The sequence below is a fragment of the Antechinus flavipes genome, chromosome 4 (assembly GCF_016432865.1).
Source record: "Antechinus flavipes isolate AdamAnt ecotype Samford, QLD, Australia chromosome 4, AdamAnt_v2, whole genome shotgun sequence".
NCBI lineage: Eukaryota > Metazoa > Chordata > Mammalia > Dasyuromorphia > Dasyuridae > Antechinus > Antechinus flavipes.
Genome location: NC_067401.1, coordinates 429,806,339 through 429,878,427, shown reverse-complemented (window position 1 = coordinate 429,878,427; position 72,089 = coordinate 429,806,339). Strand labels below are relative to the sequence as shown.

The 72,089-nt window shown below is 36.8% G+C and overlaps 2 protein-coding genes across 5 annotated transcripts; one reads left to right on the top strand and one right to left on the bottom strand.

Moving 5' to 3' along the window:
• The first annotated feature begins 26,013 nt into the window (after positions 1 to 26,013).
• POGK (pogo transposable element derived with KRAB domain) lies at positions 26,014 to 51,366 on the top strand. 3 transcript variants are annotated; one of them, XM_051999093.1, is made up of 6 exons: positions 26,541 to 26,820; positions 28,328 to 28,461; positions 42,085 to 42,211; positions 43,692 to 43,805; positions 45,759 to 47,240; positions 49,274 to 51,366. In XM_051999093.1, exons 1-5 carry the CDS (start codon positions 26,721 to 26,723, stop codon positions 47,225 to 47,227), a joined length of 1,944 nt encoding a protein of 647 aa, XP_051855053.1. In that variant the 5' UTR covers positions 26,541 to 26,720; the 3' UTR covers positions 47,228 to 47,240; positions 49,274 to 51,366. The 3 variants fall into 3 exon arrangements, with proteins under 3 accessions (XP_051855054.1, XP_051855053.1, XP_051855052.1); XM_051999094.1 differs by lacking the exon at positions 26,541 to 26,820 and adding an exon at positions 26,014 to 26,334 and having other exon boundaries at positions 45,759 to 51,366; XM_051999092.1 differs by having other exon boundaries at positions 45,759 to 51,366.
• An 834-nt stretch (positions 51,367 to 52,200) lies between these two features.
• Positions 52,201 to 70,490, bottom strand: TADA1 (transcriptional adaptor 1). Of its 2 annotated transcripts, XM_051999097.1 has the most exons (8): positions 69,997 to 70,490; positions 62,678 to 62,769; positions 62,312 to 62,377; positions 60,393 to 60,490; positions 58,353 to 58,562; positions 56,650 to 56,801; positions 53,696 to 53,858; positions 52,201 to 53,324 (listed from the first exon to the last, which is right to left on the bottom strand). In XM_051999097.1, the coding sequence occupies exons 1-8, from the start codon at positions 70,068 to 70,070 to the stop codon at positions 53,172 to 53,174; spliced, it is 1,008 nt and encodes a 335-aa protein (XP_051855057.1). In that variant the 5' UTR covers positions 70,071 to 70,490; the 3' UTR covers positions 52,201 to 53,171. The 2 variants fall into 2 exon arrangements, with proteins under 2 accessions (XP_051855057.1, XP_051855055.1); XM_051999095.1 differs by lacking the exon at positions 69,997 to 70,490 and having other exon boundaries at positions 62,678 to 63,625.
• Positions 70,491 to 72,089: the final 1,599 nt, after the last annotated feature.

Genomic DNA, 72,089 nt, shown 5'->3' with positions numbered 1-72,089 from the left:
AGTTTAAAAGTTCTTTGCAAGATCAATTCATAGCATAACCAAAGCTTGCCCAATCCACCAAATCAGTAAAGAGCCTGCAAATAAGAGACTCTGAGCAGCCCCTACAGCATACTTTTATCCTACAAATAACCTTAGTGATAAAAGCACCCTCATTATCCTATATTAGTATATCCCTCTTCCTGTATTCCTATCATGCCATATAGACATAATAAGCAGGTGAGTGAGTTCCTTTGTTAGCTCTCTCTTCTGAACTTTTTGCTTCTACTTTCTGTTTCTATCAAAAATCTCACTCGCTTTGACTTACAGTTAGAAAATGCTTGTTGCTTCCTATCAGTAGATAGGAATTGCTGGAGTATATCCAGCCAATAGTAGTTTTGGTAGTTTTACAACAGGAGCTTTTTCTTTTTCTTTCTTTTTCTTTTTCTTTCTTTTTTTGGTATGGAACCATCCAGTTTTTCAATCTAAAAATGATTTTGTATTTCTATACAAAATAAATAGAAGCAAAAGCACAAAAAAAAATATTGAGCACAGGGAGGCAAGGAATTTTCTTTCTCTTTGTTCAGCTGTCAGCTTGCCATTATTCTGTATCCATGGTTAGAAAAAAAATGTCTAGATTCTTGAACAGAAATTAAATGATTTAATTAAATGATTAGGCATGGCCAAAAGGGTGAGCACTTTAAAGGAAAAAGATAAAATTGGTGAGGAAAAATAATAAAAATCCAGGAGATATTGATATAATATACACCTACTTATTAAGAATCTATTTTATGCAAGCATTCTTCTAGGCACTGGGAAAAAATACAAAGTTTGAAAAGTTCAAGAAGCTTATAGTCTATTAACCCTAGTTGATGTAATATATAATATCATATCACTTTCTCCTTTTGGATAATCTCTGTAGATTTTCTTTACATTGTTTTCTCTGTCCTACATCTTTCTGGCTGACTACTTTTCAATCTTTTTTGCTTGATCATTAGTCATATCTCACCTACTAAATGAGGCTCCTCTAATTATAAGCACATAAAGAGCTATAAAACCAAGTGCTATATAAAGTCAGAAGAGGAAGGTCATTACCAAAGAGAGAAGATTAGGGAAAGATTTCTGAAAGATGGTATACTTGAGTATGTAAAATATTCATATGCATGGTCTTTGGAAATTTTATAGGCATTGGAAATCTAAAAGAAATGGTGAATATATAAATATATCAATGTATACAAATACTTAAATGCTTTTAATAACAAATCTCTGGGGACCAAATTTAAATTCTATCTTATTTCTTATCTCCAGAGTGACCTAATATATTAACTTCAAAAATACTTTCAATACTTTCAAAAAATATCTCCAAGAAATGGTTAATGAAGCTCTTCCAAAAGACCTCCAATGAAGACTTGACTATCCCTCCTCTCTCTCTCTCTCTCTCTCTCTCTCTCTCTCTCTCTCTCTCTCTCTCTCTCTCTCTCTCACACACACACACACACACACACACCACACACACACACACACATACACATACACACACACATATACACACACTTAAATACAGAGATTAGCACATTTATCAGCTCTTACTATCCAAGTTGAATCATCCTCTATACAAATTCCATTCCATCCGTTGTTCTTAGTTCTTGCCTGAGGACATCCATCTTCCACAATCTTCAAATACTTGAAGATAGCAATCATATCTACCTGAAGTCTTCACTTCTGATTCAACATCTCCAGTTCTTTCAATTGATCCCTATTGTTTCTTTTAATGTTCTCTCTCAGTCTCCTTCTTGTCTCTATCCTCTCATTACAAGACTTAGCCTTCTACTTCATTGAGATCATTCACCAAGACCGCGCTCTCCTTCCCCTCTCTCCAAATCCTCTAAATTTACCTTTAATCCCATGCCTTTCTACCTTCTCCAACAAATCACTCCCACAATTTTATCCTTCTCTCTAACATTCAATCTAACCTAACTACTGAATCATTGGCTGTTATCCACAAAAAAAAAAAAAAAAAAAAAAAAAAAAAAAAAACAGCTTTCCCTCACTCTTATAAAAGTATTTTATCTTACCTTTGCCTCAAATTGTTATTGTACATCTCTTTTATACAACCAAACTGGAAAAAAAAATCTATACTACTTCTTTCTACTTCCCTTATTTGTCAATCCTGTAATCTGGCATTTAACTTCAAATGAAACAACTGTCTTCAAAACTACCTACAAATTCTTAATTGCATCTTTTGGTTCTAATCTTTCCTTACTCGTGGCAGCAGCATTCCACTTCTGGGAGCTCTCTCCTTTCTGTGTTTTCACATTATTTTTTTCTACTCTTTTCGGCCTGACAAATCTTCAATCTCTTTTGCTTATTATTTGTGTCATGTTCACTACATGTGCATGTAGCCCAAACACTACGTCAGGCTCTTTTTTCCTTTATATTCTCTCTCTTAGTGACTTCTTCAGCTCTCCTGAATTTAATTAATTTCTATGCAAATAACTGTGAAATCTGTTTTTCCATTGGACCATTTTTCTGTCCTTCAACATTTTAGTTACCCATCCAAACTTCATAACAATCTATAAATTTGACAAGAGTGATTGCCAAATCTTTGCCATTATCTAGGGCAGAAATCTAGCTAGAAATATTGGATAGTAATGTCAAAGACAATAGGACAATTTACCAGCGACTTCCTTCTAAGTTGAACTGAGTCCACCAATAGCTACTCTTTAAATCTGTTCAATTCCAAAAACACATTACTATACTATTATATAATCTACATCTCTCCATCTTATTTATAAGAATAGCATGAGAGAACTGTCAGGTGTTTTGCTGAAGTTTAGGTTTATCATGTTTACAGATTTCCTTGACTTGCTAGACAATTTGTTCTTTCTGATTTTTATTTATTTTATTGGTTATACATGTACATTCATTTTTTATATATTTTCTTAAGAATCATGTTGAGACATGTGCAAAAATGTTTGTGGTAGCTTTTTTTGTAATGGCAAGAAATTGGAAACTGAGTGGATGCCCATCAGTTGGAAAATGGCTGCATAAGTTATGGTATATGAATGTTATAGAATATTGTTGTTCTATAAGAAATGATCCGCAGGATGATTTTAGGAAGCCCTAGAGAGACTTACATGAACAGATGCTAAGTGAAATGAGCAGAACGAGATCATTGTACACAGCAACAACAAGATTATAAGATGACTGATTCTTTCGGGATGAGACTCTTTCCAATGATGAGATGATTGTGGCCACTTCCAATGATCTTGTGATAAAGAGAGCCATCTAACCCAGAGAGGGGACTGTGGGAACTGAGTGTGGATCACAACATAACATTCTCACTTTTTTGTTGTTGTTTGCTTGCATTTTGTTTTCTTACTCATTTTCTTTCTTTTTTGATCTGATTTTTCTTATGCAGCAAGATAATTATGTAAATAAATATGTTTACATATATTGGATTTAACATATATTTTAATATGTATAACATATTGGATTTCTTGCCATCTAGGGAAAGGATTGGAGAGGAGGGGAAAATTTGGAACATAAGGTTATGAAAGGATCAATATTGAAAAATTATCCATCCATATGTTTTGAAAATAAAAAGCTTTAATTTAAAAAAAATCATGTTGAGATTTTAAAAATCAGAACAAAAAGAAAAAACTACAAAAAAAAAAAAAAGAAGAAGAAAAGTGTAAAAAAGCAAACATAGCATGTGTTGATTTACATTCAGTCTCCATTGTTTTCCCTCTGGATGTAGATGGCATTTTCCATCCAAAACTTATTGGGATTGCCTTGGATCACTGAACTGCATGTCTATCATCGTGAATCATCACACAATTTTGCTGTTGCTGTGAACAATGCTTTCTGCTTGTTTTGCTCAGCATCATGTTCATGTAAACCTTTCCAAGCCTTTCTAAAAATCAGCTTCCTCACCATTTCTTATAGAACAATAATATCCCATTACTTTCATATACTATAACTTATCCAATCATTCCTCAATTGATGGACATCTACTCAATTTCCGATTCCTTGCCACCACAAAAAGAGATGCTACAAACATTTTTGCACATATGGGTCCTTTTCCCTCTTTTCTGATTTCTTTGGGATGCAAACCTAGTAGAGACGCTGCTGGATCAAAGAATATGTACAGTTTGATAACACTTTGGGCACAGTTCCAAATTGTTCTTCAGAATTACTGGATCATTTCACAACTCCACCAACAATTTGATCTTTTAAAAAAGGAAAAGAGATTTGTCTGTCATAACCCATTCTTTTTTTTTTTCTTGCTGAGGCCTTTGGGGTTAAGTGACTTGCCCAGGATCACACAGCTAGGAAGTATCAAGTGACTTCCCAATTAGTGCTCTATCCACTGCACCATCTGGCTGCCCCTGTCATAACCCATTCTTAATGAAGCTATTCTAGCTTTGAGCTACTCCACTTTATAAGATTTCATAAATCATACATTTGATATTATCTTCTAAAAATTTGTCAGGAATAGAAATCTAGTTCATTTTCTTATATTTTGCAAAGTATGCTCTGAAAAATATGTTATACCATTCTTTCCCTCCCCAAAACCTTTCTGGAGAATCAACAGGCTGTATTAATTTGGGACTCTGAATTTTATATATCATTGACTTAAAAATATTAATTCTGCTTTGCAGTTACTCAATTCTTCAGAGTTGTCTTGAAGGCTAATAAACATTTACTTTAAGATTTTGATGGAATTGTAATCTTCTTAGTTGACTTCTCTCCCTTCTAGTGATCATGAACCATCTATGCCATTTCATTCTACACAACTCTTGCTGATGTCCTCTCATAAAATTTTTACAGGGTAATTCTCCAATGTAGGGGATCATTATTTAGATTTCTTCAAAATAAATAGATATCAATGGGGAATAAAGAATAACCCTTGATTATCTCTCATTCTAGATAATTTTTTACAATCATACATTATTCTATATTTATATCCTTTATGCAGTTTCTCTTTCACATTTATTCATTTGTAATTCTTATTCCACCAGACTATTCATGCCTACCATTGCACTCTAGGTGATCCACAATTTTAGTTCTTCAGAGACTTAAATATAGTCATTTACCACCACCATCCAATAAGTATAATGGTGTTATATTAAAATATATAAAAGTATGTTTAAAATATGGGCCTTTGTTTGAATAAGAAAATTGGGCTCATTAAAAGCATTACACAAGTTTTCAGAGATAATCTAGCTTCTCTTTCCCAGTTTCAGTTCTAGGCCCAGTTCACTATTTATCTGTAATAGATGTGCAAAATAGATTAACTCTATCTTGTGTCTATCTAAGCAGAGATTACAATCTGGGAAATAATGAACATTCATATACTGCTTTTTCCTTGTGTGGATAGCTAGGCCAAACTTTTTTGTGTGACTATGGATCTTATTTCAAAGTATCTGTAATGTCTGGGAGTTTGATGAAATCAACACAACATTATTCAAAAACAGCAATATCTAGAGACCATCAATATCTTTAGAGAATTCTTACTCTATCTGGACTCCTCAATGCTTTGTCGACATGGAGGTTGCAAATAACTTTGGCAAGCATGACATCACTATTGGTATTACTAATAAATAATAAGTTCCCTCCATTATTCCCTCATCTTTCAAAGAATTTTGTATGATTTTGACAATAGCATGAAAAACACTGTTGGAATGCTTTGAGGCAGCATTTTACTTTACCAAATTACACATGGTTGGTTGGTTTGCTTAATTTGACCAACAGAGGGATTTTGTAATCTCTCACAGTTAGTGTTAGAAAAACAATGTAAAGATATGGTCTGTTACAAAATATCTTTTATACAAGACTGATTTTCCCTTCTTGTGCCACCATCAAGAATTCTTGCCTTTAATACACAAAAGCGTATAGATTACACTCATAAGGATTTTCTAGTGATGTGACAGGAGGCAAATGAGTGATAATTGATCCTTATTCAATTGTCTTTTTCTAGTAATAATAAGAACTTTGAGTTTTCCCCAAGCCTTCCATATGCTTTTTCTTCTTTCAGATATCCTGAGAGTCAATGGCTCAATGTTGTCAAAACTATCACTCCCAACTGATCCAACCATTCTGGAGAGCAATTTGGAACTATGCCCAGAAGGCTATAAAATTGTACAAACAAACTCTTTGACCAATTAGGGGTGGAGAATGACCTCTATATGCAAAAAAAAAAAATTTATAACAGCTCTTTTTGTGATGGCAAAAAAAAAAAATGAACAAAAGGGTGTGTCCATCAATTGGCTAATAAATGAAAAAAACTGGGGTATATAATTTAAAAGAATACTATTGTGCTATAAGAACTGAGGAGAAGGATTTCAGAAAACTATAGAAAGACTTACACAAAGTGATACAAAGAGAAATAAACAGAACCAGAAAAGCATTGTACATAGTAACAGCAACATTATCCAATGATCAACTGTGAATGACTTAGCTATTCTCAGCAATACAATGATCTAAGACAATTCCAAAGAACTCATGATGAAACATGCTATATACCCAGAGAATACTGGTAGAATCTGAATGTAGATCAAAGCATACTATTTTTCACTTTCTTTATTTTTTTTCATTTTGGGGGGAGGGAGGTTGTTTCTGTCTTCTTTTATAACATGACTATTATAGAGATATGTTGTACATGATTTCATATGTATAATCTATAACAAATTGCTTATAATCTCAGGGAAAGGGAAGGGGGAGAGAGAAAATTTGGAACTCAAATGAATGTTAGAAATTATTTTTACATGTAATTGGGGGAAAAGTAAAATATTTTTTAAACTTCATCACTTCTAATACATACCTTCTTAGTATATATTTGGTTTAGTCTTATTTTCCTAAGAGGATTTTCCTTAGTGTTATTTCTATTTTCTTTCATTCTTCATTAGGAATTGTCATGTTAGAGTCCATTACCATTGAAAGAGAAAAAGTTTATTATAGTAAACTGAATTTTTTTTCATTTTTCTTAAAACCTCCTTACAGTTTCAACCTTAAATACTTTGGGGAAAATCTATCTTAAACAATCTCTTATCAGAGACCATTCTTTCCATAAACTTATTTTTCCCTTCACTGCTTCTGTTATTTGAAGCAATATTGCTAATGATTTACCATCAACCTTCCCTGTAATATTTTATAAATTAGTTTATACTATAAACCAATGTTGCTTTTGGCTGTCATATGTTTCAAGTTAGATAAGAGATCAAGTGTTGTTTTCAAAGAGAGTTTCTAGGCTCTTTTGGTCTCCTCATTGCAGTGACTGATAATATTGATTAAATGTCCTTAAGACATAATAATAGTTGTGTTAATATCTATTGTTTTATTTATTTACCATTTGGATACAAAACCAGTTTAAATAACTTAGGTTTGAAATTATGTTAATTGAGTGCTGTATAGAAAAGATTTTTTTTTCTTTCTACTAATTTGGTATTGATTTGTCCTAATAAATCAATGGTCAATTTGAATATATAGGCAGCTGATTCACAAATGGCATCACTTACTAGTCATTTCTTATCTGGAATAAAATAAATTTCCTTTTTGTTATTGTATTTGGCACTTGCTATATTCATTGTTCCACAAATCTTAATGAAAGCAATACTGATGTGCCAAAATTATAATTAAGCCAAATAATTTAAACATTTTTTAGTCTTAGTAGCAACCTTTCACTTTGTTTTCTTAACAGCAAAACAATTGATGCAGTAACAGTTAACATTTTCTTACTAATAGATCTGGCACCAATCATATCCCAGACTTAAGTCTGGGTACCTTCTAATCTGGTCCTTCTAATCCTACTGTTGAACTTAATTTTTATGGTAATACTAGATTCTTCTTCTCCTAATACCTATTTATCTTTTGGAGGATGCTAATAATCTCCTCAGATTTCTCATTGTGGCGAATATAAATTCTCAAAGTCTTTGCCAATAGAAAATAATGTCTATAAAACTGGACTTTCTATAAAACCTCTATAAAACAATTTTATAAAACTGGAAAGCTTCTGGAATATTCTCAGTGAAAGTCCAGATCTGCTGTTTTTAAGCAGGTAAATAACTCTCCAGTGAATGGGGCCCTACTTTGTGGTAGTGGCAAAGATAGATTCTTTGGCCATGGAAACCCATAAAACAAAGAAAAGTACGAAATAGTCTTCAATCCTATACATATCCTTTCTATTTCTATAGTTGTTAAAAAGAAGAAGGTTCAATTTTATTTATTTTATTTTTTTTTTTGGCTGAGGCAATTGAGGTTAAGTGACTTGCCCAGGGTCACACAGCTAGGAAGTATTAAGCGTCTAAGACCGGATTTGAACTCAGGTCCTCCTGACTTCAGAGACAATGCTTTATCCACTGCATCATCTAGCTGCCCCAGTTCAAACAATTTTAGGCCCTTTATAATCATTAAGTCGCTGCTAACTGTGAAATCTTTATCCAGTGACAAATGAAATTATATACAATTAATGCATTCTTAAAACAAATAAAACCAAGAGAGAAAAGTAAGTTACATCCAAATAAATACGACTCACAGATTCTCCTTGGCAAACTATACAAAAAAGGCTGCTAGATCTGACATCATGGTGTCAATAAGCAATAAGAAACATGATGTAACTTGATCATTTCATCTTTGAGCACAGTCAGAATTACCACTTTAAATACAATTGTCACAAGAATCAATATCTGTTGCTGATGATGAAAAATGTAGAGAAGGTCCACAAAAAATATGACACAATCTTCAAAACCAAATTGATAAATTGTTTAACAATCAATTACTTCCTTGTGAAAATAAGAAAAGGGAAAGATGGTAACAAATATGTTGAAAAAGATGGTTCAGGCTTAAGAAATAAACCAAAGACATGTCCTCAAAAGTACTTTATAAGTGTTAGAGCAATTTTAAGCTTTAATAACTCAAAATATACAAATACTTATACATGCATATATATAAACACCCATATATATCAAGAATATTTTCTGTAAGAAGAGAGTTGAAAAATGCTAAACATATGAAGCAGCAAACAATATTACACATGAAACATGGGACCATCTTAGCAAACAACTGCTGTTGGAGAAATTATTTCAGAGTTATTTATTCATATATATGTACATATACATACATATACATGCAAGTATGCAACCAGACTGTCACAATTTTTTGTAAATAGTATTTTATTTTTTTCCAATAATATAGTTTTCAACATTCATTTTTATAAGATTTTAAGTTCTAAATTTTTCTTCTTTCTTTCTTTTCCTCTCCCCATGTGGAAATATATTCACGTTGTGAAAGAAGAAACAGAACAAAAGGGGAAAAAACAGGAGAAAAATGCAAATAGTGTGCTTCAATCTGCATTTAGATTCCATAGTTTTTTCTCTGGATATGGAGTGCATTTTCTATCATAATTCTTTTGCAATTTTCTTGATTCATTGTATTGCTTAAAAGAGCTAAGTCTGTTATGACTGATCATTGCACAATTTTGTTGTTACTGTGTTCTCCTAGTTCTGCTCCCTTCATTCAGCATCAGTTCATGTAAGTCTTTCCAGGTTTTTCTGAAATCCACCTATTCATCATTTCTTATAGAATAATAGTATTCCATTACATTCATATACCACATCTTGTTCAGCCATTCCCCAATGATGAACATTGCCTCAATTTTCAATTCTTTGCTACAATTAAAAGAGCTGCTACAATTAAAAGAGGAAAACTACATAGGGATGTCCTTTGTACATGTAGGTTCTTTCCCCTTTCAATCAAAAAATTAAAGCAGATGTTAAAGTGAACTTGAATTACAAAGAAGAAAAAAGAGCAGAAAACCCTATGTACAACTGAGACAACTTTAAGCTGACTATCCATGAGAATTAGAAAAAGGCAAACATACTGACTTTGGTCATCACTTTTTCTAACAACAAAAAGATCCAGAGCCCCCAAACTGCCTTAGCTTTGTTGATCCCTACTTGACAAACAGGGAGATACAGAAGCCAAGGGAAGCCACAAATGATTCCCAAAATACTAAAAGAAGAAGTAGGTGGGAAATTATGGACAGTATCACTTTAGAAGAGGCACCTTGAAACAATAGAAAGAAACTTGGCCTCAAAACCAGGAAGACTTCCATTCAGCACCTCTGACACATATTTACTTACTGTGTGAAACTAGATAAATCACTAATTCCTCAGTAATCTGGGTCAGGGTTTCTTAAATTTTTCCATTCGTGACTCCTTTTTGTGTGAGAAATTTTTACATTACCCCAGGTATGTAGATATATAAAACAGGTATTCAAATCAAACATTTACTAACAATGAATTATAATTTTGCAACCCCACTTTCATTTATGAGACCCCATATGGGATTCCAACCCACAATTTGAGAAGTGGAGTTCTAGACAACTAAAACCATTTTTTAAAAGAATCTGATCTGTTTTGAAAGAGGGAATTTCCCTACCTGAGTTCTCCAAACCAATGAAAAGGTTCAGGTAGCTATGTGTAACAATGGGTAGAACATTAGACCTGAAGTCAGGAAAATATGGATTCAAATTCTGCCTTGGATATTTATTGGTTGGGTCACCCTAGGCAAATTGCTTAAGTTCTGTCGACCTTAATTTATTCATTTGTAAAATGGAGATACTAACAATACTTACTTCACAGATTGCTGGGACAATCAAATACATGCAAAACATTTAGCTAATCTTAAAGCCTTTATAAATAGTAGCTGTTAGAAAAAGCGGAGGAAAAAAAATCAATAGGAAATTTAACATAAGACCCCACTAATCTAAATCACCCTAGCATCCTTCACTATTCAGATTTTCTGGGGAAGTTTTTGAGGCAAAAGCAAAAGGGAACAATAAGCAAAAATATTAAAACTACATAGGGAGCAGCTAGGTGGTGCAGTGGATAGAGCACCAGCCCTGAAGTCAGGAGGACCTGAGTTCAAATCTGGTCTCAGATACTTCCTAGTTCTGTGACCTTGGGCAAGTCACTTAACCCCAATTGCTTTAGGAAAAAAAAAAAGAAAAAAAACTACAAAAGAATGGTTGTAAATTGCTATGGACGTGAGTCTTTCTAAAGACTACTGACTCTTAAATCGCCTGGCTAATGGCAGAATTTTTCCTCTCTCAAGTGAGGATCACAAGCTTTATAGAGATTCATAGTCCTTTTTTCCTTAGGATTCTACATAGGAATAGAAATTCAAATTCTATAATTACAAAATTAATGCAACTTGCCAGAATTTCTGTTTGTTCCATTGACATAATATTCAAGAACTCAGAATCATCACCACATCACAGTCACCATCACATCACCAGAGAATATTAATCTAAATGTATTGAGTTGATTTCTCTGTATCATAATTTCAGCATGATGAAAAATTTCCTCCACTCATATAGATTATAACTGCCTATGATTTAGTATATGTCCTAGAGCTGTTGGAAGATAAGGGTTAGAAGTGAGATTTGAACCTAGTCTTTCTAATTGAGTTCATTACTATATTCACTATATCCCTCTGCTTCTAAACTCTCATTTGTTTGTGAAATATAAATATGAATCCTCTCTTTGAAATGTTAAGCCATTAATGCTTTCTTGAATAGCTAAATTGAAATCAGAATTATAATCATATCTTTACACAAAAAATCTTTGTAGTGAATAATCTGATAATAATCTGATATTCATATCTTATAAATAGCTAATAAAAATTAAAAGACTAATATCCATTCTCTAATGAATAATGGTCAAAGAATATGAAAACAATCTATGAAAAAGAAAAAAATTAATAATCACTGGCAAATTGTGTAAATACTTTTTAAATATGAAATTTAAGACAACTTTAAGATAACACATCATAATCAAATGGGGGAAATTAAGTGATAAAATTAAGTGTTGATTGAAGTGAAAAAAGATTTTAAAAGCTTTTTAGTATTGTTGATGGAGCTGAACGTTATTGGAGCATAATTGAGCAATAAACTATAAGCTACAAAACATATTTTGCCCTTTAACTCAGTTATCCATTACAAGGAATGCATATTAAGGACATTATTTTAAAAGGAGATGCCAGTTGACTAGATAAAAATATACATAGTCATCCTATATAATAGTTTTAAATGATTATAACCTATATACATCATGAATGAGGAATGGCTAAATAAATTTGTGATGTATTAAAATAATGACATATTCTTGACCTATGAAATAGGACAAGAATGAATAATATGGAAATATTAGAAAGCATGTGAAGGGAAGCTGAGAAAAATAATTAGAAAAGTGTCATATGTATTGAATCTACTAGATTTTTTTAAAATAGCAAAAATCTTTGTGCCGTATTTAAAACATGAATTCCTTCTCCAGTATCCTCTACATGAGCTCACAAAGCTGCTGTAATCGTGGAATTAGCTATGTCAACTCTACATTGACCTCTGTTCTCAAATTCCCTTGCCCTCTTCTCCTATAACCTTATGTCCCTTGCTGAACTTCAGTTCTGGATTATTTCACTTCCTCTTCTCCTACATGTTAGATGCTGAACACAGCTAAAAGAAGGCTCACAATCATGCTGACGAATACATCAATAAATTCATGCTATCCCACTTCAACTGGGCCCTCACTAGAGCAAGGCAGTCCTTTTATTCTTCTTTAATTGATTCTCAGTCTCAGAAAAGTTATTCCCAACCTATTTCCTCTCCTCAAGTCTCCCCTTTCTTTTCTTCCCTCTCTAGCTCATGAGGCTTAGAATCTTGCCTCTTTACTGAGAAAATTGAATTATTTCTCCTCTCATTCTCTTTATTTCAATATCTCCCGACATTCCCCTCCCATTATCTCCTCCGTTTTCCATCTCTGACAGAAGTGACCCCTCTCCTTGTCAAGACCAGTTTTTCTACATATGCACATGATCCCAACTTTCCTATCTTCTGCAGCAGGCTGCTCTGTAAATCTACTTTCTCTTTCTCTCCTTCCGTCCCCTGCTTTTCTCCTCCCTCTCTCTCCCTTTCCCTCCTTCTCTTCCTCTACTCTGTTACTCTCTCTCTCTCTCTCTCTTTCCCTCTGTCTCTCTCCCCTCCCCTCTGTCTCTTTCTTTCTGTTTGTCTCTGTCTCTCTCATCTTGCCTCCCACCTCTGTCCCTTTCTCCTTCCTCCCTTCTCTCTCTCAAGATCTATCTATCTCTGTGTCTCTGTCTCTTTCTCCCCTTCCTTCCTTCCCTTCCCCCTTTCCTTCCCTCTCAATTTCTCCTTTATATTTATGATCTATGTAGTTTTATAAGTTACTATCTCCTCATTAGAATGCAAGTTTATACTTGTATCCCCAACACTGAATACAGTGCCTTGCACATTGTAAAAGCTAAATAAATACTGGCTGAGTCATATTTCTTAAGCCTAGTGTGTAGAATTTCCTATTTATTCTTATAAACTTTTATCTTGTTAATCTCAACCCATCATTCCAAATTGTCAAAATCTTCATGGGGGTCTAATTCTGATATCCCACACATGACCTAATTAGTTAACCCTTCCATTTCATGCCATCCATGTATTTAATAAGTGTGCTACATGTATAACTATATCACATGGCTTGCCGTTTTGAAGAGAGGAAGGAAGAGGAAGGAGGAAGATAGGGAGGAAGGGAGAAAAATTTGGAACTCAAAATTTTGTTTAAAAATGAATATTGTATACTAATATTAATTAGCATTAAATTAATTAAATAAAATTAAAATTAAAATAAATTAAATAAAATAATAAAAAATAACCTGCCATCTGGGAGAGGGGATGTGGGGAAGAAGGAAAAAAATTGGAACAAAAGGTTTGGCAATTGTCAATGCTGTAAAATTACCCATGAATATAACTTGTAAATAAAAAGCTATAATAAATCAAAAAAAAAAAAAAAAAAAGCATGTTGAGGGGTAGGTAGGTGATGCAGTGGATAGAGCACTAGCCCTGAAGTTAGGAGGACCTAAATTCAAATCTGGTCTCAGACACCTAAACTATATGTTTCAACTAATGTTGAATTGGAAAATATATATATATATATTTTTACATAGGAAAAAAAGAGAAGAAAAGTAATATGCTACCTGTGCTCTCTGTGACTTTAGACAAATTATTTAATTTCTCTAGATCTTTTTCCTCATCCACTCCTGAGGGCCCTTCCAGCTCTACAAGTATGATCCTATGAAATTAATGTTTTGCTCCTGCTATGTTTAACAAGGGAGGAATAAGAGTAAAGGAGGTGGATAGTAAGAATAATCCAAGAATATTTCTTAGAGTCCCGGGATCCAACACTGACCAAAATCACCATTCTATGATTCTGGTAACCTATATCATTCTATCTTTTTCCTGAGAGATACCACAGAAGGCTTTTCCAAATGCCTTATTGAAATCCAATTATGTTATGACTAACCCAATTAGTAACTCTCATTTTTTTTTCTTTACAATGCTTATAAGGTTAACATCTTGACCTTTTTCCAAAGCACTCAATTTTGAAAGCAGGAAAACTGGCCATTCACCAAAGCCTCAGAGGAACATAGGAAAGGAAAATGGCTTTGTTTTCCAAATGTTTAGTTGATTGGCCTCCCCTAGAACAAACAGCAGAGGGAGCTCCTGATTTCCAACCACCTCTCTCTAAAATCTATAGAGATATACAATATAGTATAGAACTATATCTAGAACCTTAAGAATTAGACAGGACTTTAGGAGTCCACAGGTCAGATGGACTCATTGTACAGATGAGGACACTGAGACCTAGACAGGGAAAGCAACAAGGTGACATTACTAAGTAATATTCAAAGTAAAGTCTTCCAACTGGCAGGGGTAGCAGATGCTTAATTAATGGTTGTTGAAAAATTGTACAATAAATCAACCTTCAGAGACTTAAGAACTGTGATCAATGCATGAACAATTGCAATTCTAGAAGACTGATGACAGATCATAAATCCAAGTTCTCAGTGCTTGGGGGTTTGTCAATCCCAAAACTTCTGGCTTCTTCAGGCTAGAAAAAACTAGGCCCAGAGAAGTAAGACCTGGACAGCTTTCCCAAGATCACACAGCTGCAATTTGAACCCAGGTCTGATTCCAAATTCCCTTCCCTTTCTACTACTCTAACAGTTTTATTTACCTATTATGGGAAATACCATAAAGGGATTCATTCTTCAGGAATGATACAAAATTTGTATGTAGTAGAGCCAGCGTGCATGAAATTGTAATTTTGTAGTTTTTCCCCTCTTAATGACTTATGTCTTTGTATAAATAAATGGGTACATTAACCCAAGTTGATGTTTATCAAATTCTTACAAATAAAAAAGAAAAATTAAGAAAATATTTGTTTCATTTAACAGAATTAAATCAAATGGAATTTTTACTATACTATGTTGTCCCTGAACTACCCAGGGCTTTCTAATCTTTCCTTTTTAAAGAAGTTTTACCTTAGGAAGATTTGTGAACTTGATATGGGAAAGCTTGCTTTCTAGATTCCCATCCTCTCCTAGTTAATAATGTAAATTGCCCTTTAACTCACAAATCCTGGTCCCTTTGAATTCCAATAGAAGATCCGGACCTGTCCCAGCCCCACCAGGATCTGAGTCAACTTTGGGGCTACACCTAAAAGCCCCTTGAGCTAAGTCTCCTATTATAAAAAGACCACGCTGCGAACCCCTCTTGGCAGAAATTCCAAACATGGTCGCCATGTGAGGACCCTCTGTCCACTGGACCCTTTGTCCAGTGCCCTCCTTATCTCTATCTTCACCTAATAATAAACCTCTTTTATCAATCTAGCTCTCTGGGCCAATAAATGCTTTTATTGGGAACTCGCACCACTACTAGACCCCATTTACCACAGTATCCTTGCACTGAAACCCTAATTTCATTTAGGTACCCCAAATCTAGACCTCAACAAACTCATTTCTGTTCCTTAATAATTCCCATTTTATAAAACCCCATCTCTCAAACATAGAGAGAATGATATTAAATTTATTTAAAAATAATAATAATAATAATAAGAGCCATGCCCCAATTGTTAAATGACCAACACATATGCTCTATGACCAAAGAACTACAAGTTCATACATATGCTTTGAAGTAAAAATACCACTAATAGGCATGAATATCTAAAGAAATTTAAAAACAAAAAAGGACAAGGATGTATATGTACAAAAATATTTATAGTAGTTGTCAGAGCCAAAAAAAAAAAAAAAGGAAATTGAAGGGATACCCATCAATTGGGAAATGACTGAATAAATTGTGATATGGGATTATGAAGGAATATTATTGTTCTATAAGAAATGATAAGTAAGATGCTATCAGAAAAACCTGGAAAGGCCTCCATGAGTTCAAGCAAAGTGAAATATACTGTGTACATAATAATAGCAAAATTGTGGGATGATCAGATGTGAATGACTTTGCTATTCCCAGCATGTTGATCCAAAACTACTCTGAAGGTTGTATGAAAAACGTTATCTATATCCAGAAAAAAAGAGCTGACTGTGTCTGAAGACAGACTAAAGCATAGTATTTTAAAACTTTATTTTTTTTTCTTGAGGGTTTTTTTTTTTGGGGGGGGGGAATCTTTGTTTTCTTTTGCAACATGACTTTTATGGAAATGTTTGCACAACTTCACATGTGCCTTCTCAATGAGGTGCGGTTGGATGGAGACCAAGGGAGAGATTCTAGAACTCAAAATTCTGAATACAAATGTAAAAGAAATCATTGTTTTACATGTAACTGGGGGAAATAAAAATATTAAAACAAAAAAAAAAAGTTCTTCCCTTTTCCTTTCCCTGTCCCACAAATGGGGAGAATTAATGGGAAGAATGTGTTAGCACAGAGAGAAGTTGGGGTCTTTTTTGAGGGGAATGAATCAATTGGAGAGAGCAGGGCAGCAATAGACAATCAGGACTGAGGCAAAGATGGAATGTGGGCATAGAGAGAAAATCATGATTAGTTTCTCTAGACACAGAGAACAAAGATTTAGAAGGGAAGGAAATAGGTCATTTAGTTCAAAAATTAAGACCCCTAAAGTTAAGTCATTTATCTAAGATCATATGGGTAAAAAAGAGTCAAGAATGGGATTTGAACCCACCTACTCTGACACCAGATCCAAACACCATAACACTTCTTTAGGGGGGCCTGTTTGAGGAGAAAATGGGGAAAGGTATAGATCACACAGAAGAACATAGCATCATAGAATTTAAAGCTGAATCTTAAAATTCATCCAGTCTGGAGATATCAAACATGTGGTCAACCTTTGGCCACAATACTGCTTAGTAAATCACAAGATTAAAAGGCAATTGGGAAGTATTTAATAAAATAAATAAAAGTGCAATGGAACAGAATTAATGTCAATATGTACCCATCCATTCCTATTTGAGTCTGACACCATTATAACCCCATTCATTGTACAGCAGATGAAACCAAAAGCCAGAAGAGTTAAATAATTTGACCAAGGTCACATAGGGAGTAGCCAAACAGATCCTAATGCAAAGGTAGAAAGAGAATGTTGCCATAGTGAGGAAACCCAGAAAAAGCTGCCAGTTTGCCCTCCCCCCTCCACTGTTTTTAATCCTTTCTGGAGGTTTATTGAAGTTTCAGGCTCGTTTTACTGGAGGGACATGTTAAAAGCTGAAGACAAACAAAAAGAAGCTGGTTGTGTTTATCCCAGCCTCACAAAGACTCAGTGGGAGGTGTTGCCATAATATGTGGAGTTGGGGGTTTGGAGTTGGGGCTGGGCCCCTGCTTGCACCCAGAGGTTGGAATGAGCTGAAAGGAATACAATCTAATTCAACTAAAACTAAGAGATAGGAATGTTGAAGTCTTAGTCTGACCTGGATGTTGTTTTCATGTGTTAATAAAGGCAATGGGACTGTTTAACATCAGAACTGAAGATACAGAGACGTTTCAAAAAGAATGGAAACACTTTCTTGAGTTAACTACTGTGGCTACGTGTAATAAGGACAGAGTGCAGCTCCATGGATTGCAATGAAAAAGACTAGAATGGTGAAGAAAGGTGACATGAACCAAATACTGGAAGAGTTTTAGTCAAGGACAGCAATGATTTGGGAGCATAACAGCAAAGTAGCATATCATGGCCGCATCAGGGGAGTGGAATGCCTTTGGACCACACCAGGGGACTGCAGGAATAAAAGTCTCTATATATTCTCACTTTAGAAAGGAGTTTTCATAAGTTGATGGGAGGCTATACTCCTAAGCTAATTTTTTTTTCCCATTGCTTGATTTTCCCTATTAACCTAACTACAATGATCAATTATGCCCAATTAAATAGTCTGCTGTTTGATTTATTTTTTTGCCTGGTCTAATGATAGACAATGCGTTAGATGGAGGCACAATCTAAATATTATCTCCACAATAAGTCCAAGTTTTAGCAGGATCCCAGAGGTGATTAGAATACCTGTTACAGCAGCAAAAGGAGAATCAACTGATAAGCACTTATGTTTCAGGCACTGAGCTAAGCAATGAACATACAAAAGAGTCAAAAGATAGTTCCTCCTCTCAAGAAACTTACAATCTAGTGGGGGAGACAACATACAAACAAAGGATATATAAAGCAATTTTGATACAGGATACATATTAAAACATATATTTACAGAGAGAAAGCATTAGAATTAAGTGGGGTTAAGGAAGAATTCCTGTCAAAAGTGTGATTTTAGTTAGAACTAAGAGGAAGTCAGGGAGGTCAATAGGCAGAATCAAAGAGGGAGAGTGTTCCAGGCATGGAGGACTGCCAGAAAAAAAATGCTAAGAGCCAAAAGATGGAGTGACTTTTTCCTGGAACAGCCAGAAGGCCATTACTGCTGAATTGAAGAATACACAGGAACTAAAGATGCAGTATAGAAAAATCAATATTTCAAAGTGCCAGCCATTATAAGCTAGTTCTATTAACAGAAGAACTAACTCAGAAGAAAAGCAAAGCATAATGAATGGAATATCATACAGGAACATTTTTAAAACTCTAGTGTGAATATTAATATGATTATAATATTAGATTATGAGTTGGAAATACCTATATCAGTGTGATATAGAATACTGGGCTAGTTGTAAAAAAAAAGACCTAAATTTGAATTCTGACAGAAATACTTGCTATGTAATCTTGAACAAATCATTTAACTTTTCTGGGCCTCAATTTCTTCATCTGTAAAAGAGAAATAATAATAGCAATAGCATTTTCCTTACAGGATCAAGTGAGATATTACATATAAAATATTCTGTGAATCATAAAATGTTATATAAACAGGGATGTGGTGGTAGATGTTTAACAATCATGTCTCCCTCAAAAAAGTACACTTTTAAGTTTAATCTGAAATATTAACATTTTCCCATCACTTTCTTAAGTCTAGAATAGTCAACAAAGTAATCGATTAAATCCTGATTTGTAATACATGTCAATTTTTGAGGTATACTCACCTTGTGATTTTAATATTTGACTGTCTGGAGCTAGAACCAGTTGGTCTCAGCACCTTTGTAAGGATTTCTTTCTCCAATCCCAGTATTGAGAGATAGTTTTTCATATGGGAGAAAACAAGATCATGTGGGTGAAATTTAAAAACAGAAAAACCCTGTTATAATCAGACTTATGATTATAGACTTGACTGTGATGAAGGTCATTTCCCCCAGATGGTACAGCTACATACAGTCAAAGCCTGCTGCTAGAGGCTTAGTCTATAAGGTGGGCGTTACATCCTGTCTCCAAACACTAGCTAAATAAAAGGCTTCTCCTGCACATGACAGTGCTACTGACAATGATTAGTGATAATGACAATTATCTAACTTCTCTAATGACTTCAATTTATGGGGTGAGACCACCATCCTCCCAAAAGCCTACTCTCCAATCCTTGGAATATATCTTTCCAGATGCTGTGGGAAAAGTGCTGGAGGAATCAGAGGACCTGAATTCATCTCCTAGATCTCCACCTCAGTCCATTTTACCTCAGTCAAATCACTTCCTACTTTTGGTCTCAGTTTCCCCATTTATAAATGATAAAATTGAATGAGATATCTCTAAGGATCCTTTTATTTCCAAATTTCTGCTCATATGATCCTTCTCTCAACGTCATGCTTCATGTCCAGTCAGTTACCAAGTCCTGTTGTTGACATATTCATAATATCTCCCACAGTCATGCTTTTATTTTAAACCCACTAAAGTCATGTGGACTATTTTAACAGCCTCCAGACTGGTCTTCCTGTCTCTAATCATTCCTTCACATTCCTTGGCAGATGGTGTTCCTAAGTCATTCTAACAGGTAAGACAACATATATAGATCTATATATGTAATATATATATATATATATATATATATACAAAATTAAGATAAAACAGGTTTTGGGGAGGGAATACATTAGCACTTGGAAGAATCAGGGAAGACTTCATGGCAAGGGTGGTTCTTGAGCTGACATGAAGAAAACTCAAAAAGCAGAGATGAGATGGGAGTGCTTTTCAAGTAGAAGGACAGTTGGTACAAAGATGGGACATAATGAATCCTGCATGGGGAACACAGAGGAAGATAGACTAAAGACTATTTATTATAAAGTATAATTTAAGAAGACTAGAAAAGTAAGTAAGGGACCAGGTTGTGAAGAGATTTAAATAAGAAATAGAGGAATTTATAGTTGATACTGGACTTAATAGAGAGCCAAAAGTTTTTCAATAAAATCACCTTGGATGGCTTGAAGGAGGAAGAGACTTGAAGTTAGAAGATTATTGCAATAGTCTACATAAGAAGTGATGGAAGCCTGAGCTAATATGGGAGCAATTTAAACAGAGAGATGAAGATGTAGTTGAAAGATGTTGAGAAAGTAAAAATTACAAGATTTGGAAATAAATAGGATATAAGAAGTGAGAGATAATGAGGAATCAGAGACTATACTGTGACTAAGAGGATGGTCTGTCAGATAATACACATTTATTAATCACCCACCATGTTCCAGGCACTGTACTAAATACTAAGGATATCAAAAGAGACGAAAGACAATTCCACCCTCCAGAAGCTCACAATTTAATGGGGGAGACAATATGCAAACAAATATGTACAAATAGGCTTTAATACAGGATAAAAAGGAAACAATTAACAGAGGGAAAGCATTAGAATTAAGAGGGACTGGGAAATACTTCTTGGAGAAGGTGGGATTTTTGTTGGGACTTAAAGGAAACTAGGGAAGCCAGGAGACAGAGATGAGAAGATAAACATTCCAGGCATAGGAAACAAAAGAGATAAAGTGCTTTCTTCCTGGAAAAGCAAAGAAGCTAAGATTTAAAAGTACTTATCAGGGAGCAAGATATAAGGTAAGGAGCCAGAAGTAGGATGTTATTAAAGGCACTGAACACCAGAAAAATTTTTATTTGATCCTACAGGCAATAAGGAACCACAGGAGTTTATGAGTAGGAGATGACATGATAGGACCTATGCTTTATGAAAATCACTTTGGCAGCTGAATTGGAAATGGAGTAAAGGAAAACTTGAGGTCGCCAAACTCAAGCAGCAGGTATTTGCAATAGTTCAGGTGATGAGGGCCTGCAACAAAATGATGGTTGTGTTAGAAAGAAGGGGACATACATGAGAGATGGCACAAGGGCAAAATTAACAAATCTTGACAACATATTGGATATTGGGGCAGGAAGGAAAAGATGTAAGATAGATGGAGGATGGTGTTGCCCTTAATAGTAATAGAGAAGTTGGAAGTGAGAGAGGGTTCAGGGGAAAAAATAACGAGTTAGGTTTTGAATATGTTGAGTTTGAGGTATCTTGGGGACATCTAGTTCAAGATACTCAAGAGGTAGTTTGATACACATGACTATAGCTCATCAAGGAGGTTATATGTGTGTATGTTTGTGTACACACACACACACACACACACACACACACACTTGGGAATCATCTGCACGTAGTGATAATTGAAGTAATGGGAGCTATATTATCAAGGGGAAAAATATAGAGGGGAAAGAGGCGGGGGGACAGGGGGAGGAGTGGGGCAGAGAACTCAGGACAAAGCCTTGGGAGATACCTATGGTTATTAGGTATGACATGGGTGAAGAACCACTGAAATAAACTAAGAAGTGTTCAGATACATGAGAAGAGATCTAGCCGAAGAAAACTAAGAGAAGAGAGAATATCCAAGAGAAGAAGGTAATCAACCATGTTGAATACTGAAGAAAACAACTGGAGATGTAGTTCTAACACCCTTAAATAAACTATCATCTATATAATCCAGTTCCATAGCAGTATAGTGATACATTTTACAAAATACCCTACTAAAATTCAAGTATATTATTTAGACAGCATTTCCTTAATCTACCAGATCAATAATTTCATTGGGGAGGAGTAGGGGATGAGGTTAGTCTGGCAAGACTCCATCATAATTCTACTTTAGCTTACTTAGATCATTGTATTTTAAACCACCCTGTTAATACTCTCTTTATATTTCTGCCAGGAATATCCCTCACAATGGTCAAGTAAAGAATTCCCTTTTTCCTTCTCTCCTTCCCCCTTTTTAAAAATCAGGCCGTCTTTCTTGTTTCAATCCCATAGCACATCTCATATTGATTCCAGAAAAAATACAATGGTTCAAAAATTTCATTGCCCAGGCTGTTACAGATTATGATTTGCCTTTTCCTTGAATTATTTAACTTGCTGTTATAGGAAGCCTTATGAGAGAAGATAGCTTAGTGTCCAAGTTCTTTTACAAAATGCTGAAGGAGGGGGCGGATCTCAGGTGTTCTTGTTATAAGTGAAGACACCAGGCTCCCCAATCTCCAGTCTTGAGGTTGATGAGTGCTAATCCTAGAATCAGTGAGATCCCAGTTCAAATCCAGCTCTAAAATGTCCTTGCTGCGTGTCTCTGGGCAAGTCATTTAATTTTTCTTAGTCAAAGTTTCCTCACTTCTAAGATGAGAGTAATAATAGTAGTTATCTCACAGGGTTGCTATGTCAGTCAAATAAGATATTTGTTGGTTTTGTGTGTGTGTGTGTGTGTGTGTTTTTTAAGTGCTTAGCGAAGTGACTGGCATTTAGTAGGTGATATATAAATGCTTATTTCCTTCTCTTGTCACATCTTGGATTTCAGTCCCCTCTTAATCATTTTGATTTGTGTTTTGCCATCTTAAAACCAACTTCTGTGATAGAAAAACAAAAAATTGAAAATAACAGCTCTCTAGCTCTCCATTGTCACTGTTTCATCTATCCCTCAAGCAACATGACAGTCTTTCTTATTTCCTCCTTTGGTCCCCTATTTGACTTTAAAAGATTCTCTCTGTGGTAGTTGGTATTTACCTAAAGCTCATGCTGTCTGTTAGCTCTCTCCTGGGATTATTATCCTCAGACACTTAGTACTTTTTTGTGCATATATTCAATTGCATCTCTCCCTCTCATCTTTTGTCAATTTCCTTTTAACTGAGCTAGTGAATAAGCTTCCTTAAGTCAGAAGGATCTCTTTCAACACTTTCTCTTCCTTTCCTTAATCAGAATTTTGTTGAGTTCTTAGAAGTCTCTTTTTGAGATCCTCAGGTCTTTTTACTTTTTCTCTGGGTAATGCCAGTTCATATTAATCTTTCCTTTATGCTGAATTTCAATAGCACACCAAACTTAATAATGTTAAGTCCGAATTCTCTAGGTTCTGAAAGATCTCAATCACTTGAGAGTTGGACTGTTTGCTACAAGGATGAATTTACAGTAGGTATTCAATAAATGCTTGTTGAATTAAAGAATGAATAAATGAGGGCAGTTCCAATAATTTTGTGATGAAGAGAGCCATCTTCATTCAGAGAGAGGACTATGGGAATGGAATATACACCACAACATAGTATTTTTGCCTTTTTTGTTGTTGTTTCTTTACTTTTTTTTTTCTTTCTCCCTTTCCCCCCTTTTGATCTGATCTTTCTTGTGCAGCATGATAAATATGGAAATATGTATAAAATAATTGCACATGTTTAACCTATATTAGATTACTTGCTGTCTAGGGAAGAAAAATTTGGAACACAAGATGTTGAAAACTGTCCTTGCATGTATTTTGAAAAATAAAAAGCTGGGTTTAAAAAAAAAAAAAGAATGAATCATTGAATACAGTTTACTATTTCTACTACTACTAATTAGTTGGTCAGTCATTTACCTAGCATCAACCCCTATAAAGTACGAGGCACTATGGAAAGCTGAGGAAACAAAGAAAGGTCAAAGGCCTTTCCTGCTCTCAAGAGGTTCTTAGTCTGAGACATGCAAACAACTATGAACAAATAAAATACATATATAAACAGGATAAATTGGGGGAGTCTCAGAAGAAAGGCATTAAGATTAAGGACTGAAGAAGGTTCTTTGCAGCAGATGGGACTTTAGCTGAGAAGTGAAGAAAGCCAGGGAAGTCAGGAGGTAGAAATAAGCAAGAGAGATCCGTTTCAAGCAGAGGGTATAAACAAAGAAAACGTCATGCTCACATTCGGGAAACAAGAGGTCAGGCTGCAGGAGCAGCTAGTAAGCAGGGTGACAGGAAGCCAGGACTAGAATACTGAAAGGGATTTTTTCTTGAAGCAAGCTGAAGATCTGGGTGTGAATCCTACTTCAGATATTTACTTACTGAGTAGAACCAAGAGAACATTGTACATAGCAACAATTAGATTATACGATGATCAATTCTGATGGACATGATTCTTTTAGACCATGAGGTGATTCTGGCCAGTTACAATGGTCTTGTGATGGAGAAAGCTATCTGCACCTAGAGAGAGGGCTGTGTGGATCACAACATAGTATTTTCACTTTTTTTTTTTTTGGTTGTTTGCCAGCATTTTTCTTTCTGTTTTTTTTTTTTCTTTCTGATCTGAGTTTTCTTGTGCAGCATGATTGTGGAAATAGGTATAAAAGAATTACACATGTTTAACATATATTGGATTACTTGCCTCTAGGGCAGGGGGTGGACTGGAGGGAAGGAGAAAAAAAAATTGGAACACAAGATTCACAAAGTGAATCATATCATATATCATTATGCATATGTTTTGAAAATAAGTTTTTTAAAAGATATTTACTGTGTGACCTTGGGCAAATTAAACTTGGTAACCCTCAGTTTAGGTATAAGCAAAAAAGGGAGAATGAGCCTAATAAAATATCCCCCCTCCAACCCCTATCTCGAAGGGCTGTCTAGTTCAAATAAGATAACATACAAAAAGCACTTTGGGAAACCATGAAGTGCTAAATTAGTGTGATTTCTTAGACCCATGGGAAAAAAAAAATGTTTATGCATATTCTCGGAGCTCAGGCAAAATTTAAATGTGAAAAGGAACCCATTTTCACTGCTAAAGAACTCTGAAAATGCGGCAGACTAAGTACTCTTCACTTTCAGACAAATCAGCCACCTTTGGAAGCTATCCAATCAAAACCCCAATCCTAATATTCACATTCTGGAAGGGAATCTTTTTTTTCCTTCTTCCAGTTTTTGTTGCAATGGCCCAATACGGCTATAATTTTCAGGTAGTCAAACCCTTCCTCTTACACAACACTGGAGAGTTTCAATGGGAAAGACCTTTCCGGGCTCCAATTAGCCTATAGATCGTGTCCTGAATGCTTATTATTAATAAAAATAAGGATCGGGATGATAATGCAGGAAAGTTTTTCTATACATTGTATCAAGGTCTGGCCTGAACCCCAGGGCCTGTGACTGCTTCAGCTTCCAGAGTTAAAGTGTTTTTGTTCCTGTACCTAACTTCTGAAAGCAAGATATGCGCAAGCTTGCTAACAAAATATACATTTCTACATTTGTGGATAGAATCACGATTTTTTTTTTTAAGACCTTGGCTCCTTCAGCAGCTGTACTGTCCGTCCTTTCACGTTTCCCTCTCTCCAATTACAGTAGAATTTGAGGGGAGCTGGAGGAAGAGGAGGGGTGTCGAAAGAACTGAGGGCGGGGTTTAAATCTCCGTAGTACCCAACCCTGGGATCAAGTGCTCCTGGCGCAGGTGGGGGGTGGGGGGAGCAGGATGGAGCCGGGCGGAAGCCGGGGAACAGGAGGAGGGTCTTGGGCGAGAAGGAACCCCGGGTTGTCCATAGGCGCCGCAGCCAGGCGGCTGACATCAGCAGCGCTCCTCCCCTCCGCCTCCCAGTACCCTCAGCTCCCGGCCGGACCCTCCCTCCTTTCCACCACGTGTCCCTCCCTCCCTCTCTCCCGAAGGGGACGTGAGGACGGATAAGAGGGAGAGGATCCGTAGGACCGACGGAGGGAGAGGAGGATGGTACCGTGACCCTCCCGACTTCGCCCCCACCTCTCCAGACACCCACTCTCACTCACGCCCACCCTCCCAACGTCCGCCCCCGCCCAGTGCGTGCTGTCTCGTCCTGCGCCTAGAGCCCCGCGCCCTGCGTCCTGCGCCCCGCGCCCTGCGTCCTGCGCTCCGCGTCCTGCGTCTTGCGGTGAGTGTGAGCGGGCTGTGCGCGGCTCCCGGGCGGCGCGGACAGCTCCGGGCAGGGAGGGGCGTGCACCGAGGGCTCCTCCTCCTTCTCCCCCTACCCGGGCTGGCCCCGGCCCCCCTCCCATCCCCCACCCCCACCCCGGCTACTTGGAGGGGAGGGCGGGAAGGGGCGGGGGCTGGGCTGGGCTAGGCTGGGGGGGAGGGGAAAGGGGGGGGCCGCGGATGTTGCAGCTGCTCAGGGCCGCAGCCGAAGCCACCGCCTTTGTTGCGGCCCTGCCCGCCCGCAGCCGCAGCCGCAGCCGCAGCCGCCGCCCCTGGGTCGCAGGTGCATCGAAGGCGGAGGTCGGGGCATGAGCGCAGGGAGGAGGCCGGCGGGGAAGCGGGACCATGGGGGAGCCCGGCCCAGGGCCTCGGCCCGAGGAATGGGGAGGAAGGGAACAAGATGGCTGGAGAGCTCCGAGCGGGCAGCCGCTGTGGCCGAGGCGCGGTAAGACCGGTCGGGTGGGCCCCGGGAGCCGGGACAAGCCGCCTGCCGTCCCGACCACTCCCACCATCACTCATCCATGTAGCTCTCACTATCCATCCATCTGTCCATCCATCCTTTGGCCTTGCTTCATTGGGTTGGGTTTCCTTATACGTCTTAAAAAGCCCCCAAAATAAGTTGTTTTCTACTTACCTTCTCCTAGATACCTCTTTTCCCTATACAATAATAATAGCAATAACCTTTATACGAGTGTTTTAAGATTTGCAGAATTCAGTACCCAATGTTAATCTCATGTGATCTCTGCCACCACCTTGGGAGGTAGGTGCTATTATCCTCATTTTATAGATGAGGATACTGAAGCTGAAAGAGGTCAAGGGTTTGCCCAGAATGTCTGAAGTAGGATTTGGACTCTGATCCTTTCTAGTTTGAGTTAATTGCAACCACTTATACTTGGGCTGCAGCTTTTAAAAGAGTATGTATCCCTTTAGGTTTAGTTACAGGGTGTCTCCAAAATCTGTGCACAACCAACCAAGACTTTTGGGGCTTCCTCAATTGCCCAGGGAAAATGGAACGACTTAGAAGATACCCTCTAAATTGCATTAAGACTTTTAGGATACTACCCTATATGTCCTTCCATTTTCCCTGTTCAGTTGTAAAGTCTGATTTAGAGCAGGTTTCCCAGCCCCCTATCCCCCTATGAGTAAACTAAGATAATTGGTATACCTTGTGGTATAGTAGAAGGAGGGCAAGATTTGATGGCAGGGGACCTGGGTTGGAATCCCTTGTTCTGGCACTTAACTAACTTGTGTGACCTTGGGCAAGGTATTTCAACTTTCTGAGTCTCAAGTGTCCCCATCTGTGTAACATGGATTGAATGTAAACTCCCCATCTATGACTGAGCTACATTCCCCCTTTCCATTTTCCCCTAGAGTTGAGTGTATCACCTAGTGTTCAGAATACCAGCTTCCCGGTATTCTTATGTGTGTTTTGCAAGGCAGTTGGGGTTAAGAGACTTGCTCAAGGTCACACAGCTAGCAAATGTTAAGTATATGACCAAATGAATCCCGGGTTCTCCTGACTAAGGGCTAGTGTTCTGTCCACCTTGACATCTAGCTGTCTCAGCTTCCTGGGATTCTAAGCCCCTTCTTTTCCAGAGTTGTTTCCTCTTAAAAGCAGGTGATTTGGAGTCAGATCATCTGGATTTGAATCTGAAAATTAGTAGTTGTGTAACCAATGACAAGCCATTGAATTTTTTCGAACCTCTAATTTCCTCATCAGTAAAATCATAGGATTTGGACTAGGATGATCTCTCTTAAGGGCCTTTTCTACTCTTGAGTCCTTTGACTCCGTCCCTTCTTACTTGAAGCTATGGTATCTGCTACAGAGGAGCTGGTGTACTATTCAATCACTCCTCCTGTCCCAGGGCATAGAATGGAACTCCCTTGGGTGGACAGTTCATGATCAAATTGAGCACAGCCTTGGATCTTTCTGAAATGAATCTTCTTCCTAGACATGGAGTCCACCACCTTCCCTCTTCCTTTTCCCCTGAAAGAAGAGGAAGAAGAAGAAGAAATTCAGACCAAGGAAGTAGAAGATGGACCCATGGATATGCAGAGAGTGAGGATCTGTGCAGAAGGTGGTTGGGTGAGTAATAAGATCATGAGAACCATTTACTGAGGGGATTAGATTTGATTTGTACATATCAGGCTTCTTTTGACTGTTAACCATGTTCAATGAGGAAGCAATAGTCTGGTATACATGTAGTCCCCCTCATCTTCCTCCCCCCCAAAAAAATTATTGGGCTTTTCTCATATTTGCTTCCCAGTTATTCTGAAAAGCAATAGTATCACAGTTTGTTTGTTTTTAACAGCTTTGTAATTGTGAGGGAATCTCCCCTCCAACAAAATGTTTACCCTCCTTGTGATGGGGATTTCTGTGTATACTGCAGTGTGTATTCTACATGTCATATCAACATAATTTTGGAGAGTCTTCTGAATCTGGTGGGTTTTTTCTTTTGTTGAATAGAGAAACAAACATTGTTCTGTGACAAAAGTGATTCTCACAGTTCTCTTGACCTTTCTTTTCCTGTTTCATAGTTGTCACATCACCAGCATGTTTACTGAATGGAAATTTTTGTGATCAGGTTGTTGTGACTTGACATGATATAGCCATTCATTCATTCATTGAAGAAATATTTGCTAAATTCTTCCCATGTCCTAAGCCCTCTGAGACAAGATGTAAGGAATTTATATCTAGAAGAGCAGGTCATTCAATAAAAAATATCCAGTGTATGTTAGGCCTTGGCTGGCAATGAACAGTCGATTATAAACTATAAATAGATAGGTCATCAGATTATTGTTTTAAACTGCGATGCACTCCCCCAAAAGTTCCTTTGTTCCTCAACTCCCTCTAAGTGGGCCAAAAGGGGACTAAGTGTGCAAATACTATAAATAGATTGCACAGGCCTGATGAGTAAGAGATATGAGATGATTTAAAAGGTACCAACTGGTATCCCTCCACATCTGCCTAAAGCAGTAATTTGTCAACTGAATGATTGGAATTCTCATTCATTAGTTGGGCAAAAGTATCAAAGGTCACTGTCAAATGCAAATAAATGATTTGAAAGGCCCAAAAAACCCCATTAACACCTTGTTATGGATTCATTTGCTAGTTCTATGCAAACCTATGGGGTTGGGGCAAAAGACAGGAGAAGGACAGGGAAGATGTAGATATAGAGTGTTTGGATGATGTGGAGAGACTTGAATGGTGGAGCAGAAAAATTGGCCAACCTCATTTATCTCAAGTGTGGACTAGATAACTTCTAAAATTCCTTTCCTGCTCTCAGTCTATGATTCTCTATGACTTTAGGCAGCCAGACAGCAACATGAATGTGACTGGACAAACCTGAGAGGGGAGAGAAGGGAAGCTAGAAAGATTTTGAAATCTGCATCTCACCCAGGGCACTGTTCCTACTATTTCTACTCTCATATTCTCACTTTAATTAAATTTCACTTTCATAGACATGAAGGCCCTAATATGTGGTGTCTTTTCTCCAAAGCCCAATGTTTTAGATGAGTAAGGGGGTTAGAGAGGCGGCCATTCTAGTTCCTATTATTGCTGGCTTTTGAAACACCTGTATTTCATTGACTGAAGCTACACTTAAAATTGAACCAGATTCGGAGAGGGGCATGGTAGGGCACCCTTCTCTACTATGTGCCATGAGGCACTGTTCAGTTCTCACTACATTTTAAAAATTGTGAGTAGATATCTATCCCATGTGAGCAAGAGACTATAAAGACTGAGCCAGGGTGTTGAAGTCAAATAAAACTTAGGGCAAAGTTCATGTTGCATGTAGCGAGTGATTTAATGTCTTTGTTGCTTTGTGCCTTGAAAATCAAGCATAAATGAGCAACAGTTCATTTAAGTGACTAGAATTGATAATATTGTTTACATAGTTAAAAGTTTTTACAGATTTTTTGTATTCCTTGGTATCTAGAATTGGAAACAATATCTTTGTTTTCCCTAGTTCCATGTACAGTTCACCATCACCACCACCACCACTACACTCTCATACTCAGGATAGGTGTACATGCTTACTCACTCATGTTCTTTCTGACCCTCTGAAATTTAGATTTAAAAGCAAAGATCCATTATTCTTCTCCCCAGAAATTCCAGGTTTTTGTTCTTTCTCTTCCTTCCTGCACCCATTAATGTTTGTTTTTTTTTTTTTAATTTAATTTTATTTAATAATAACTTTGTATTGACAGAATCCATGCCAGGATAATTTTTACACAACATTATCCCTTGCAATCACTTATGTTTCGTTTTTTCCCCTCCCTCCCTCCCCCCCCCCAAGATGGCAAGCAGTCCTATATATGTTAAATATGTCTGCACCCATTAATGTTGTTCTGAAGTGTCCTTTATCTGCCTTGATCTTTCTGCCCTGACCTCTCCATCCCTTCTTCCCAAACCCAAGATCTATCTTTTCCCTGCCCCCATATCTAGTCTGGGAGGAACTGATCCCAAATCTGAAAACAGATCATTTCTGCTTGGTCCTGTGCTATTCAACAATTTTTTAAAATTATTTAAATTAATATTTTTTTTAAAGTTTTTGTTTTTTTTAATTTTAAAAATAAAAAAATTTTAAATTAAATTCAGTGATTTGAATCTTGGGATAACCTGAATTGATCATACTTAACCATGCCTAGTCGTCTTCTTAACAGTTTTAGGTGACACAGCTGGGAGATAGGTAATGTGGTCCAAAGAGATAGGTAACAGAGTCAAAGTACCAAAAAAAGAGCCTGACAGTGTATAGTGAATTTTGAGCCAAATCTAAGAAGAAGTAGTTTAGTAGACATAAATTTAAGTTCTACACATGAATTCCAAAATAATCAACTGCAGAAATACAGGGTGTCCTAAAAATCTTAATGTGGTTTTAAGCCATTAAAGCTTAAATTAAAATTCTTTAGTTGGGTAAAAGCAGTAAAAGTCCCTGTCATAATGCAAAGAGCTTCTTTGGAAAGTGTGACACATTTAAATAGTAAAAACCCATTAAAATTTAAAACTACTCTAAGATTTTGGGAATGATCTGTAAAAGATAGAAATTATATCTGTAAGTAGTAGATCATCTGAAAAAATAGATGGACATTTTAGGGAACAAAAAGGTTAGGATAAGTCAAGTTTGAGTTAGTGTGAGCACCCAAAAAACTAAGGTGTAAGAATCCTTCTATATGAATCATGTATACTTTGGTCCAGTCACATCTGCAATATTGTGTTAAGTTCGGGTTGTGCCATTGAAGAAAGAATATCAGTAAGATTGAGAATGTCTAAAGGAGGACATCCAAGATGCTTTCTCAAATGAGTTATGCTATAGGACAACAGCTGAAGGTTCTGGGGAAGTTTAATCTGAACAAATGAAAGCTTGGGGCAGGGAGAGAAGTAATAACTATTTTCAGGTATCTAAAGGATTGTCATGTAGTAGACTGATTTGTTTGACCTCAAAGGACAGAATGGTAGAAGGTGCTGTCAGGCAAATTAGTTATTAGAGTTTACCCTAAATTGATTCACATTAAAAGTCTTCAAAAACCAAGAATGAATGATCAAATAATTTTTCAGGTATGTTGTGGAGTGGGTTTATTTTTTCAGGTATAAATTCATTGAAATAGCTGCTGAGTTCCTTTCTAACTAAAATCTGTGATTGTATGAACAGGGAAGAGAAAAGAGGTGCACATGAACAGTGATTACGTGCTTTCGATTCCTAGGAACTGGAGTCTTGGACAGATTAGAGGGATTAGACCCAGAAAGAAAAAGAGGGGGTTCACTAGAAGGGAACCAGTCAAACAAATCAGCAGCAGTCCACTAAGATGGCCCCCAAAGAAGAGATGAGAAAGGACTTGTCTTCCCCTTCCTGGTAAAGAAGCATTGTGGGTATATAAAAGTACATAAAAGATATACTATTTGTTGATCAGTTTAGCTGAACCATTTTCTTTTTTTATTCTTTGTTATAAAAATTGGCCCTCTGTGAGAGATGGATTAAGGAGAGAGGTTGTAAGAGATATAAAAACAAAAGATTATTTTGAAAATTAAAAAATGAAATAAAAGACATTAAAATATAAAGTTTTGTTATTAGAGAGGAAGCTTAAAATGCTAAGAGAATTCATTTATTAGAAAGACAAGTAATTTATTATTAGATTATTAGATCAGCTTTTTAGATAAGCTTTTGGGAGGAAAAAGCAGGGAAAAAGATCAACATGAGCTCTTAATCGATCGGTGCTATGTATTAGAAATGAACTAAAAAGAGAGGAAAAGCTAAGAGCTTAAGAAATTTCAATGATTTCAAATGTGATATGGCATTGGCCGTTTTTTACCTTCATTTACCAGATTAAAAACCATTGGGGGTCATATGTAGCCTGTGGACTTATGCAGCTTAAAGGGAATATTGCTTTAGAATTGGTTTCTGAGCTGCTGAACTATCTTACTTTTGTATATCATGTGAATTGTTTTAAGATTCTTAGATTTGTTGTCAAAAGAAAGGGAACAGATGACAAGCTATCAGCCTCCAGTCTTCATATCTTCAGTACATTCAGTTTCGGTCCAACAATTATTAAACATTTGCTTCTTGTACAAATTACTGTGCTCTGTCATTTACTATTTATATGACCTTGAACAAATCAGTTAACTTCTCCAGGTCTCATTTCCTGAATCTCCTTTATGTTGTAAGTAAGTTGAGGGCAGAGATTGTGTATTGCTTCTTTTTATATAATAAGGATTGATTGATTAGGGGCACAGGGTTTGGATTTGATGGCCCCCTACATAATGTACTGGTTTAAATCTCCATTTCTATGGGTGTGGTATAGCTGCTCTAGGTACCAATAGCACCTTTTAAGGATGCCTTCAGCAATCCATTTACTTCAGGCTCTGGGCTCAGGACCCACAGGATGGACCAGGCAGCAAACAATTAGAATTATCTATGTGAGGGAAGAAGCAATAGGGTGACTCATGAAGGAAAAGAAAGATGCACCAAATGGAACTGTATAAAGGAGGCAATCTTATTAACAAATCTTGATGACTATCCGGAGAGCAGGGTTTGGTTTGGTTTGTTTTGGGTTTTTTTGCTGAGGCAATTGGGGATCTTGCCCAGGATCACACAGCGAGGAAGTGTTAAGTGTCTGAGACCAAATTTGAACTCAAGTCCTCCTGACTTCAGGGCTGCTGCTCTATCCACTGCACCACCTACCTGCCCAGGGTTCCCTCCCCTCTCCCTCTAAATTTCCATTTATTTTTATTGCTGCTCCAGTTATTAAGAGCACATAGCTTGGTCTTAGCTCCCAAGCCACATAGGTTTAGTTTCATCACGGGCAAAAATTCTTAGAACTCAATTATAGAAGACAAAGGAGCTACAGTTAAAAAAAAAAAAAAAAGACAGTTGTTAAGTATTGATTCAAAGGGCTAGGAGAATCAACGAAGTAAATTAAAGAGAAGTCAAGGAAGCACAAAAGTTTTTTTGGGGATGGGGTAGTACTGGTCAGATTTTCCTGGCTGAGTCATTACAAAAGTCATTGAGAGTCGTTCAGTCATAGTGGGTTCCTAATAGCTTTACTTTTAATTTTTTTTCAATTAACAAGCATCTATTTTCTTTCCCACTTCCCTTTCTCCCTCTCCCCCCCCCCAAAAAAAAAAAAAAAAAAGATATGGGTAACTTATAACACCTGTACTTAGCCAAACAAAACATTACCAGTTTGGCCATTTTCTTAAAAATATGGGTCTCATTCCTCTACTGGGAGGTGGTAAGTAGGATTCTTTATTTGCTGTCCTCTGGAATCATAGTGGTTCATTGCATTGATCATAATTCTTGAGTTTTTCAAAGATGACTATTGTTTTATATGTTATTATAAATTATTCTCCTGGTTTGACTCACTTTTGCATCAGTTCATACATGTTTTCCCAGGTTTCTCCTATGCTCTTTGTTCTTACATTAATGGGCAGCCAAATAGCATAGATGGGCCTTGGGTCAGAAAGACCTGAATTCAAATTTGGCATCAGACACCTCTGGACACGTGACCTCAGTCAAGTCTCAACTTCTCTTTTCTTGAATTTTCTTATCTGTAAAGTACCCTTAAGAGCACCTGTGAGATTTAGTTGAGATAATATTTGCAAACTGCTTTGCACAATACCTGGCACATAGCAGGTACTGTAGAATTGTTAACTGTTGTTATTATTCTTCTAGCATGATAATATTCTATTAAATGCACATATTATGGATTGTTTAGTCATTTCACAATTCAGTCACAATCAATATATAAACCCCCTTCCCCCATGCTGTGCCTTCAGTTTCCAGTTACTTTCCACTACAAAGAGAGCTACTACAAATATTTTTGTATATACTGGTCCTTTTTTTTTCTTTGATCTCCTTGGGCATTATACCTACTGGTGATATCTCTTGAGTTAAAGAGATAATCCGCATTTTGTCCCCATTTTCATTTTTGTAACTTTTGGGGCATATTTCCAAATTGTTTTCCAGAATAGACTGGCCAATTCACAGCTTCCTCCACAGCACAAGGACATGCCTTTTTTCCCACATCCCTTCTAACCTTAGTCATTTTGATGGGTATGAGATAGAACATCATAGCTTGTCTAATCTGCATTTCTCTAATGATTTGTGTTTTAGAATTTTTTTTTTTAATGTAGCTATGAGTAGCTTGAATTTCTTCCCTAGAAGACTGCTTGTTCATCTCCTTTAAATATTTATCACTTGGGGAGTGTAAATGTTTTATTTATCAAACACCTGCTTACTAAATGGGATTGGATTGAACTGGATGAGCTGTTGTGGTAGGGAAAAAATAATATCCTCAAGTGGTCAGCCACCTGGTAATGAACGTCAGTGCTTAGCTGGGCTGTTTGTCTTAAAAACAGACACAATATTGTTCAGGTCCTGACTTGAATTCTTTGAAGTTTATTATCATGCCAGAGCTTGCACTCCACTTAAATAATCCCAAGGTCACCTCCACACCATGATGAAGTATCAAAGAAGGACTTGACAATACCAATATAACATTTTACATCTCTCTGATCTTATATATATCATTTGAAGTAGGGTTTTGTTTTGTTTTTTTAATTCATCATACAACAATTCCTATAGACCTTTCCATATTTCTGCCTGGGCCTCACATTTGTCATTTATAGTGGCCATATGACATTTTAAAACTACCTTAATCATCCTAGGTATATGATGAGCTTTTCCACCTGATATGATTAGAATGCATGTATTAAAGCCTGGCCCCTGCTCACAAAGAGCTCACAATCTAATCAACTACTTTCAAAGGACTATGTGTAAATACATTATAATCAGAACAAATTGGAGATAATCAATAGAGAGGAGACAGTAGATTTAAGGTAGAATTTTTTTATGAGACTTGAATCCAGGAGACAGAGAGGACTTTGAAAAGCATTCCATACCTTGGGAGAGGGACAAGGTGGTTGAGAGGAAAACAGTCAATGAAAGTGCCTGGAATCAGGATATGAAGTGTCTTGTGTAAGAAACAGCCTAAGAACAATGTCATTGGATCACAGTCTATGTAAGGGAGTATAAGAAGACTGGGAAGTTGGGAGAGGGCCCTGAATTTTATTTTTGATCTAGAGGTGATAGGGAATCATTGGAGTTTATTGAGGATGTGATCAGACTTGTGGTTCAGGAAAATCACTTTAGTGATTGAATGGATTGGAGTAGGGAGAGACTTGAGGCAGACAGATCCACCAAGCAGGCTGATTGCAGTAGATCCAAGTGTGAAGTGATGAAAAGCTGCACCAATGAGATGACAGTGTTAGGAGAGAAGGGGGAATATTCACATGTTGCAAAGGTGAATTTGATAAGAGATGGTGAGGATGTGATACTGACAAGAGATGCTGAGGATGTGACATTGACAAGAGATGATACAAAGATGAAGTCGAAAGGACTAAGCAACAATTTGGGTATGGGGTAGGGAGAATGCTACAGTTGGAGTTATTGAGCAGTCCAGGATAATTCCTCGGTTGTAAGATTGAGGATCTTGGAGGGTGGTAGTGCCCTCAAGTTTTGGAAGCATAGATGAGTAGTATATTAGAAAGAGTAGGGGTTGAATCCACTACTTAGTAAATCATTTTCTTGTTATGGGCTTCTGTTTTGTCAGCTGTAAAATGAAGCAGTTGGACTAGATAATCAGTTAACAGGTGCCGTCTATGTACAGAGTACTGTGCTAATTGTTGGGAATACAAATATAAAATTTAATTAGCCTCAGCCCTCTAGGAATTTATTGCTGTGAAGTGATAATAGGGGGAATGTTCACCAATAACAAAGACACAAATAACACACACACAAATATATACATATATATATATATAGTGATGGGTAAGGGTGTGCATCAAGAAAAGACTCCTGAAAGAGGTGATATTTGAGCTAACATTGAAGGATACTAGGCATTCCAAGAGGTTGAAGTGAGGAGGGAGAGAATTTCAGGCATGAAGAGACAGCATGTCCAAAACCCCAAAGTCAGCAGATGGAATGTCACGTAGAGGAAGCAGGAGCAGACTCAGTGAATTTGGCTGAGATGTAGAGCAAGTGAAAGGGAGCAGTCTGATAAGTCTGGAGGCCAGATCTGTGCTATAAATGCCAAAGGGATGGAATTTCGTACTTTATTCTAGGAGGTATTAGGGAGTCACTGAAGCTTCTTGAGCTGGAGAGGGACTTGTTTTAGAGCTTCAGTTTGGCTGCTTTGTGGAGATAAGATTGGGGAGGGGGGTGATGTTAGTTTAGTTGGGTGTAGGGACTTCAATTGAGAAGCTTTAAGTAAGTAGTTCAGGCTAGAGGTATGAAGGTCGTTAGCAAGGTGATTATCTTACTAGAAAAGGGAAAGGGAGAAGTCATCTTTAAGTTCTTCAACTGTTTCAACATTCTGTAATCCAGTAGGAGCCCAGGAGGGGGGAAAAATCAGTAGAAGAAAGTACATATTTTAGTTATGAGGTGATTCATAACCAAGAATGGGGTGGAGTTGGAAGCCTGAATGTTGGCTGCTTTGGGTTGCTGTTTTAAAAATGACTTTCCATTCTAGTGTCTTGAGAAGGTAAGGTAGAGAAAAGTTAGAAAGTCTCTGGGGAAGTTGAAAAGCCTGCATCTTGTCTGTGTAAGGAGAATTTCTGTGGGGCTTTCTCCCATGCAAATGGGAGGAAACTAGTTTGCTTCTTTTTATAGTACTAATCCACAAATTTGACTGGCGTGTTAAATACATACCTTTCTTATGCAGAAACTTCTTCCTCTTTCTCCTTTTGGATTTTTTCCTCTTGAAAGTAGAAAAACCCTATTTTAAAGCTTGGGTTTCAGGATTCCTGCTTATACTTTTCTGGATTGGCATTATGATTTGTGTGTTAAAAACAAGCCCTAATGCACTGGGGAAAAAACTGAAACTCTTGTACTGAAAATGCTGGGCTTTCCCCTCCTGAAACTGAGCCAGCCTAGCCTATTTGCAAACCAAATCTGCCCTCAGGGAGAGTGGCTCTCTTCCTTCCCAGTTTGTGTGTAGGCCATTGTTGAATTGGGCAATCTTGTTAGAAGTGTTCTAATGGAGCCTATCTTCTGCTGCATTTTATGACTTTCCATTTCCGGAGGGGGGATGGAACTTTCTGAGGGATTGGCTCTCTGGGAAAGAGGCAGGTCCAGGCATCTGTGGGCCCTTCGCAAGGTTTAAAAATCGACCCCTGAGTGCAATTTGAGCCTTCCTTGTAACACATGACTTGGCTTATCACAAAATAAATACCTAGGAGTCATGGAGAGGGGATTTTTCTGGCATTTATGAATAGCATTAAAAGTGCCCCATTGCTGTGCCCTGTACGCAGCTGCCCACTTTGTCTACCCAGTGTTGCCCTGGCCCCAGTGTTACCTATTGTGTTCCTCTGCTCCATGGGAGTAAAGTCTTTACTTCCTCACTTCCCACTTTACCTTTGACCCCTTATAATAAAATTCTTCTACATATTGGAAATGTTTTTCCCAAGTCACCATCAACTTCAGCAAGTTGTTTAATCTCACTGGATCTCATTTTCTCCATCTTTAAAAGTAAAAGATTGAATTTAATTCCTGTGGGATTCCTGTTCTAATGATCCGAAGACCCTAGAAAAAGTGTTGATGTTTTTTTTTTTTTTTTACCGTTAAACAGCTTCAACTTCCTGACTCTCCAATTTCCACTGAAACTGTTTGGATACTAATTCTTACATATCCATGTTCTTCCCCTTTCTTGACATCATTTCATATCAGTGACCACCTACTTTCTCTTTTATTGAAGGAGATTCTGTGGCAGTGGCAGTGGCAGTTCTAGAACCTCTCTTACCTTTTAGATCTTGTGCCTTTTTTGTCTTGTTTCTCCTTCTATGCATCTCCCACCTGAGGTCCTTTTGAATCAATCAGCATTTATTAAGTGCCTGTTTTATGCTATTCACTGTGCTAAGAACTGCTGGGTATACTGAATCAAAAGAGAATTCCTTCCCTCAAGGAATATAATGCTCCCTCCCTAAGCCACCATCAGCACAGGAGGAACTATAATGTAAACATATCTATACAAAGCAATCTACATACAGGATAAATAGGAAATAATTAATCTCCCTGAAGAAAAGGACAGAAATTATGAAGGGCTTCTTCTAGAAGGTGGGATTTTAGTTGGGATTTAAAGGAATATATTCCATATTCTCTTCCTTGGTGATATATGCTTCTGTGAGTACACCTCTGTGTAGATGACTGCCTCATACATCTGCATTTATTACCTGTTCGACCTTAGTCATCATATAAGGTCCTCAGGCCATCTTTTTCACATCTCTACCTAACTGCTTCCCTAACATGTCAAATACAACTAATTCAAAACTGAGCTCGTCATCTTCTCCCTGTATTTGAATCTCCACTCATCTTTCCGTGACTCTTGGAACCCAGCCTCCTCCTCCTTTTTCTTCTTCTTATTCCTTAATTCACTGCACAGGAGATTAGGCCTCTTTGGTTTCCTCAGAGGACAGTCCCATCTTCCAGCTCTGGGTATTTTCACTGGCTGTCTCCCAGACCCAGAATTCTTCTCCTTCCTCTTACCAACCTCCTGGCATGTCAGCCAAAACACCACCTTGAACAAGAGCTCTTTCCCAGTCCTTAATTTCTGGGCTTTCCCTCTGAGGTTGACCCCAAATCTATTCTCTATGTTCATTGTACATAATTGTTTTTCATGTGTTTTCCCCTTTAGATTGTGAGCTCTTTGAAAGCAAAGACAGAGACAGAAAGCAGGTTTTCACTTTTGTTTTTGTCTTTCTGGGTATCCCCAGCAATTAGGATAGTGCCTAGCATATAGTAGACACTTAATAAATGCTTATGGACTCGAACCATCCTCTCTGAGTCAGCCAGGTTTGAAATCTTGGTCTTGTTCTTCAGCTCTTTCCTCCTTGGCATCTATGATCTAATCACAACCAAGTCTTCTGGTTGGTTCTCTCACTTTAACAATCTCTCTCCGTTAGCTCCTCTCTGCTAAGCTACCAAGAATCACCAAGTGTCTAGTCTCTCTTCTTCCATCCACTCTCTCCTCTCTGTAATCTGTCCTTCACAAATTGCCTTCATGCATAGGTTTGATAAAACCATATATTGTTTATATCTATATATAATATGCAATAGAATGGAAGCTCCTTATGAGTAGGGGTTATTTCATTTTTTGACTGTTTCAAGCTCAGAATTGATACAAAATAAATATCTTGATCGATCAATCCCTTGCCCCAAATCCTCAATAGTTCTCTGTTACCTATAGAATAAAATTAAAACACCCTAGCTTGGAATTTCAGGACCTCCACAATCAGATTTCAACCTAATAAGATTTCTGTCTATTCTTCAATTTTATCCTCTTGTTTTCTGCCTCCAAAAGCTATTGCCTGCCCTATCTCCTCATTGCAACCACTATTAAATCCATTTTTCTCCCATGCCCCCGTTCCATGAAGTCTTTGTTTCCCCTAGCTGAGAGTTCTCTTCCTTCCCATATTTTCTTAGCACACTCTGTACCTCATTTCCATCACACTTTGCTTTGTATTATGCCTACTTGTATATGTTTCTGACATTTTTCTCAGTAGACTATAAACTCCTTGGCAGCAAGAATTACATTATTTTTCATTGTCTTTTCACCAGTCACTTACAAAGCGCTATGCCATGCTATAAATGCCTAATGGATGTTAATTGGATTAAATTAAATCCTCTGAAACCTTCTGATGAGCAAAAAAGCACCTTTTCTGTAGCCTGGACCCCTTTGGCAGGCAATTAGGTGAACCGTGGAGGACTCATTTCAAAATAATGTTTTAAATGCATAAAGTAAAATACATAAAATAAGAAGAGTTATCAAAATAAATTTATTTTTTAAAACAAGTTTATGGACTACAGGCTAAGAACCTCTAAATAGTAAGGAAAGGAATTCTTTTCAAATACTGATGACAGTCTTAACCTTCCAGACTTACCTCGTGGTGTAAGCACCTCACAGAAAGGGAGTCTGGTGGTTTCCCTAGCATCTTCACATGATGCATTATATACCACAGGTTTTTAATTCCTAATTTAATACCGGAATTTAATAAATTGAATATTAGACTCCTTATGAGTTGGGCTCCAGCCAAACCTTAAACAATGATTCTACATTCTCTTTATTGTTGTTTTGTTTGGGGGGTTTTTTGATAAATATTTTGTTTTTCCCAATTATATGTAAAGATTATTTTCCACATTTTTTCTAGACTTTTAGTCACAAACTTTTCTCCCTCCTATTCCTTCTCTGAAGGTGGCAAGTAATCTAAGTTCTTCACATTGGCTTTCATGAGATAGTTTGTAGTTTGCTTTCCTAAAATGCTCTTCCTCCTCCTCTTCCTTCTTATTACCATTTTTCCCACCCCCACCCCTTTTGGTTCTCTCCACCCTTTAAAGCTCAGCTTATTCCCAAAAATCTTCTTTGACTCTCCAGTCTATAATGACTTAGATATCACTTAGTTTTGCTTTTTGTTTGTTTTTTCAAATCAACACATATTAAGCATCTATTGTATGCAAAGAAAAGCCCTCATTTAGGACCTCTGTTCAAGATATATGAATACACACACACATACACAAAAGGACAATTTAATTTAAAATAGGGAGGAATTGAAAAAGCATGGAAGACTTCATAGAAGAGATAACAGAAGAATTGAATAATGAAAATAAAGTCAGAAGGAGAAAGGAATTCTTAATAATTATGAAGAAGTACATGGGTAAATAAGCAAAGGTGGGGAATGGAATGCTGAGTTTGGGGACCTCACATAGCTTTTGAAAAATCTTAATGTATGTACATTATAGCTACCTGAAGGGGTGATATTCCTCTTCTAAACCTTAAGCTTCTTCAGGATAGAAAACTTGTTTTATGTAAACGAACTTTCTTGTACATAACACAATGTTCTTCATTCTGCAGATGTTACATATATGTTTCTATTACATTGTCTAGTTGGAAAATGGGGAATGAGTGGGAGGGTTGGATAATAAGGTGAGGAACAAGTCCTTTTATTAAACTGGGATGGAGAAAATTTAGGTTTTAATCCTGGCCCTTCCCTCTATTTATGATTTTGGGTAATTCAGCTTGCAAAATGAGCAGTTTGGTTTAGATATTTCCCAAGGCTGCTTCTGGTTTCAATATTTCATGATTTGGTGATATCTTAGATTCAGTTGTATCAGTGACCCAACCTCATTGTGTTTTGGTGTTGAGAGAGATTTATTTTTTTCAGGTACCAGCCCTGTTTGATGAGGTGGCCATATATTTTTCTGATGAGGAATGGGAAGTTTTAACTGAGCAACAAAAGGCACTCTACCGGGAGGTCATGAGAATGAATTATGAAACCGTACTTTCCCTGGGTAAAAAATTTGCTTTCTTTTGTCTCCTAGAATCTCAAGTGTGGAGGATTTTATCTATTTCTCATTTCTACTGTGTCAAGATCACTCTAGCCAAAACTTGGAGTTTCTCCCCTCTTCATATTTAATTTCTTGTTTAAATTATTGACACTTATAAGAATGCCACATAAATAAGTCTTAATATCTCACTTCAGGACTTGATGTTTGAACTCTTGGGAGACATACATTTTGCAGAGAATTTAAGAAGTGTGAAATTGAATCATATCCATGGTACTTTTGGGCCCATAATCTCTCTCTCAATGATATCAGCTGGTAGCAGTGAATAATCTGTGATGTGAGCTTCAAAACTTGTACTTCAAAGTATCCTTGAGTTCCATTATTAACGTATTTAGCTCTACCATCCATGAATTTATCTGGATTGATTTATTTGGAATGATCTCCTAACTTGCCCATTACACATATAAAAATAAAATATTTACTCTTTTTTTTTTTTTTAAACACTAAAAGCAGTCCCCTCACATACATTTCATGGGATGGATTATTGTGAGGATCAGCTGAGATAAAGAAGTGCTTTATAAATGATAGCTTATGTTACGAATAGAGTACTGTGGAGTAGTTAGAACCCTTGTCTCAAGAATCTTCAAATCCTTCCTCCCTCTGACACAGACTATCTCCAGGACTTCTAGGCTCTTTAACTATTCACTAGCCCCAAGAAGCTCTCCCAAACCTTAGTTACTGAGCTACATTATTAGTAAAGGGAGTTTTCTCACTGGAATTTCACTATAACAGTAAAGCCACATATTCAGACCAAAAAATAAAAGAAAAAAATTAGAGGCACCTTAATGTATTTGGATCTTGTGTTCAAAGATCTAAGTTCTGATTTTTGATAGTCATGTGACAATGGGGAAATTATTTAAGTTCTGAGTCTGTTTCCTCATCTGTAAAATCTAAATAATGTTCATTTTGCTTATCTTAAAGAATCCAGGCAGAGAGTCACGTTGTTGTTGCTATTGTTTTTAATAAATCAGAATATTTGATAAACATATAAATTATCAATATTATATTCAATCAATATCTATCTGCTAGATCCAGTTGCTACCTTGCCTTTTCCTAGTAACATCATCGACTCTTGCCCTTGCTGACAGAAATCCTTTAATTCTTCCATTTCCCAGTGAACATTTCCTTCAAGGAAGCCTTGAACTTTGAATATTCATGCCTTTTCCTAGTAACATCATCAACTCTTGCCCTTGCTGGCAGAAATCCTTTAATTCTTCCATTTCCCAGTGTGAATATTTTCTTCAAGGAAGCCTTGAACTTTCCTTCCTCTTATCTGGTTAAACTGTTTGCTAGATGCACTAGCAATGAAGGGGAAGGGGGGTAATTTATATTGCTTGAATGGTACTTTCATTAAATCATAAAAGTTACTTTAACAGTGTTCCATAATTGTGACTTAATTCTTTCCTGTTTTATTTCCTGTGAACAGAATTCCCATTTCCTAAACCAGACATGATCTCTCAGTTGGAAGCAGAGGAAAGCCCTTGGGTTCCTTACCCTCAGAACTCTGAGGAATGGAAACTCCAAGGAGGTTCTTTCACAGGTGAGAAAGTAAATTAATTTTGAACTAACGTTGGAGAAATGTATGCAGCTGGAAACATTGTAGTTCAGATACCAGGATTGGTCATGGTAATGATATTCCTCAATGGATGGTACCAGATATCAGTGATTGTGCCAGATGTTACCAGATATTGTTTTGTTTGGGGTAAATCAAGAAGGATGAAACAAGTCTTCAGGTTCTGGAACACCACTTTCCTTTTTATAGTTACATTCAGAGGTGTATTGTATAGATATACATAATGTCTAAAAAAACAATAGTTTATGCATTGATTGGGGCAAAGGTTATTTGAATAAAAATCATTTCTGCCAGAATAACTACAGACTGGACTATAACTATTGGCAAGCTATGTGTAGGAAAATGGGCTTAAAATAACACCAATCATACTCAAATCATTGTAATCAGAATCTAGATACAGTCAGGTCCTGATAAGTGCAAATAATGAAGCTCTTTAAGTCATCACACATTCTACCCATATATTCAAAGCTGTAATTATGTTAATTGATTCATTGACTCCAGCCCGATGGAAATTTGTAATGTGTATTTGAAAAATGCAACCACTTCAGGGAAATTCTGAATGAATTGTACTGAGACCTGGCTATAACCAAGTGCTGTGAAACTGGGCAATGCAAGGGATAAAATGCTAGATTTGGAATCACAAAGACTTGGGCTCAAATTTAACTGTAGTTAGCTATCAGCTATGTGACCTGAAGCAGGTTTCTTCTCTGCCTCAGTTTCCTCATCTGTACAATGGAGACAATAACAGCATCAATTTTCCAGGATTGTTGTGAGGATCAAATGAAGTAAAATATATCAAAAAGCTTAACAAACTTTAAAACACTGTGCAAATGTTAACTGTTACTGGCATGTTTTACCTGGGCTTTTTGTTTTATTTTGGTTTTTGTAGTGAGTTACTGTGATTTAGGGGGATATTTGAATTTAGAATTTGGGTCATTTTCTGCAGCACGTTCATTATATGGATGGAGTGACAATTGGAAAGAAGCATTTTTCAAATGCCTACTGTGTTCAAGAACTCTACTAAGCTTTACAAATATTATTTAATTTTTAAGACTGGAGCCAAAATTTCCTGAATCACTATCCTAAACTCTTCTGTGTTAAGCCCCACTACTTAATGTCCCCTCAGAGTAGTCAGAATATATAACTGATATATAGAATATATATATATATATATATATATATATATATAAATTATATAAATACATATAAGAATATATAACTCACACAGTCTTGACATTGCAATGAGAAAAAAAGACAAGAGTCAAATGGATTGCTTGACAAGAAGGACGAAAGGGAAAAGCTTAAGCAGATTTTTATGGTCATTTCAGCTTTGCTGTATGGGTTATTTTTCTAAGACTTCCACGGAACTGTTCTCGGTTGTTAGTCCTTCATTACTTGTATGAATTTGAGAATACTCAGGTTTTCTTGAGAAACTCAAATCTTGCCTTAAAGGCCTGTGGGTTTGCTAGGAAAAAGGTGATAAACCTTTTATCTGGTCTTTTAACCTTTGGTTTAGACCAAAGGTACTCTTTAAGATTTTATGACTGTCCATTTTAGAAAGGGGATTCTGTTATTTGTGTAAATAGAATTCTTAAGATTTCATTCATGTGTCTCACTAGAACTATTAAGATATATCTCAGTTCAGCTTTGCTGTATGGGTTATGTTTCTAAGACTTCCACAGAACTGTTCTTGGTTGTTAGTCTTTCAAGGATCCTTAAGGGAGTATCAAGAAATCGTGCCAAAGATGAGGATATGATATCCAGATTATTTTCTCTTTCCTCAAAAGAGAAATTAGTCACAACTGGACCCATTTGGCACAAAAATTTACAATACTTATGATTCTGGCACTTTTAGAAAGTCGAAGTATAAAACAGAAATTTACATGTAGACTAATAGTTTTTAATTCTATTATCTCCCAGGGAATGAAGAATCTGATCTAAAGCATCCAGAATGGACCCCCCCACTGAATATCTCTCCTCATTTTCCCCAACCACAGCATCTCGAAAACTTCGCTTTCCATCTGCCCCAGGATATGCCAGAAATGTCCGAATGGCCTGAAGGGTACCCATTCTTCATGGCCATGGGTTTCCCAGGGTATGATCTGGGGATAGATGACATAGCAAGTAAGTTTCAGCTGAGTAGGGGTATCCGCCGGAGCTACGATGCAGGCTTCAAGTTAATGGTTGTGGATTATGCAGAAAGTACTAATAACTGCCAGGCTGCCAAGCAGTTTGGTGTGTTGGAGAAAAATGTCCGTGACTGGCGGAAAGTGAAGATGCAACTCCAGAATGCCCATGCAATGCGACGTGCTTTCCGAGGCCCCAAGAATGGAAGGTTTGCTCTGGTGGACCAGCGGGTGGCTGAATATGTGAGACAGAGACAGGCCAAAGGAGACCCAATCACAAGAGAGGCAATGCAGCTCAAAGCCTTAGAAATAGCCCAGGAAATGAATATTCCTGAAAAGGGGTTCAAAGCAAGCTTGGGATGGTGTCGTAGGATGATGAGGAGGTATGATCTCTCTTTGAGACATAAAGTACCTGTGCCCCAGCATTTGCCTGAGGACCTGACGGAGAAACTCATCACTTATCAGCGTAGCATCTTGGCCCTGCGAAGAACACACGATTACATGGTTGGGCAGATGGGGAATGCTGATGAGACTCCAATCTGTTTGGAGGTACCATCTCGTGTGACTGTAGACAACCAAGGGGAAAAGCCTGTTTTGGTGAAGACCCCAGGCAGGGAAAAACTGAAAATTACAGCAATGCTTGGTGTCTTAGCCGATGGAAGAAAATTGCCTCCATATATCATTTTAAGGGGAACATATATTCCCCCTGGAAAGTTCCCCAGTGGGATGGAAATTCGCTGCCATCGCTATGGTTGGATGACGGAGGACTTGATGCAAGACTGGTTGGAGGTGGTATGGAAACGTAGGACTGGAGCAGTGCCGAGGCAGCGGGGGATGCTGATCCTAAATGGCTATCGAGGCCATGCTACTGATTCTGTTAAAAATTCCATGGAAACTATGGATACCGACATGGTCATCATCCCAGGAGGCTTGACTTCTCAACTACAAGTGTTAGATGTGGTAGTCTATAAACCTCTGAACGACAGTGTGCGTTCCCAGTACTCAGAGTGGCTCCTCGCTGGCAATCTTGCTCTCAGCCCAACTGGGAATGCCAAGAAGCCTCCCCTTGGCCTGTTTCTAGAGTGGGTCATGGTTGCGTGGAACAGCATCTCAAGTGATTCCATTGTCCAGGGATTCAAAAAGTGCCATGTCTCCAGCAGCATGGATGATGCCGACGTCCTGTGGGAATTAGAGGGTGACTTGTCGGGAGGAGGTGATCCCCCAAGAGAAGGTGAAGCTAACAGCATGACTGAGAGCAACTGAAGCAAAAGTTAAGGTGATACATAAATGAACAGTGCCTTTCTTAGCTGATATGTTCTTGTTTCACAAATTGCCATTCCCCTTATGATCTTCAGTGGGTAGATGGTAGGCTAAGGACATTTTCTCCTTTATATGGGGGGTTGCTGAATTTTTTTTTATTTCATGCCCCAGGAGGACTTTTATAATCAAAATGAACAATAAGTAAACCACCAAAACAGAAGTCACATTGAAATAAAGCATATTGGCTAAAAACAGCAGAGAATGTTATTTAGTTAAAACCAAAAGTCTTAATAATGGAAACTTATGAAAGCCAATTTTTTTCCTCTCCTTTAAAATAGAACTCAAGAAACTGTGATAAATTTATGTTCTTTGGGTGTCTTAAAAATACCACAAACTTTCAAAGGCTTGTGTAGATGTCGGCAGAAAGCCAAAATTTAGTTTGACTTCAATGAATATGAAATCTATGCTTCAATAACTGAATTGAGTTAGTTTTCCCACAATTAGGGGTCTTTTATCTGTGAACTACTGCAGCTCCACTTGGGAATCCCATTTGGTAGTCATGGATTACGGATTTCCTGTATGCATGGCACTATGCAAGTCCCTCAGGGATATAGAAAATTTAAATAAAAACAGGGTCTTTGCTTCTTGAGAGCTTACTGAATAACTAATCCAATCGCTGTTCTCTAAAATATTTTTAAAAATCATTTTGTTAATCACCACAGTGATGTATTCAAGGAACAGGTGTTGAATAACAGGGATTGCCTGTGATTTACAGGTATATCTGAACCGACAAGCAAGAAAAAAGCAAGTTGTGACCAAGAGTTATGTGAAAGGACTTTTTAAATTCAAAGGTTGTTTTAAATGTCAGGTATTTTTCTTTTCAACAAGGGCAGCTATGAGTTCAGGTTGAGATTACAAATCTTCAAGGATTATTTGAATGAGGAAGAGCTGAAATTCCAACAGGCATTGACTTAATTTTACAGGAAATGGAGAGTAGGACACAGTGGGAGACTGCCCCCAGAAGGGTGATTCTTATTACCTTCTGAAATAAAAGCAGAGAAGAATTATACTGAGACACAATTTATTGTGTTCTCGTCCCACATCAGAACAATTTGAAGCCAAGGACAATCCCACTTTAAAGGGGAATGAAACAATATTGATACTTGAAATGATACTGATATAGTGATACTTATTAAACTTCTTCAGATATTCAAACTTGTCCTACTTGGTATCTCCAAATTAAATACAGAACTATTTCCACCTACAACTTCCCCCCCCCCCCCACTTTAAACTGTGTGGAACAGTAACCCATTTACCTAGAACAGTAAAATTTTATGTCAGTGAACTAGTGAAAATCGGATTATAGGTTTAGGGTAAGTGGTCTCTAGACCCTTAAAAGTTCCAGGGGGAGATATCTGGCTTTTTAAAAAACACTTTTGGAACTTTTGTTCTTATATTATTTATCTAAATATGTACCATAACACTGGTCTTGTAAGTTCAGTCTGTCTTGCCGTCATCCTTGCTTTCCTCTTCCTGGGAGAACATATTCCTAGGATTGTCAGACTCTGAAGCAGGTCTTGGTTCTTTCCTTTTCCTTTTAGTTGTAACTAATTTTGGTCATAATTTTCTGAGATGATCACAGCAATGACTATCTATCTTTGCACAACTACGAGACTTGATATCTATTAGATGGACAGGATCCATCCTTTCCCGGGGGTGATTTATAGTTAGACAAAGCAGAGAATCAGGGTATATATAGTGTCTTTGTTAAGTGTGATTCATGAGTTTTTCACCCATCTAGACTTTTGTTATTTCTCATCACATTTGCCATTCTTTTCTTTGAATTTAAGAAAACAATGGAGGGGGAAGGGGGCAAAAGAGAGAAGATGTTAAGATGTGGAAGAATTTTACCTTTTCCTACAGCACCATTTTGAAGGTCTGACCATGATTTTTTAAGGAAAAAAAAAAATCATGAAGAACTTTGATCGCAGTTTACTTTTCTTCCAAAACCAAGGACTGATTTATGCTTGGATTCTCTCTTTATTCCAGCAAGTGGAACTGTGAATGGAAACAACTGAGGAAGAATATCCTCAGCAAGGTTCCAGGGATGCAGATGCACAGGAAACATCAGGAAAATGCCAAGTTGGTCAGAGAAGCCTGGTAAGATGAGCCACAGGTGCATCCCCTCCCAAGAACACAGCCCTTCCCCTCAGGAGAGACATTTTCATGAGCTTGGATGTGGAAAAGAAAAACTGAGCTTCTGTCCTGTCTGTGGCACTGTCTTGAAGATTATTCTGTGTGCCCACCAGAAGCAGTCTGTAAATATCATGGGTGACAGAGGCATTTCATGGAGAAAGGCCCATTTGTGCATCACCAGAAACAACACATAGGAGACAAGCCCTACCACTGTCCTTTCTGTGGGGAAAACTTCAATATGATTTGTTTTATTCCGCCTTTGAGAATGTTCCCCCAATGCCATCCCACATAAGTCACAAGTGGGGAGGCAGTTCTGTAGATGCATGTAGTTATCACTTAGGATTTCTTCTTGATATGTTTTCCTCTCTTACTGGAAAAACCAGATACTGTTAATGGCAAGATAAAGACAGACATCCTGAACTGGTGCCAGCAGATCAAATGCTTCTATAGGCGGTTAACTAGGTTAGGATGGAAGATATAGGATAAAATAGAATATTCTGTACTTATATACCCTCCCAAATTAGCAGGCAGCTAGACATTTTCTAGTCTCAAACATTGACTCCTGAGTATTTTCTCCATTATATTTAAAGCTAAGGTGGTAATCAATACGGAGGCTATTCAGGCTGCCAGCAATAGTTCCCATAAATTATCTACTGTCTATGATACAAAGTCCATTTTACTTCTCTGTTACTCATTTTGCTAGTTTCTTTAATAAGTGTTATCTTTACAAGGGCAGTGAAGGGACTTGGACCTTTGGCCACTGCCATTTGGGAACTTCAATGTAACAACTCCACCTCTATAAAAAGAGGTGGGATTTTATTTTTACAATTTTTAGAGATTTTCGTTCCCACTTAGTGGAGGTAGGAAAGCTTTTGTTTAAAGCTGTCTATCCCCTCACCAACGTATCATGGACAAAGCTACAATTAGAAATGCTAATTCAATACCAAATCAGTGTATCTAAATACCAGTTACCTTTTTCTTGCTGTTTTCTCAGCTCACTTTTCCACTGCTAGTAAACCGCTCTTGCCTTCCTAAAATCCCTATTTCTGACCAGGGACTCAGGTTCTCTACAGGGACATAACCTTTCGAATGCCTTTTTCACTTATTTTTCTACCAGAACCATGGTGGATCCAATTCAGTCTAACTTCTTTCTGCAGGATAAACGACATTTGACTAAATTTCATTATCTTCCTTTGAACTGCATTTTTGCAGAAGTGCTTCTCTTCCCTAGAATAACTCTACATTCCCCTTAACTCTGTTACTTGAACTGGCTTCCAGTTCCAATCTCTTCCATATGTCCCTTCCAATCTTAGCTAGTCTTGTCCCTTATCCCCCCCACACACACTTTATGTTACCCTAAATCATCTGTAATTGAGAGGTTATCTTGTACTGGGAGGGTTCAAGAATTTTGTGACCTAAATTTCAGGATCATGGGTTAGAGGTTAGCTAATTTTTTTTTCCACTGGGAAAGCTGGGCAGTGAATTTAATCAGCACTTGTTTCATTCTGTGAACAATCCCTTCCATTTCTTCATTTGCATCTTTTGGTGGTGGTTGTTCCAAAGTTATGATTTCCCTGGTGCAGGGGATTGCCCCCAGGGCAGCTCTCTTTGCCAGTGCAGATCTCAGAGAGTGACTTGCCCAGGTCGCACAGCCACAATTGGCCAGCTCTCTACACCACACTGCCTCTCATCTGCATCTGACAGGGTGCATCATACCATAGAATTCTCCTAGAGTAACAGTTCTAATGTCAGGGTTTCCCGGGGCTCACATGTTCTTCCACTGATTTAATTATGATCTATGCCTCAAAGCCCCAATACTTTTACAGAACTATTACTTATAATGACTGTAGCACATATTTGTTTTCCTGGACTCAGAATCAAAGATAGCTGAAATAGAAGGTAGGTAGAAATTAACCCCAACAATAAAATTTGATAATAAAAATAAAGATTATGGTGGTTCTATTTTACTTTAAAGTTTTGTCGTCTCCTCTTCAGGACACTACATATCTTACTGCACTTTACATTTTATTCACTTCCTGGGATTGACGGTTCTATCACATAGCCATAAAGGAGAGGACATTATTAACATGTGGCTTAGATGGGATTTCTGGATGTGAGGGGAAAAAATAATTGTGTCAAAATTTAATTTGGTAACAAAATTGGGGCCTTCCAAAAAAAATAGCTATGTATAAAATTTAGCCCATAACAAGAGTGTCGCTCAGGATGACAACTGACTTGATTATTAGCAGAAACAGTCAAAATTTTGTTTTGTAAAGGTTGATGAAGAAACTGAGAAATAATCAGTGAGCCAGTTTAACAGTCTGAAAAACCCATCTGTGCATGGTCCTCCCACTGACAACATAGAAATCTAGAGTTCTGCCTCTTCCCATTATCCATCAAGTGTCTAGTCCTAAAACAATCCAAATACTACCCTCAGAATAAATCAGAAATCTCTTAAACAAGGCTTTTAAGTCTGCTAACCATGAACAGAAAGCACTACAATACTAAAAGAAAAATTAACTTTTGTTCAGTCTTAGCCATTTAGATGGATCAGTTCAAAATAAAACAAACAAACAAACAAAAATCCCTTTTAAAACCCCAGAAATGGAGTGTTCTGAGAAGGGTTTTTCATACTTGTACTTTTAAAATTCATTAGATTCATTCATAGATTGTCCTGAAACAGCATTACTTTTGAGCTTCACAAAACCTTATCATATATGATTTTTAGAATTCTGTTACATGAAATATTCATCCCATGGAAGGCAATATTTGCCATGTAATTAGTTTTTTTAAGAATTTATTTTTCAAGTCCCAGTTTATAACAAAGAATAAAATTACTTCACTAAAGGAACATTTATAGATAATGTATGTACACGTATAGGAATATAGCTGTATTTTAACTGATCTGCCTGCAGCATTTCAGTTGTTAGCAATATCGGTTTCCAGTTGGTATTAAAAATACAACCAAAAACAATTCTAACTATAGTTAGGTGACTTTAAATCGAGAAGATCCAACTTCTAAGCACAGATAATTTGTGGGTGTGGCAAAATGGTGGTCCTACCTAAGGACTTGGCAAAAAGGCTTCTCCATAGAGAAATGTTAATTATGGAAATAATTTCATGTTTATTATTGCATTCCTGAACCAGATTTTTTAATGCAAAGAAAAGGCGTGTAGCCATCTGCAGTAATACTAAATTGTGGTTCTATGGAGCTGAAATAACTGGGTTATTATGGGACTATTTACATCACTTAAATATAACATTGAAGTGTTTTTTTTGCATTTCTGAAAATGCCTACATTGTCTCTGCTGGAATGTGGATCAACAGTCCTTCACTCAACACCTGGAGTTTTCTTCTGATCATAGAAAAGAGGATACATAAAAGCTTTTCTAAGACAATTACTCACACAAACTCAGCAAGATACCTGCAGGGCCCAAGGCAAATTCCAGCTAGTCCTTGGTACTAAATTTCTCAAACAAATCAATCAGCTTTGAATCAAATAAAAGAAACAGGATCTATTTTGGACAAGGGGGTTAGGAGTAGAGGATGGCATCAGGAAGAGATGGATCATTAACAAAGGTCAAGTTTATGTTATGGCTTCATAGTAGCACATAAATACATTAAACATCAGTCATTTCCATAGGAAGTGGTTATGCATTGCACATTTCAGCCTTGAAATGTAGACACAAAAAATCCAGTACTTAGACATCAGTTTGCTTAAAAGTTCAGCCCTCAGAACTCAATTGCTACATCAGCAGAGGAGCAGCCCCTCCCTGGTTGCCAAACGTTGCCGATGAATTTTATCCTGTTGAAGCTCTTCATGATTTGGATGCCAGAGTTTCATGATGATCCTTTCAATGTTCAGGGCATATACTGTATGTGTGGGAATCACTTCTCTGTGTACCTATAATTGTAATGTAAAATATTCCTAAATATGTTAGCACAGTTAATTTTTTCTGCATTAATGATCAAATACAGGACTCACAAACACTATACAGATTAATTCAGACTCAAATCAGAACCAGGAATAAACTGACCAATAGTGTGATCATTCACAATTTTCAAATTTGAAAACTTAATATTAGTTCTTTACCCATGTCATACAATTTAGGCATTGGCAACAGCTTCTGAACAGAATTCCTATGGAATACCTGACACCTGGTCCATGAGGTTACTCAAAAGTTTTTTGCGAGCTTACTTTTTTAAAAATTACTTAATTTTGCAAGCTTCTTAAAGCCATAAATACAGTTTAGTAATGAGCAGGCACCGATTTACCTGTAAAGCTTCAAAAAGGTCATACATGTTTACAGGAGGCAGCGAAGCTGGCAAAGTATCCCCTGAACAAGCTAGCAGAAGAGCTGCCTGCTGCTCAGCATCATCAGGAGGTGGGTGGGAAGCTGGATTCTGACCAGCAGAAGGAACGGAATATGCTGGAGGGCTGAAAGAAAGCAAAAATAACTTCTCAACAAAAATACAATAACAATAACTTGAGTGAATAGAACATAAGTTTGCTTTTCAAACATTAGTCTTCATTTTACCAGCAGAACCAATCTTTCTATTTAATTTGTGTGAACTTGAATGGGCTCAATTAATATATGTTTTTAAGCAGCTGCCTGTTAGGCTGGGAAAGTTCTTCAGTGCAGCTGTTGTTAGGTTAATGTAACAATGTCTTTTTCTGATCCAAGTCAAGTATTCTCTATTTCCATCTGTTAACTTTGTCAGTAATAACACAAAAATATTTTGTGCAGCTCTATAAATTACTGACGTCTGACAAGTAAAGAGCTCTACCTGTCACACAGACTCTATTCAGTGCAGTCACTTGAGCAAATGGGATCTGTGTGTGATTATATATTATTCTTCATTTTAAAAGCATCTTTAACATAATCTAGAGAACCAACCTCCACATTTAATCAGTGTGCAAACTTAAACAAGCCACAGATATAAAGAATTGGATATTTCTATTTTGAAACAGCTGCCTTCCAGACTCAGAAGGCTCCAGTACAGCAGTGTTTAAGCTGTTGCAATAGTTCCTTCAAATGAGATCTTACTACCAGGCTCTAACTGTTAATGTTTTCAATGTTAATGTTAACATTTTATATAGTTCTCTATTAGATGACAGATACTTGAAAAATATAGTATGAGCCCTACCTACTATAATTTTTTTTCTAAATGAAATTTATTTTTGGCACACATTGCTTTTTGAATCATGGTGGGAGAGAATAAACAAGAACAAAAGAGAAAAACCACAGAAGAGATAGAAAAAGAAGTGAACATAGAATGTGTTAATTTACATTCAGTCGCCTTAGTTCTTTTTCTAAATGCAGATGTCATTTTTTATGCAAAGTTTATTGCGATTGTTTTGAATTACTGAACCACTGAAAAGATACCAAGTCTTTAGTAGTTAATCATCGCATGTTCTTCCTGTTATTGTATACAATGTATTCCTGGTTCTGCTTGTTTCACTCAGCATCAGTTCATGTAAATCTTTCCAGGTTTTTCTAAAATCAGCTTGATCATTATTTTTTATAGAACAATAATATTCCATTACCTTCACACATCCCTACCTACTATAATTAACCTCATTTGGTACAGTAATCTGAATATAAATGCAACTTTAACCTTAAGTCAACATTCACTGGGTTCCTAGTAAGAACAAGGCATTAAGCAAAGCCTGTGACATTTATAAATCAATATAAAATTTGGTAGCTTCCTTTTTAGTAGCTGCAATTCAGATTTAAGAAATGGAATAAGAAGGAGTTAAAAAATAAGATGTATTAAAGGTATCAAAAATAATTGGCTGTTCGACTACAGAAAATACTAGGACTTTCTCTGAATAGAAATAAAGGTCAAAAAAAGCTGTACTATACAAAAGAGATGCTAAGAGACTATGAGTTCTTATTATACCTAACAACAGGCACAATAATGCATTCTGCATATGACAGATCATTCTAATTATATTCTGAGGGGCAAGCAAGGAAATATCATACTAAAGACTGGGAAGTCTGAATCCTCTTCAAATAACTGAGTAAAACAACTAACACAGGTCAGTTCAACAATTCACTAAATTACTGTCATCCTGCCAAGCAGCTCAAAGTAAAACTAGAGCAGGGATTGGTTAAGGAAGAGGGGGGACACTGCCCTCTCCAGGGGCAATGGTCTTAGTAATCAAGTCGGAGAGTGGTAGTTTTTCTGTAGGGAAAAAGAAGAGCTTAGAAATTAATTAGAAATTTTTTAAAACAGTAAACTAAGATGGACATCACTTGCTGCAGAAGAGGATCAAAACAGTAATCTATGAATTGAAATTCAGAAGAAAATATCAGTTAAAGAATCTAAATATTCTATTCTTTTTAAGATGGTGCCTCTAAACAGGTACTGGTTGGAAATATCCTTTCAAGTCTATCATCTCTATCACACTCTCCTGCACTCATCCTTTTCATTACCATTTCTCTGCTTTGTCTTATAATTTCTTTCTCCACAGGCAGCATTTCCTGCCAAATTTCCCTATTAGCATCTTGTTCTTTTCATTTCACCTGCTCCCCTCAACCTGAACACTACAGAGATAAAAGACCAGTCCTTAGGTAAAAACCTAGTTTCTTCTAATAACTGATAAAAAGAAAGTATTTACCATTTATTTTTTTCAACTGCTGAGAAAATGTATCACTTGGGGGGAAAGAGGGACAATGGATGGGAGCAGCTGGATTGAAATAAAAGAAGCTCCTAAAGAGTCTCAGGAAAAAAAAATGTATGCAAAGGAACAGATGCGTGAGAACAATTAATTTGATAAAGCACACAGTAAAGAATGCAAAAGACAGGAAATATGAGGTAAAACTGTGACTTCCCTGTGGTTCTAGTCTTAAGACCAGATACACAATCATACTATACATTCAGATCCTGAAATTTCTGCCAGCCTTGAGATACTATCTGAACATTTAACAGGGTATGAATTCTAAAAAACACTCCATTCTGGCCTAAATATTTTAGAAAGGAAGGGGATAAGAGAAGGATTACAAGTAGAGATCATGTTCTAGGAACAGTCAAACTCCAGAAAAATAAAAGAGTCCAGAATTGAAGAAAGGAAGGAAGATTAAGTGAAAGCTATCCAAAGCACTCTGGCTGGATATGATAATTAAAATAATCATTTATCTTTCAAGAGCTGGTCATTTATCTCTCAGTCATTGAATAATGAGAGAACTTAAAAATGAGCAATCATCACTCAAAATCTTACTTACCATTCAATTAAATTATTATATGCTATTACACTATTCTTTAGGTAAGGCTGTGGATTCACATTACTACCAAATGCATATTTAAAATGACCATCCCGTAACAGATAAGCTTTTCTTCTTGATACCACTGACGTCAGAATATCTTTAAGATGATTCTATAAAGGACAAAAAGAAACACATATAATTTATAATTCTCTTCAAGAAGAAATCATAAAACATTCACTGACTTCTTAACTACTATTAGAATTTATTTGGTAGCAAATATAGGACAGACTTAATTCAGTTCAGAATAATATGAAAATACATAGGACTGGCCACAGAGGCAAAAATCCCTAGAGTAGTGAAAAGGAAAAAATGAAAATCTTTTCCCCGCTTTAGCCCTATTCTCAGGTTGGCTAGTTCTATACAAAATTTGAATTTCAAAGAGTTACAATCTAATAATAGCAACAACCCTTAAAAGTTCAATTTTATCCTTTCTTCTAAATCTAAATCCACACAGGGTGAGTTAAGCTTATTACAGGGCTAAATATACTAAAAATCCAGAAACGAATCTAGCCTACAACATTTTTTTTTTTTTTTTTTTACTAATTTTTTTTTCCTAATCATGTGCTAAGTATGGCTAGTTCAAAAGAGAAGACTCCTAAAACAAGACGAGGTAGTCAATTCTGCAGAATGTAAAGAAAACCTTTGGCAAAATACCATTGAACTTTATATTTTAACACAAATGAGAGGCAATAGGAAATGAGCAAAGGGCAAAATTCCCAATGAATATTGTTTCTTTCTCCCACTAGCAATAAAAAAAAATTTCAAAGCAAAGTTTCATTTCAGAAACTGACCGGTTAGAACCCTCAAATAATAATTCAGTCATATTGACACTTTTAAAATTGAAGCTTACATATATATATTTTTTTCAGTTTCTTTATATAAAAGTAGCCTGTTATTGGAGAGAAATGGCAACTAAAAGAGAGGTTAATAAAATCCCCAAAATCTATTTGAGGAGATTATGGTCACATTTACTAGGTAATTTTTTATTAAAAAATGAAAGGTCTGCCTTAAAAGAGATAAATATAGGGGAAAACCGACATCAAATAATACATTCAATAAATGTCTGGAACATCTACTATGTGCAAGATACTCAACAATAAGAACAGGTCAAAAAAGATGGGCTAACTATCTATTTAGTCTTCTGGATCACCTCGCAGAGATCAGTATAACCCTTAGACCATCTGCATTTTCACATAATTCTTCCATTTGATTTCACAATAACCCTGCAAGTCGTCTTAACTCCAAATCAAAGACAAAAAATGGAGGTTCAGAAGATTAAGGGATTTTGCCCAACAACGGGGAGTTCAAAAAACAGAGAAGCTGAGAACAGAATAGGGATTTTCCAAATCCTAATTCTGTACTTTTCCACTGGAAACTAAATGTTCAGATTCCTGATTCAAAATTAAAAATTCATTTAAAAAAATGCTTCTCTTGAAAGCTACCCTTCTAAAAACGTACAGGAATCTTTTATACATTATCATCAGAATAAAGATAATATGATCCTTGACCCATGATAGGTTAATAAAAGGGATTTTAATTCTTAGAAACTAGAAATGATGGAGTCAGTTTTATAAGTCTTATTTTGTAACATCATCTCTTATCCTAAAAACACTTCATATTAAAATATGGAATCCATTATTATCTTATGACAACCACCTAACCTCCACTGCATATACAACAGCAGTCACTGCCTCTTCGGTGACATTGTCCAGCCCATGCTCATACGCAGTTACTATCATTCTCCCTTCCAGTTGGCCCCGAGTAGGAAGCATCATTGTATGAGAACAAAGTTTCAAATCATCATCATCCTGTGGATCCTTTGCCACAAACTGCTGGGCTCCTGACAGTGGATTCTGAGGCTGGAATCTATGCTGTGGGGTAACAACTATTGTTATTACTCATAACAGTGACTTAGAACAAAGCACAAACAGAAATGACCAACATAAATTCCATCTGTATTTTAAATGGACTCAGTGTCCCAAAGTAACAATTATAGTTTTATATAGTAAAAGGTAAACTAAAAGAATAATATGTGCAAAATCCATCACTTCACAAGTAATGCTGAAGGCATGTATCCACTGGATCATCCTAACATGAGAAATCAATATAGCACTTTATGAAACAAATGAAATTTAAGAAAACTAATGGACATACACTATAAGAGGTTTTATTTTAATAAGATACCTAGTAACTCGATTCAATTATCATTCAGTGCCTACAGCCAGCAAGGCCCTCTATTAGAGAATAATTATAGGTAGCAGTAAGATGAGAAGTACATAAAAATGTTCTAAATTAAAATGACAAGAATATTTTTAAATCTGTATGTCTGTAACTAAGTTTTAAGAACATCTATATATTATCAATGCTTTCATTAAACACCAAAAATGTCCAGATAACCAATGAAATAGACTTGTTGACAAATGTTGAAGAAGTATGAAGCCAAAATTCAAAACTGGGTTCTTAATCTTTTGTTTGCCATAATCCCTTTGGCACTATAAAGCTTTCTCAAGAAGTTTTAAACACATAAAATACAAAGGAAACCAATTCTATTTAATATGACTTCAATATGTATTTTAATATATGTCAATATATTCAAATAAAGTTCAGAAACTCCAGAATAAGAACCCTCTCATTTAAAATACAGAAGAGTAGGTATATAAATATTTATTAATGATGACAATCTTTGAAGTTGTCATTAAATAGTCAAATCCTCAAGCAGCTTACAATCTGAGGGAAGAGCACAACATAACATGTATGCAAATAAGCAAAATATAAAAAAAAATTTGGAGAAAAGAATACCTACAACTAACTAGAAAGGATGGGACAGATGAAGACCACCAAGAAAAGCTTCATGAGTACTAAGTACACTTTAGTCCTGATGAAGTTTCTGAAATGTGGACATAAGGGATGTATGTAAAATGGCTTGTGTGAAAGCATGAAAATGAAAAGGAAAATTCAGAGAGGAGTTTGTAGTTTATCCTAAGGGTATGAGAAAATCACTTAAGACTGATATAAGAAACAAATCGTTACAGAATATTTTTTACCCTAAAGAAGTTAATTAGGAGACAAGTTACTTCTATGATATTCACAATGATACTCGAAATAAAAGACAATCTTGAAACATAGTTAAATAAAGAATGTACTAAAGTACTAAAATAAAATACAGACATGAAGACCACCAGTACCAAAAAGGATTCTAACATTACAGCAAAGTGCAGGGGAAAGAAAAAGTTCAAGAGTCTAGAAATTTGGTTCCCATTCCATGTCACTCACTCACTAGCTGTGCAACACTTAACAAATCAAGGTTTATTTCCTCACTTAAACTTAAGAACTATTGGCCTGGGTCTTTATGGTTTCTTCTGCCTATGATGATGTATACCTCAGCATGTGCAGAAATTAATATTTAAGAGGATGTAGAGAAAACAGGTTTTGTTTTTGGTTGATTAAATATTCATCAACATAATAAGAAACTAGTATGCAATTAAGGAAAAAGAATTGTAAACACACAAAATGTATTGAGCACAAATTTATAAAATCAATTGCCACTTTGAAGCAGCATTGTCTTTTTTCTCCTAAAAGTCAATGTTTTATATATCTCAATTTTTTTGGAAAAAGACTCCACTATTTAAATAAATTAAATGGAAATTAGTTAAATCATAATGTTAGCAATTATTACCAAGCTCACTCAGAAAATAACTCACATCAAATTTCTGTCGAACTGAAGAAAGTTTTTTCTTTCCTTTGGGCTTTCCAGGTTTAGCTGCAGAACCTCCTGTCCAGGGTAAAGACCCAGCACCTTCTAAAAGGCAAGAAAACAACATGGATTCATAACAATAAAGATTCTAACAGCAATTAAATATGCTTTTCTTTAAAAATACAAGACATATAAGAAAAAGGATTCTATATGCTTATATTCTAATTCTCTCAATCACAATTTCCAGGACTCAATTTCCGGGACATGTAATTTCAGTGGTACAGGGAACTAACTCCTAGGTGAGGAAACTTCTTCCAACAATGCAGATGGGTACCTACTCTGCAATTTGCAATCTTAAAAAACCTACCTAAAACCAAAGATGGCAAACTCAGGCCAAGGCTGGCCCAAAAAACTGTCCATCACATGTTTTTGTACAACCAAGGAATAAAGAATGATTTTTACCTTCTTAAAATTTGTTTTACCTTTTTAAATTTTTATTTTAAAATATAAATACCATTCTTAGTTTGGCCTTTGCCAAAATAGAAGGCAAGATTTGGTCCTTTGGTCTCAAACACTGAAAATTAAATGATTTGCCAACAGTCACATAGCCAGGTTGCATTAGAGATATTACCTGAACTCAAGTCTTCCTGGTTTTGAGGACAGCTCTCTAGCGGTATGCCAGCTTGCTTGATATAAGATGGTTTTAACAGAAATTGACCATTTTACAAAAAGTTAAAAAACAAAACTCTACATAGTTTTTGAAGAAAGAGCTACTGTGTCAGAGCATAATAGATTGTTAAAAAAAAAAAAAAATTCCAGATAGCTAATCTTATTCCTTTTTGTGAGGAGGTACAAGGAAAAAATGGTTAAAAAAGAAGATGTTAATGGAGAAAGGTGAGATGAAATATCAGTCACCAGAGAATGAAGCACTGGGCTTGTGCTGTTCCTAGTTCTCAAATATCTGATTTACTGATAAAAAAAAAAAGATAAAAGGATATAAATAATCTAACAATATCAATAATGGAAGAATTTGCCTCTTTTAATCTGGGTAGAAGAACCACTGCTCCACCCAGATTTCTTTAGATTCAAAGGAAAAAATTAAAGTGCCTCTCTCTCCAATGTTGTTTGTCTCCTAGATGATCATTTCACTTCACCAACATCCCTTTAATAGTTGACTGTAAATTCCTTCAGAGATAGAAGACTGCTTTTTTTGTTTTTGTATCCTCCATGCCAAGCAAGGTGCCTGACACAGAAGTCACTTACTGAATGTTTGTTGACTGCCTGAATGCAGTCTGTACTAAATCTGACACAAGAGCATTAAGAGTTCTGAACAACACTCCAAATGAAGATATCTTTATTAAAGGAAGATATCAATTAAAAACTCAACCTTCTAGAAAGTCTTAGATTCTCCTAGACCACTACTACTTTATTTTTCAATTTACCTGTGCCTGTCTTTAAGCTGTTTCAAACATCCAATCTCCTTCACTCATTCTTTATCTTTTTGAAAGACCCTTGCATCTGAACTTGATGTCATCCTTGGCTAACTGTCCTTCTAGTACCTTCTTCTCCATCAATTGCTTCACCTTCCAACCATCTATCTAAATAAACTAATGTCCAGAAAATGAATAAGTAAGAAAGTAAGCAGACAGGAAAAGAGAAAGGAGGAGAGATAGAATGGGGAAAGAATTAGATTTAAGAAAAGTATTCTAATAGAATTTGTACTTAGCATTTTTCTTCTTGGATATTAAAGGACACATGGACATTAAAAAAAAAAAAAACAGTAACATCTATGAAGGTATGAGAAGGGAATCATTTTTCTAGATTTTGTATGCTAAATGACTCACTTTCCACTCCCCTTCAAAAACAACAACAACAACAACAACAACAAAAACAAACAAACAAACAAAAAAAAACAGTTCAGCTTACCAGGTGCAGAAACCAAAATCTGACAACGAGTGAGAATAGCCAAGAGGAAATCATTGTGGGAATGTACTGGAAAAATAAAGTTTGCCACAAATTAAATACAATACTACTACAAACACAAAAGCATTTACAACAACATAAGGCAACTACTAGGTAAATCTAAACTGTAAGAAAATTTTAAATTCTCCATGTAATACAATTCTAATTTCTTTGCTCAATGCACATTTTGTGAAGGTATCCTTATATACGTTTAAACTAAAATTTTATGCAGTGACACTGGACTCTGGTCTATTGTACCTTTTTGTGGGAGGATGGAAAGGGAAACAAAACCAATTCCCCAATTGTTGTAATTTTTTTTTTTTTTTTTACCATTTTCCTGTGTGAGGAGCCGATGAGCTTCCAAGTCAAATTCTTCTTTGCTGATCTTCTGTTTGAACCACAATTTCAGGTTAGCCCAATATCTGCATGAAGGGGATAGAGACAAGAACAGCCACAGGTTTTGACTCTTGTCAAAATTTAATTCTTTATCTCTTCTAAAAAGTATTGTCTTATGAACACCAGAAAAAGAACTTAGAAGACTTAACTTAAAACAGGAAGACAACTTTTTAAAAAGCCAGAGCCATCCTATAACTCCCTTATATCTTTTTAATGCTTTATATTTCATATTTGATATTTATATCCAAATGTGATGATTAAACCAAAGGAAATCAGTCGGACATTTGGCTGAATAGTTTAAATGCTGGATTTCCAACATCACAAAGGAAATCAGTTCTGAAATCTTGAGAACCTGCAAGTAAAAGTTGTTTTAAAGACTGAAAAAAAGGTCAGCTCCTAGAAGAGAAAAGCATTTATGTAGACTTTTATTCTCTAATTCATTATTAGGAACAGTAATATCTATTTTAACTTAGTGCCAGCCAAGAATTTTTACACTAATGTCCATCTAGCTATAAACTTAGGTAGTTGTTATGGCATGTTCAGGTTAAGATTATCTAAAAGGCAATTTATGAACAAACTTAAATGGATCTTCATACAACTTTCTAATATCTGTATCAACTCCTAAAAGTTCTGTGTGAATTTTTGTAATGAGACAATTTAGTTGAAACAGACTATCTTGTATTGTAGCCTGAGGAAAGAATCACTCAAAGTTGGTTTGCAGCCAGGCAGGACTATTCCCCTGCTGTGATCACAATTTGAAGGTCTCTCTTTCTTTAATAACATTGTTATTCTTCAATAATCAGTACCATGAGGCTTTCTCAGATTCCTTCAGTTTTTATTGTTTTTTTCCTAATCTCAATTTACAGTGTATTTATTTACTAAGGGTTATATTTCAGTAGGAAAAAACACTAATAACAATGCTGAATCTGGGTTCAAATTCTAGTGTTACTAACACTTACTACCTGTCTCTTTAGCAAATCACTCTCTGAGTCCAAGTTTCCTTATATGGAGCATGAGAAGGTTGGACAAGATCAAGAATTCTTAACTTGGAGTCATAGATTTCAGAGGTCCATCAATGTTTGGATGAGGAAAAATAGATCTTTAATCCAATATAATTGGTTTCCTTTGTAATCTTAAATATTTCATTTTATGCATTAAAAAACAACATTCAGACTTCACCAAACTTGTTAAAGGCATCTATGACAAGAAAAAAAGGTTAAGAATTCATGGACAAAGTGATCTATCTATAAAATCTATGATTTCTCTACATCAATGATGTCAAAAATTCAAATAAAAGCAAGGTCACAAAACTGTACAAAAGCATTTTTGTGGTCATATACTGACTCAGAAAACCATTTATTAATATTTTCTTTGCTGCATTATATTTTTATTTATTTTGTCAAACATTTCCCAATTATATTATAATCTGGGTCAATATAGGTCTTTTGGACATCTTTTCTACGTGTTTAATCTCAAATTTACCCTCCTACTTGGTTACATACTCTCCTATTCTGGTTACATACCCTCCTACTCTAGTTACATATTACAGAAGCTCTTTATAGGCAGAAATAGCTAAATTTTTACTTTTCCTTTCCAGTGCCTAGCATAATCTTTTAAATACAATGGTACTTTTAATAAATGCTTGTTCAATTGAATTTGCATTTTAGAACCATTAAATTACTACTTTTAAACCTGCTATTTGTTAAGTGCTGAAAAATATTATCAATAATAAAAACTTATACACATTTTTAAAAGATGAGAAATAATTAAACATTCATTAAAAAAAAAACAAAAAACTGTAGTATGACAATTATCCCCATTCCCATTCTCATCAAACAACAAAAAAGGAACTAAGACCACAGAAAACAATTCCTAATGGCCTGAAAAGGTAGCCTCAATTTTATGAGAAAGATGGGACCATATAATACTGCCATATAGTCTGCCAACAGACAAATTCATTTTTTTTTACTTCAAAATGGTACTTAAAAATATCAAACTAACTAGATGTTTGGTTAATTTGGTTTTGACCTCAACCATGCTGGGTTACAAACTATCCACCATGGATCTGTAACACATTTTTAGACATTAATATAAAGAATCACACAAATTTAGAGTGAAAAAAGACAGGGATGGTCTAGTCTCCACACCCCTTTTATAAAGGTGAGAGAACCAAGGTCCAGACAAAGCCAGATGAGTAGCTTAAAGCTTCAGGGGGAATGAATTGGGCCTAGTCTTAACTCCAGTCTAGTGTTCCTTCCAAAACATGGCCTCCTTTGTAATGAAAAAGTGAAAGAAAACCAATGTAGTAAAGACATAAATAATAAATGGTTGGGACAGAATTCAGTACTAATGAGGATTCATACTACTTCTGAGGAGACCAATCAGGAAGAACTTTAAAAGCAACTTGCCTCAAAAGCTTAGATTAGACAAGGTCAGAAAAAGGCCTAAACCAAGACAGAAAGAACAAGAGAAACGGGTTAGACAATAAAAGATTCAGGTATTTTTCCATTCCTCTCTGACCACAGATAACATCCAAAGTCTTAAATATACTATGATTTAAGATGTTGGAAGGGTTTTAAACCAATAAGAACATCTGGAGTAATTAAATATAATCTGTTATCTAACATAATCTGTAATATTCAAAGCTGAGGGAGAGTGAGAGGAAATACCAGGAATATTTAAGTAACTATGTTATCCTATTAAAATAAATTTTTATATTTTATTTTTTGTCTATGTATAAATGACAATTTCTAGTTTGTCTTTCATACTGAAGACAAGGGTAAGTGAGATGTTTAAGTGTATATGCATAAAAACTCCAGAATTTATTTCTTTTAATATGGAATATAGAGTATGAGATAATTTACTGAAAGTCAAGAGGTACGAAGATTAGAAAAGGCTCAGAACATCTTATATTTCAGTCCTTGCTATTAAGAGAAGGGAGGCCTTCTGAATTTAGAACTACTAATAAAATATAATGGGACTTTTGGAAAAACAAACCCTCTATGGGGTAAGGAAGTCTAGGTTCTTTGACATATGATACCTGCCAAACATTTAATGACAAGTTTGTACTTTGATGCTAAGACTTTTTAAATTTTTATTCTAATAGACACAATATTATTGTGCTCATATTCTCCTAGTCTCTATTACAACTTACACACACACACACACACATATATTGTTGCTACTACTACTGTTGTCAAGTACTATCCAACTCTTCATAACACCATGAACCATACTATCCATGGGGTTTACTTGGCAAAGCTACTGGAGTGGTTTGCCATTTCCTTCTCCAGTGGATTAAGTGATTTGGCCAAGATCACACAGCTAGCAATTGTCTGAGGTTACATTTGAACTCGAGACTTCTGACTCTAGGCCCTGAACTCTATCCATTTACTCATCTAACTGCTACTTTGACACATATATAGATAAGTATAACACAAGGTGAATGGAAACAAAGGAGGTACTGAAATAATTTTGAAAAAATTTAAGGGAGGATAAAGGAAAGAAAAGAGATGACTAGAAAAGGGAGAGAATGATTTCAAGATCAGGAAGAATACATTCCTGCAAGACATAAAGAGGCACTATGAAATGCACTATACAAAAGATCAAGAAAATTTGTATTGGCATTCTCCCTCTTAAGAGATCCCATTTCTAACAGTTTCAAGTAATACTTTCTTTTTTTTTTTTACTCCTACATCTATCACAGAATCACAGACAAAGCTGGAAATGACTTTAGATCTCCTTAAAAACCCTCAGAGGCCAGTAGCTTAAGCAACATTCCCAAGATTAAATTGGTAATTAAGTGGTAGGGCTGCAGGACTTGAAGGCAGGTACATTTAAAGTCTTTCTATTGTACTCTACTGCTTAATGCTGTACTCAAAAGTTACAAACGAATTTATTATATTCCTGGATTACTAACTGGTAATTCAAACTTAATGTGTCCACAACCAAGTCCATCATTTTACTATACCTGAATTTCCTTTCTTTTGATTTACCATCATTTTCTTCCAGTCACCCATAAACTGCTGACTCTTTTCATTCTCCCCTCCACCCCCATGTAATTCTGCATATTCTTCTTGTGATCTCTCCTTAATGTGCATGCTCCTTTTCATCCCCAAAGCTTCAGTCCTAGTTTCAGGTCTCATTACCTACTGAGTGAGCTACTTACTACAATTGTTTAGTCTGCACTGAAATCCATACTACTCACAGCAGCCAGATTCTAATACACAACTCTAATCTTGTCAATCCACTGGGACCAATCCTTCCCACTCAGTCACAGAATGCACACTACTGAGTATTCAAGGTTTTTATTTCATGCAATCTATACTCTACCCTGACTGGATTACACCCAAGATAGCCCTGATAGCTCTGAAGTTGAGGTTTTCCTACATTCATAAGTTTGTTTACCTCATTCCCTACTCATAGAATGCCCTTCCCCAATCTATACTTGCTGAAATTCCACGTTTTTCAAGCAATAGTTCAAATGCCATCTTCTTCATGAAGCTAATCGTGACACATCCAACCTGCAGAGATAGTGCCCAGCTAGAAGTGTTCCTTCTCTACTGATTCTAGTCTATCTCTCCAGAATAATTACACATTACTTCCCCTCTCCTACTCTACTAAGCTACTTTGCATTATGCATTAAAAAATACCATCTTCAAATTCATGCTTTTTCAAAGTGATCTTCTCTCTCCTCACCTATAATACAAAAACCCCTAATTCCATTTACAGTTCAAATCAAATGCCACCTCCCTTCAAGAGTACTTTCTTGATTTCCCTAATTGTTAGTATCCTACAACACACATTCAAATCAGTGAATACTTACTTATCTTGTATAAGTTTTCTATTTATCTGTGCATACACTGCAAAGAGCTAGGTGGGGCAAGGGCTGGATTGCCAAGCCTATAGTCCAGATCTGCTTCTATTTGAATGTAAGCTCCTGGAGAGTAGGGATGCTTTCATTTTTATATTTGTATTCCCAGTACAAGCAGTCCCACTTGGACCTGGATTCTGCTGTAACATCTTTTTCCACTTGTAGTGTATAGCCTTGTCAAACATATATCTCCTTGGTCCTTTAATGTCAGAGTTACTTAATATGTTCACTTTTATTGTTACACCTTCCAAAGAATTGTGAATGCTTTTGATGTATGAATGAGACATATTTATTATTATTTATTATATTCATACACATATATATGTATGTACGTATTATTATTTTATATTACATTGGACTCAAGGATATAGAGGTGAAGAGGTGAATGAAAGCAGGCTGGATAGTTTTCAAAAAACAATCCAAGCCCTTGAAAGTTTCTGGTAAAAGCAAAAGTTTGTCTTTTCACTAGTGTTTTGCTTGGCACTATGGCAATCATATGAAACACTAGTATTTCCTCCATCCTTGGCACAATGGAGAGAGTGCCCAGTCTGGAATTAGAAAGACCTATCTTGAGTTCAAATCTGGCCTCAGAAACTCTTTAGCTATATGACTCTTGGGACAGTCACTTAACCCTGTTTCAGTTTCCTTACCTGTAAAATGAACTAAAGAAAGAAATGGAAAATCATTCCAATATTTTTTGCCAAGAAAACCCAAACTGGGGTCATGAAGAATTAGCCATGACGGAAATGACTGAAGGAACAAAAAAAATCTCATCAAACTAAGAATTCCCTGAGTGGAGGGATTATTTTTTTTTTAAGTTGCCTTTGTGTCCCCAGCATTCAGCACATGCTGCCATAGCAGGCACTTAATAAATGCTTGATATCACAGAAAGTAATGGAGAGTACCATGGTGAGTCGTATGGAGATTGCATATATAACTCCACTAGAACATCTTAGAAGAAAACAAGAGACACATAACTAGGGTGAAGTGAAGTCACTCTCATCCCTGTGTCTGGAGAAGAGAGGTAAGCCTTCAGAATACAGGGAAACTTTGGAAAAATGTGTATAAAAATCCCAGAGATGCCCTGCAAATTGGCATCATTGGAATTTATTTGGACTGTAGTAAGCACTTAATAAATGCTTTTCTAAAAAAAATCATTTATTTACTCATTCGAATGAGAAAAGAAGCAATACTTTCAACAGAACAATAATTCTTGGTTCCTTGTATTATGGGGTCACTACTTTACAGGTTGTATTTTAAAGGTCTTGATATGCAGATTGTCCCCAAAGTCTTTGTGCTTAAGTCTTAAGCTTAATTATGATTCAACTGTACTTAGATTTTGGGGACAAGCTGTAGAGTCCTAGTCATGAATAGGCAGACTTCATTTGGGATGGAAAAGGGTGGCTTGATTTTAAGTTTATGTGGAGGAAAGGGAGTAAAGAAGGGAACAATCATTCATATTGATCATACTATGTGCCAGACACTGTGATAAATGCTTTTACAAATATTACTTTATTTGAAATATATATGTGTATTATATATATATGTATATATAATACACATGTGGGTATATATATGTATAAAAGTGTTTTTATAAGTGCTAGATATTATTACAGTGCTCTGTAATCCTTAAAACACTATATATGTATGGGAATGAAATAAGCATTTACATTTAGACTATGTGCCAAGTTCTTTACTAAACACTTATCCCATTAGACACAGATATAGATATAAAGTCTATCTATGTTACCTATTATCAAAGCACTTTGCAAACCTTAAGGCACTCTATAAAGGGGAAGGAAATAAGCATCCAGATAGCACTTAAGATGTGACAATGTACTAAATGCTTTTTTACAAATGTCTCATTCGGTTTTTATGTAAAAGTGTATACATAACATATACATATTCTACTCATCATTAAAGCACTCTGCAAATCTTAAGGCACTATATAAATGCTAGCTGCTGGTAATATTGCTATAATTTGTTGCATTTTGTAACAATTATTAATTTTCTAATCCCATAACGGTTTCCTTTTCTTAGGCCTCGCGGTTGTCTGAGTCTTGCGGTCTTGGCCCCCCACCTTCTCTAGGCGAGGTTGCTTACGGAATAGCTTAAGAGCCTCTAGTAGGAGAGTGGAGACTGAAGGGCGGGGAAATGCTGCCCGTCGTTGCCATGGAGACGCCGCCGGCCCCCCGCGGGACACGGCGAGAGGGCCGCTAGGTCTCGGCGGAAAGGGGCGTAGATGCCCCCCCTCCTCGTGCTCGGTAGCCCCGGAAGGGGTCGGCTGCACTCGCAAGAGTAGGGAAGAGAAAAGGGGGGGAGGCAAGGGTCTCTGATCAGGCCTCGGTGGTCCGAAAGCGGTAGGTATGGCCGTACTTACTGCTTCACGTTGTCGCCCAGCGCTTCGCTCAGGTTCTTCTTGGCCGCCTCCAGCTCGCTCACAAAGGTCGCCATCGCTGCCCAGACTCCCGACCGTAGAACAACCGCGCGTGTGCAACCGCGAAAGCCAATCCGAAGAGATCAGGGATCGGGAGGCCGAAGTCGCTTCCGTCTCCCGTCTCCCGCCGAGCAAACGAGCAAACGAGCCTTCGTTTATTTAGATCTCGGAGATCGTTCCCTTTCTCGCGAGATACACAAAGGCAGTCGCGTGCGCACGTATGCACGTACTTGTCTCCCCCTCCCCTTTACCCCACTCCGAGTCTTCTTTATTTTCCCCGCCTCTCAATGTCAAGTATCCGGTTTCTCTCTACGCGACCCTTCCTCCCCTGCCTCCTCCTTGAACCTGCAATTCTCCCATCCTGCAGCGCCACCTGCGGGGCTGGAGCTGCCCATCACTGTCCCGCTCAGTGCTGCCAAATTAGGACTATCTCCTCCCTTCTAATGCTCTCACAGAAACCTTCTCTCTGAATTTGAGATAAATTCTTCAGAACTTCAAATGACGCTCTTCGCCTTAAGCTCTTCCAACAGTATCTTGCGCTAAGACTTTTGGGACGCTCTGTCCCATGTCTACACAAAACTACGCACGAGAGATACAAAGTAGCCCCGGGACCTGCCTAGGCAGGAGGCTCGGGGCTCAGGACAGAGAGGAGGGAGCCAGGGTGCCGGGGCGCGCAGGCCCTTGGTGCAGCCTCGAAAGGCTCATCTGGGGCCCCAAGCGCAGGGCATTGGGGGCTCAGCGGAGGACCCTAGAGGCAGAACAGCGAGGAAGGAGCACCGCGCTGGAGGCGCCCGCCATAGACTGGGCAAGGGCATGAAATCCTGAATCCGGCAGGTGGCCGTGAGAGTGGAGAGAAGGAGAGAGCGGACGGAATAGGCATTTCTTAAGTATTTATTATGTGCCAACACTTTGCAGATATTTATGTGATCCTTTCAACAGTCCTGCAAAGTAGATACTGTGATCATCCCCATTTTACAGTTAGGAAACTGAGGCAGACAGCTGAAGCCACTAGGGGAGCTAGGAAATATCTGACTGAGGCTGGATTAGACTGCACCTTCTCTCACGGATACATACCTCAGTCCTAGAGTGGGGTTTGGTATGAAATGGGCCCCCAGTAGCGAGTCTCGTTTATAGTTAAGGAAAGGAGACAAAAAAAAGCTAGTTCAACAACTCCCACTAGGACAGGTTCAAGGATTTGAGTTTTGATAAATAGGATGTTGTTACACACCTAGGTTCCTTGTATACTAATAAACAGGATTCGGGAAAGCTTGGAAACGCTACACGCTTCTATTCCTTGTTTTTCACAAAATCTAGCCAATAGTTTGGAAGTAAACATGTCCCCTGAGAGGGTTCAACCGATAAACAATGGTAAACATCTTCCCCACCCCTTGCTCCCCTTCCTCCCTGTCCTGCCTTTGCCTAGAAGTACCCCAAAGTACCTTCTCAGACTAACTAGTTGCCTGAAGCTGGCTGGTCCTGTAATGCTTTTATAGTAATAAAACCCTTTTCCTTTAAGAAACTAGTCCCACCTCCCTGGAAATTCTTACCCATTTAACTTACTCTCTCCCACTTGGTGTATATTTGTTACTCTTTACTTCACTCAGTTACCTTCTCTCCTTTGAAGTTCACTCTAGAAAGACAAAACACAGAATCCAAATCTTGGGAGACGGTCATCTGGCAGGCCCTAGGTCATTTTTCCCCCTTTCTCAAGAGCAGCTATCTAGTTCATAATATTCCTCTCTTCCAACCCCTGTGCCTATAATAATGGACTTCAGGATTCAAATTGATGTCCTACAAACCCCTCTGCTCCCCCAAGTTCTTCAGTATGCTTGCCTCCTGTGACTTAATTCCTTTGAATAAAATTAAGCACCAAATATATATATACCTGACATTGTATTGGGAACTGGGAGGTTCTGTTGGAATCTTTACAAACTGCTAACTCATTAGAGTTGATAGATTATTGATCTGATCTTACAAGAAGATGTTTTGGGCCAGAACCTGAAACAAGATACTAAGTAAAACTAATTGATACAATG

Excerpts from the sequence above, each read along its gene's own strand:
- POGK (XM_051999093.1), top strand. The coding sequence starts at position 26,721 with ATGGGGGAGCCCGGCCCAGGGCCTCGGCCCGAGGAATGGGGAGGAAGG. Across the intron at positions 28,462-42,084 it reads TCTGTGCAGAAGGTGGTTGG|GTACCAGCCCTGTTTGATGA; the intron begins GTGAGTAATAAG and ends TATTTTTTTCAG. Across the intron at positions 43,806-45,758 it reads CCAAGGAGGTTCTTTCACAG|GGAATGAAGAATCTGATCTA; the intron begins GTGAGAAAGTAA and ends ATTATCTCCCAG.
- TADA1 (XM_051999095.1), bottom strand. The coding sequence starts at position 62,972 with ATGAAATATAAAGCATTAAAAAGATATAAGGGAGTTATAGGATGGCTC. Across the intron at positions 56,802-58,352 it reads CTGTTGTATATGCAGTGGAG|AATCATCTTAAAGATATTCT; the intron begins GTTAGGTGGTTG and ends TGTCCTTTATAG. Across the intron at positions 53,325-53,695 it reads ACCTTTTTGAAGCTTTACAG|GTACACAGAGAAGTGATTCC; the intron begins GTAAATCGGTGC and ends TTACAATTATAG.